At 52.7% G+C, this 55,782-nt stretch overlaps 1 protein-coding gene across 1 annotated transcript; it reads left to right on the forward strand.

Moving 5' to 3' along the window:
- Positions 1-416: 416 nt before the first annotated feature.
- CD6 (CD6 molecule) lies at positions 417-33,055 on the forward strand. The gene is made up of 13 exons (XM_081154392.1): positions 417-507; positions 20,644-20,712; positions 21,650-21,976; positions 22,744-23,055; positions 24,280-24,582; positions 25,747-25,812; positions 27,137-27,277; positions 27,636-27,734; positions 28,763-28,885; positions 30,508-30,579; positions 30,846-31,040; positions 31,311-31,415; positions 31,956-33,055. The coding sequence occupies exons 1-13, from the start codon at positions 447-449 to the stop codon at positions 32,018-32,020; spliced, it is 1,938 nt and encodes a 645-aa protein (XP_081010518.1). The 5' UTR covers positions 417-446; the 3' UTR covers positions 32,021-33,055.
- Positions 33,056-55,782: the final 22,727 nt, after the last annotated feature.

Genomic DNA, 55,782 nt, shown 5'->3' on the forward strand with positions numbered 1-55,782 from the left:
TGAGAGCCGGATTCCGTGGAATGGGACACATGGTGGGTCCCTCACTCACCTTTCTGACATGTATTGATTGAACATCTATTATGTACCAGGTCCCCAGGAACGAGGCATGCCCCTCCCACCTCCTTTTTCCTTAGTGTGTGTGTCTCACTGTGACTGTTGGGGTCCATTTAGGCTCGGTGGGCTCACAGCCGAGGCAGCTGCACTCTCCTTGAGCCCCTGTGATAAGGACCTGGCTTCCTGGAGAAAAAAACCACAAGCAGAGCACAGAGGTGTGAGACTCACAGGCGGTGTGCCACCTGCGCATGCGTGCGGGAGCGCTTTCTCTTGCTAGAGGAAGATACAAACGAGCAGCGCAGGGCAGGCGCTGTGAGGCGAGCCCGGGGCCCAGGCTACTCCCTGGCCTGGGGATGGCGCTTCCCGCCGGTGGACACGCGTAGCCGTCAGAGATGGCACCAGACATGAGGCCCTTCTTCGTGATCGCCGGATTGCTGACGGCAGCCCTCTCAGGTAGCCCCCCTTTCCCACCTCCTGCTACTCTGGCTGGAGGACTTGGGTCCTGGCCTCTTGGCCTCTTGGCCTCTTGGCCTCTTGGCCCACTTTCCGGTTGTTTTCTCCCACTCACCTTTCTGGAGCCTTGGAGCCAGTACTCCCTGCCAGGGTTTACTGGTGTGGAAACAGAATTCTGGGCCGAGGGAAGCTGGGTCCACCTGGTAGTGGAGATGCCAAGTGCTTTCAATTTCATATGAGGGAGACCCAGGGCAACCCATCAGGAGGCCATCGGAGACAGCTGGGAGGATGGGAGCACTGGGGAGCTCTGGGGAGCTCTTTTCTCTGTCTCCGCCTCGTGTTCTGAGCCTCCTGACTCACACTGGTTCAGGGAAAGCCGTTGAGCTCTGGGAGTGGGAATGTGAGTGTCTTTAGCCCTGTGTGGGTCAGCCTGGCCTCTCCTGCTGTACCAGGAGCACCTTCCACTCTGAGCTGAGACGGACAGATGGTCAGAATGGACCCTTCCTTCCCGTTTCCATCATTCACACTCTGTTCTCCACAAGGCCCAGCCACTGGCCTCGGCTCAGAATGAAGTCTGATTCTGAAAGGTCTGTTGGTCGGCGTTTGGGCCAGAGGAGCTGACCTTAAACAGTGCCTGAGGGGAAGCGGGAACCCAGGGCCTGGGCAGAGCTCAGGACAGTGAAGCGAAGGGGCCTCTGGAGCCAAGTTCCCTACACTTCAGCCCTAGTCTCATCCTGACACTCCTGCCTGGCCTACTCCACTCCCAGAACGGTAATTTTTTGTGTTTTTAAAATTGCGTTTATATTCGGTTGACTCACTTGTTACTAATACAAGTTTAGTTTTGAAAGGAAACTATGTCACTGTTACCAATGGAAAACCAACATCATATGCCATGAGTAAAACGTAAAGGTAAGAGTAAAAATAAACAGCGGTGAAAACTAATTTCAATTACGTGCTCATGAAAAGTTAAAAGAATGTCAAAGCCCTTGATCCTGAACCCACATCTTGCCACCTTGCCGCCTGTGTTTAAGGGGAGCTGAGGGAAACGACAAAGACAAGTGGCTCCAAATTGTTACTTTTGTCTTGACTTTTTAGGGACAATGAATGCACTTCTAGCAGGAGACAGCTTGCTCACTGATTTAATGGCATTAAATGATGCTTCCTTACACCCTCCTGCGGGTCCCCAGTGGTATATGTCCTACAGCTGAGAAACAGTCTGGCAGGCAGGGCATTCCGGGCAGAAGGAAATGTGAGCCAAAGTCCCCCAGGAGTAGAGGGGCACAGAGGGAGCCTCTGTGTGGCCAGAGCGAGCTGGCGTGGGGAGACTGCGACCGGGCCTGCCTGGGTGGTTCTCGCCTCCGCCCTGGTCCAGCAGGCCCCAGCCCCAGCCACATGCAGCCAGATCTGCTTGTGGGCTTCTCCGTGGCCAAATTGGTGTGTTGGGCAGATCAAGGTGGGGAAAGAAGAGTAGAACCTCCAAGGAGGGAAAAAAGGGTAGAAAGGAAATGAACAGAGGAGAGTGAGGAAAGGGAGCCGGGAGAATGGGGCCACGAGTTCCAGGGCCTTCACCTAGGAGTGGTGTGTGCAGCCTGGTGGGCTCACTGGCTACACCCTGGGACTGCAGGCGGCTGGGGTCTGGCCCTCTGGGGCCTTGGCAGGCCTGGCTGTGGCAATGGGTGCCAAGCAGGACTCCTCTGTCCCAGCTCTAGGCTCCACCGGGGCCTCAGACAGCTGTTTCTCTGCCCAGGCTCTGGGTCGGCCTCTCGTCAGGCCTTGGTTTGTGCTGTTGAATGACATGAACAGAGACTGGGGCCTAGAGAGCCATGCTTTCCAGTTCTCTGCTGCTGCTCCCTGGAGGCCTGGGTCCACCTACCCTCCAGTTCTGTGCCTGTTTCCCGATCAGCTAGCTGAGGATGAAGAAGCGGAGGGAATGAATTAGAAGCCCATGACTGGGGAGGGAAGGGTGAGGTGGAAAGGCTGGAAGTATTGCCAGTCCTGGCCTCTGGTTCACTGTGTGCTCCTTCTCTCTGGGCCTCGGTGTTCCTGTTGGGGGAATGGGGTGCTTTGGGCAGACAGTCCCTAAGGGCTCGGTCAGACCTGACCTCTGCTTGCGATGCAATAACAAAGAACCCAGCCTTTCGCCCCGGGCCAGTGTTGAGTTTGGGGATACTGGCGTCATCTGAACTGTGGTTGCTGAGGTCCTTGAGGGCTGCTGATGTGCACTGCAAAGGCTATTTGTGGTCACTTTTAAAAAGCCATTATGGTTTCTTGAGTTAACAATTTTTTTAAATCTATTTTAACTTAGAAGTTCAACATACAAATCTCATTTTATGTATAAGTCCAGTAATTTTTAACAATGATTCTCAAGGGGTCTTTGATTACTATTTCAGTAATCAGGTTGAACAGAGTAAGCTTCCTTAAATAATAAATCCCACTTACACACGTAGCTGATTCGATTCCTTTAGGGCTGTGCGGTCCCGTACGGTATCTACCAGAATGTGCACTGAAAATGCAGTAGTGTGACCTGAGATGTGTTGGAAATGGGAAATACACAGAAGATTTGGGAGATGTGTTTAAAAAAAAAGTAAAGTATCTCATTAATAACTTTTATATGAATTACATGTTGAAATGATTGTATTTTGGGTATGTTGGGTTAAATAAATTTTGTTGTAGTTGTGTTTACCTATTACTTTGAAAAATGTGGCTACTAGAAAATTTAAAATAACATAAAGGGTGAAGTCAGAGTAGGTTTATAGCTGTTCGTATGGAAAATAATACAATAATTAATAAATATGTCTCATGTACTCACAACTGTAAACCTACTTTGGCCCCATCCTGTATATGCTCACATTACATTTATAGGGACAAGACTGCCTTAGATATGCTAAACTACATTTACAAATTTAGTAAATTTGATTTTCTTATAAATGCTTCAAATACCACTAAGAAATGAAACCTTCCCAAGGATTTCAAAGAACGCCTTCGATCTAAAAAACTAACTCATAAACAGAGTGAATATTAAGTTCTCTTAAATATTCTAATAATGTGTACAGACATTGTCAAGTTCTCTTAATTTTTCAGCCTAAAATTTCCACTAACATCAATTAACTCTATCACACCCGTGAGAATCTCTAGTGGCCAAATGTTCTTAAACATCAAAAATACGGGGCTTTATACACGAACACACAAAACTTGACCCAACTTTCACTTAATACAAATACACAGCCGCTACGGGGTTTTCTTTATTTCATCTCTCTTTTTTAAATTCGAATCTTCCTGGGCTTGCCATTGCCGGTGGCGTGGGTTATCTGGAGCGGGGTGGACTTTCCATCTCCGTGGACTGGGATGAGGTCAGCTTCTTTGTTGTTTTGCCAAAATATAAGGCGTAATTGTGTTGTGTTGCTGAGGGACATGCAGTGCCCTTTTTAAGAGCCATGTCCTCCAATTGGGCTGGTCCCTTGACCCATGACCTCTGAATCCAAGGGGTACAACCTAATTCTCTGGGTCTAGCCCCCACCACTCGATTGGATTAAGTTAAAGCAATGTGTTTATTACCTATTCTTTTTTATTTTCTTTCACATTCTCCCCGCCTGGCAGGACAACAGCCCATAGATATATAAATAACGTATGACAGCTGTCTGCATGTTTCTTCTGGCTTAGTCTGGCTCTCTGGTCACAGGCCGATGGCTGGGGGGACAGATAGTATGGCTGTCCAGTGGTGATGTGCGATGAGGCAGCTGGGGCGCTGGGCTAGCACATTTAGCTAAATGCAGATGATCACCGAAGGATCTAGAAACGCTGCCCACGGCCTCCCTTGCTCAGTCTGCATTTACCAATGCCTGCTCCACACCAGCCTCGTTTTCTTATGGGAAAGCTCAGGAATTAAATTGGTCTCCAGATGTTAGATTCAGATGCTGAAGAATCAGCAGGTGACCCCTACTGAGGCTTTGGGACAGGGGTTTGGAGGAAAAGACCACCCCAGGACAGGGCCACCTTCCCCCTGCCTGGACCACAGCTGTGAAACCAACTAACGCCCGCACGGGTGCTCAGCCCTGCCCTGAGCAGACTGTGGTGGGGCTGGAGCCCCCAAGCCCACCTCCTTCCCTAGTCACCATGCCCCCAGTCCCTCCACCCCACCCTCAGCGCCGGACCCCGGGCCAGGCTGTGGTGAGGTGGGCCCCCCATGTTTGCTAGAGCAGCCGTCTACCTGACGATCGACTTAATATGCTTTCTTAACTGATTTTAAAGTGAAAATACATTATTTTTAGGAAAATAAAACGAACACTTTACATTGCTCCCTTAAAGGTGAAGCCATTGCAAATCACCTTAATGGCAGCAATGGTGAAAATAAACATCATGGAAACAAAACAATGTCCTTCCGTTCTGGCTGGATGCCAGCTGCTTTCCCTGGGCTCGGGCGGGGGGCCGTGGGCATCAGAGAGGCGCTGAGGACTAGCCCTTGGGGGATTTTCTCCTTCAAGTAAGCAGAGAGGCTGGGAGGGAAAAGGGGGCATAGCTTCCCTCAGTGATGAGGTGGCGTTTTGTGCCATGTCGGTGACCTTGAAGTTGGATGGTATCCAAACTCATGTCTTCGATTCAGCTCAGGGAACCTGAACCCCAGCTGCAGGAGAAGGAGCCCTCAGGAGGGGTGAGCGGGGAAGGGGATTTTGGAACTCGCTCTGCCTCTAGCTTGCTGAGCAATCTTGGGCAAGTTCCTTCCTTTTTTGGCCCTAGTTTCCTCACTGCAAAAATGAGCTAATTGAACACTGAAGACTCGGCCTAAAACTCCTGATCCTCTGGGGTGTGTTCCCTGAGACTTCACTGGTTGTGGAGCAGATTGGTAGAAACTGGCCCCAGGATGGGCACGACATGACAACCCCTAGCGTGAGATAGACTTGGGTTCCCAATCCCAGCTGTGTGACTCCGGGGTTGTTTCTTAGCTTCTCCTTGCATGTATGCTACGGATACAAATACCTGGCTCGCCGAGGTGTGAAAGTTAATTTAGATAATGCATCTGAAAATACCTGAACATGGCAGCGCCCCAAAATCTTAGCTTATAAATGTCACACAGCAAGGACAGAGACCTCGTACGTGGGACTGCAGGATTAGTGGTTAGCATAACTGTTTGCGCCTTGAGCTCATTTGCCCACATGACAGATGAGAAAACTGAGGTTAGGCAAGGTTAAGAGACCTGTCCAAAGTCTGTAGCTAGTAAGTGGCAGGACTTGAGCTCAGGTCTCCTAACTGGCAGCTCAGTGCTCTTTCCATTGAAGAGAGCGGCCTGGCTTGTCCCCGGGTTGCTGCCCTCACGGCTCCATCCAAGTCTGAGGCATCTCTCCCAGATGTTGCAGCCTCACTATTGCACCCAGGGATGGCCCCCGGGGGCCTCTGGGGTCCTGGGGCCCCGTGGGAGGCTTGTCAGGGACAGATGGCGTCAAAAGTGGCTGCCTCCCTCACCATGGCTCAGCCTCAGGGGTTTGCCGCGCACTAACCTTGCCCATTGACGCCGGGAATGAATGAAGGTGAAGTCAAAGAGCCACTATGTGCCAAGGGAAAGCGTGCGTGGCAAGGTATCTAGTTACATTTATTTAGCACCTGCTGTGTGCTAGGCCTTCTGCTGGCACCAAGGTATGAGATATGAAGGTTTGCCCTTGAGCACTTTAAGTGTCATGAGGGAGGTGGTAACACACACGAGGGTCAGCCTGGGTAGGTGTAACCATAGGTGCAATGCAATGCTCGCCGTAACCATGCATTCACTGCAGGGAATCTACCATTCCCCAGGGATCGGCTAGGCTTACCCGGTTCCACCTAGACATCGGGCAACCATCCTTCATTATGGATGGGGAAACTGAGGTTCAGAAAGTTACATATTTTGTTTCAGGCTGGTGGCTGATGCTGTGGTCAGATCCATGTCTCCAAAACCCACGCTCTCCATCCCTGGGCTGCACTGTCTCCAGGAGATGCAAGTCAGAGGAGGGAGGGCTCAAGCCTCCTGGAGGCACAGCGGCTTCCCAGAGAGGGGACGCAACTGTCTCAGAGGGGCTGGACGTGGAGGGCAGAAGGTTTCGCACACAGAGGACGGCAAACAGTCCAGGCATAAAGCATAAAAAACAAGTGCGTGCAGAAACTGGTGAGATGGTTGGTTGTGTTGTGCAAATACCGACTTCCCAGGTTGGGTGATTTACTCTAGTTATGCGCTGTCGCCATGGGGAAGCTGGATGGTGAGGCTGGGACTTCTCTGTGCTATTGGCTCAACTTCTTAATTTCAAAAGAGTTGTGGGGGAGCATTTTAAGCAAAAGGACCCATTTGAGCAGCAGCCTGGAGGCAGGCCAGGCCAGGTGACAGTCCCCTAAGGGTTTCCCTGACTGCAGGCAGTTGTGACCAGCCAGCCCTGCTGGTCCACAGGGTTTGTCGGGTGACTGGGGCCACAGTTCCCAAAGTTGCTGAGATGCAGGCTGCTTTCTTCTCCTGATTCATCCCCACTGGTGGTCATGAGGGTTCAATGAGCTGAAACTTGTGAGAAGACCAAGCAGAGTGGAGGCCTGTGCTAGGTGCACATACAAAGGACACATGTGAGCCAGGCAAGCACAGGACAGTGGCCTCTCGGGCAGCACTTTGTAAACTCGTAAACCTGTCTCATCCGCATCGCAGCCCTGTGATGAGTGATGACTCCATTTTACTGACGAAGCAACTAAGGCAACCTCCAGAGCCCAGGCTGGGATGAGGCTCAGTGAGATGTGGGCCGTGAGGCATGTGGGGAAACACAGCGCTCCTTGGGGTGCTAGAGAACCCCGTGGCCACACTGCTGCTGGGCCTGGGCCCGGGACCAGAGCTCACAGGGACAGCAGAGGGGAGAGGAAGCCCCGGTTCCTGCCCACGTTTTGTAGACTCTTGTGGCCCCACTGCCTTCTGCCTGCAAATGGCGCTGAGAGAGCCTCTGGGAGTCCAGCCTGGGCAGCCAGGCAGGGCCGACGGGGCGAGGAGGAATCTGTCTTGGGGATCCCATCGGAGCACCCCACTTCCAATTCAGAAGTCACTTCCTGAGTCCTGAGTGAGGGAAGACACAGAGGAGCAGCCCCTGTGTCCTCACAGCTACGCACAAAGCCAAGCACAGCTCTGTCCATTTTACAGAATCGCAGACTCACGCTCCGAGCTCACGCCAGCCACGCAGCCGGCTGCTGAGAGAAGCGGGACCAGAGTCACTTTCTGGTCACCGACCGGTCCCCACCAGCTACTTCTTCCTAAATGGGGCTTGGGGGAGGAAGATTTTACCTGCACTTCAGTATAATTTTTTACACTTCAGTATAATATTTTTTCACCTCTAGCCCAGGGTGCCGGGGAGCTAGGCCGAGGGGGGACAGAGGTGGGGAAACAAACCCAGGGCGGGCAGGAGGTTACCCCCGCTCTGCTCAGAGAGAAGTTGTTTCCCTTCCTTCCTTCACTAAACTAAAGTAAACACCCTTGCCAAATGAATCAAGCTCCTTGGAAACATGTGCTGAACTCTCCACGTAGTATTCTAGAAACATCGTGACAGTGTCTGAGCTGGATGACACCCCAGATTTGAGGCTTAGCCCTCCTGCTTGTCAGAGGAGAGGACACGAGGCACAGAGTGGGAGCGATGTGCCCAGGTCACGGGGCAGGGTGAGCAGCGGGCCTGCAGGCCTGCCCAGGGCCTCTTCCACGACAGGGCAAGCGCAAGGGCGTGGCGGGGGCTGGGCAGGCCGGGCGTGTCCTCAGCTCCCCCTCGGGGCTGGGGCCCTGAGTGGCCTCGCGTTGCCGGTCCCATCTCCACAGCTTCCCTGCCTCCCCCACCCTCTGCCTTCTTTTTTTTTCTTTCAACTTTATTTCAACATAATTTCTGACTTACTGAGAAGTTGTAAGCTCCATATGCTTTTCACTCATGTCCCCGACTCTTAACATTTTACCACAATCACTTCATCATTTTCTCTATTTTTCTATGCTTATCTGAACCATTTGAGAGTAAGTTCTAGACATAATGCCCCTTTCTCGGAAATACTTCAGCGTGTCTTAAAATTTTCTCCTTCCTAACCACAGCGCACTTATCAAGACCAGATAATTAACACTAATACAATACTAGCAGGTAATCCACAGGCCCTTTTCAGATTTTGCCAATTGTTCCAACAATGTCGTCGAAGGCAAAAGAAAATTCCGTTTCATGTGCCACATTTTATCACCGTGCCTCTTTATTTCCCTTTGCTCTAGAACAGTTTCTCAGGCTTTTCTTTCTCTTTCATTGATGTTGATCTTTTTGAAGAGTAAGGGCCAGTTACTCTGTAAAATGTCCCTCATCCGGGTTTGTCTCTTGATTCCTCGAGATCAGATCTAAGTCCTGCCTCTTTCAGCAGGAAGAGCCCAGAAGGGATGTTGTGTCCTTAGTGCAACGTCTCCAGAGGCACGTGGGATCAGCTTGTTAACTTAAAAATAAAAGGCCAGAGTGAGAGGCAACCAGCACTTATTTGAGATCCAAAAGGCTATTCAGGAAGCACTAATTCAGGCAGAAACCCAGAGCCTGTTTAGGAGGTGAAAGCAAGGGGCATTTGCAGAAGGAAGGAATTTCTATAGGGCCAGATAAGCTAACATAGTGATCCTAATTCTAAAGAATGCTTTTAATTTTCAGCCAGGTGGCCACCACGTCTGCTTTCCTGTTACCTTTGCAAACAGTTGCCTGGGATACACTGCTTTAGGCCCAGTCTGAGGTTATTTTGCTCCGTTTTAACATTCCAGAGATTTGAGAAGATGCACAAGGCAGTCCCTCTGGGATGGCAGCTCTGACTCCATTTTGAAGTTGCTTAGTTTATATTATTTTTTACAAGTTTGTCCCATCACTGGTAGTCTAACTTGGATTGCTTGGCCAAGATCTTGTCTGCTAGGCACGGCTACTCTTTTCCCCTTTAAATTAGCATGTATCTTGTGGACAGATTCTTTGAGAATATGTAAATATTTTGGTCCCTCTCAAATCTTTAACCCGATAATTGTAATATTATGGATGATTCTGGCCTGAGTCAGTTTAACAACAGTTAAACTGTAACTCCATCGTTTTCTCCACCGTTTAGTTGCTGGCTTTCTTGGCCGGCTCCGTGGGTGGGAGCCAGTTGGCTCAGTGCCTTGAAAGCTGGTGCTCACGAGGCCGAGGTGTGAGCCCCCCTGTAGGTCGAGCCTCTGATGGCCTCCATCTGGCCTCGCCTCAGATTTTGGAACTTGGTTTGGCTCCTCTCTGCTACCAGGGCCATTCTCCCTCCACCTTTACAATTTTTGGCATTCATTTGTTGAGCTCCTATTATGTGTTGGGCCCTGGTTTCAGGCACTGAGGACATGGGACAAAGCCCCAGACTTCAGTGAGCTTATATTCTAATGCAGAAAGTAGACAAATGAGCAAATACATCCTTAAAGTAGTATTATTTCAGAGAGGAAAATATGAAACAAGGAAAATAAAGCCAAGTAAGGGGACCGAGAGTGGCTGGGCTGGGACACAGGTGGGGCCCCTGAGGGTATTTGAGCAGAGATCAGATTGATGAGATTAGCTGGGAGCTCCGAGATCAGGGAGCAGGCCATTCACAGCAGAGGAAACAGCAGGTGCAAAGGCCCAGAAGCAGGAATGAGGCTGACACCTTGAAGGAGGTTATGGAGGGAGGGGAAGGGGGAGGGGGAGGAGATGGAGTTGGAGAGGTTGGCAGGTGTCAGGGAACACAGATTGTGTAAGGGCTTGGAATTAACCCAGAGGAAATGGGAAATCATCAGAGAGCTTTAAGTGTAGAAGAATGTGACCTGATTTGCCTTAATGTGCGTACTGTGATTTAGCAAATATTTTTTATAGTCAACTCCATTTTAATGTGTTTATTGAAGCCTGGAAACCTTCTGTCACTATCATAGATCTCAAACCAAGATTACTTCAATAACTAGAATACATTCCCATAAACAAATAAGACACTGAAAACAAAGTGTCCTTAACCACCCTGCTCCACAAGCCCGGCAGCTTTCCCTTGTTAACCGGTGTTAGGGGTTCAAGGCTGAGCAACACCAAGGTCTCATGAGCCCAAGAACTGGAGAATTAGGAAAGGAATAATTTGCCTACTCTGTGATGCAAAACTATTTAGCCTGGAATCTTAAATTCTCTGCTAACTGGTGGGAAGATGAGTTGGTGGAGGTAGTGGGCCCAGTTGGGGCTATGTTGTGAGGGAGACAAGCACAGTCTGGTCGGCAGTGTAAAATCAGGGGCAGCCAGAAGGGAGAGAGCCCCCCACCTCCAGCAGTCAGACCCCAACTGGTCCAACTCACCCATTTAACCATGAGAAACTGAGGCCCTGAAATGGGGCAGGGACTTACCCAAGGTCATAGTAAGAGCTGGTTTCAACTCTAGCATCTCTGATTGTCACTCCCACCCGATTCCAGCTGAAGATTCAGACATGATGTAAACATTAGTCATCCTTATTGTAAAAACGTTGTGAGAACCACATTAGAAGAAATCCACCCAGCCCCTGTGCACGGCGCGGCCTCTCGCTCTTGAAGGTTGGAGTGTGTAGGTCTCCGGGGCATCATGGCAGCTTAGTCTCACCGGAGCACGCCCGTGGGTGTGCTGCTGGGCACCGCGCTGCTGTTGATCAGTATTGGTCAGGGCGGCCGTGGGAGCGTGGACCAGCGTTCCATTCCAGGCTCCAACGCGTCCCTGTGACCTTGGGCTAGTCCCTGACCCTCTCCGACGAGGGTGCAACTTCTAAGTCAGCTCCCCAATTCTTGCCCTCTAGATAGACTTCAGAGCCCTCCCTGGGTATCCTTAGGGATAATTTTTAGTCACCTGGCTCTGTGGGGGCTGCCTCGAGTCCAGCCACGTCAACAGAGCCACGGAACTCAGACCCACGGGACACTTGCGGGGGTATAGACTCTGGTGACCTGGGAGTGAGTGAGGGGCTCATCCCTCCATCCCGTCAGTTCCCCTCCTTCTTCTTTCCAGAACCCCCTGGAAGCTCCTCTGGGCTCACCCCAGCCTCTGCCCCCCGAGGCGACCTTTGTGGCAGGCATGTGTGTGACTCAGTTTCCCGGGCGGCCATCGTGGTGCCCTGCAGCCTGGCGCATGAGCGACAGGAAGGTACTGCCGCCCCGTTCTGGAGGCTGAAGGTGGCCGCGCAGGGCGCCGGCAGGGCTGGCTCTCCTGGCCGTGAGGGCCGGGCCGGGCCAGGCCTCGGGCCTAGCCCCCCGGGGTTCGCTGGCTCCCTTGGGGTGCCTCGTGGAAACCTCACCACGATAAGTAAGGTCCCATTCTGAGGTCCCGGGAGCCAGGCCTGCAACATAGCTTTTTAGTGCGACGCAGTTCAACCCATAGCAGTGTGTGTGTGGGTGGGTGGGTGTGAGTGGTGAGTGTGTGTGCATGTGTGAGAGTGTGTGTGCATGTGTGAGAGTGTGTGTGCGTGCACGCTCGTGTGTGACTCAGAGGTGGAATTTCTGGGTCGTGACTATGGAAATGTTTTCTTAAGCGGCTGTGCCAGCTCTGCTCCCCGCCCAGCGATGTGCACAGGCCCTGCTGATCCCCATTCTCACCAACGCTCAGTATCGCCACGCTGCTTTTTAAAAACTTATTTATTTTTAATTGCATTTATTGGGGTACATTGGTTAATAAAATTATACAGGTTTCAGGTGTACAGTTCTATAATACATCGCCTGCCTATTGTACCGCGTGGTCACCACCCCAAGTCAAGTCCCCTTGCGCCACGTGTCCCCCTACCACACTTCTTCATTGTCGTTCATTGTCGACAATCGAGGGAAGTAAACGAGGCTCCCCGCGGCCTTACTTCGCGTTTCTCCCGTCCCTGGGAGGCTGGACACTTGCCCTACGCTTATGGGTCCTTCGCGGTCCCTCTCCCTGCCTCTTGCACGCTTTTCTTGCGTTTGCCTCCTCCCTGGTTTATAAAAGAGACTCTTCTCCGAGACGAGGCTCCATTAGGGAAGACAAGGGGAGAGGAGGGGAAGGCAGGGCCGCCGTGCTGGCCTGAGGTTTTGAGGACTCCTGCGCACGGCTGCTCCTTCAGGGGGGACAGAAAACCATTTGGGGGCCTCTGTCTCTTTCCAAAACCTGTGGGGCCAGGTGCAACTCAGAACCTAGGCTTTAGGTTTAGAAAGCCGACGCGGGGCAAGTATTGCATGCTAGGTGACGTCCCGGCAGGGGCCTGGTCAGCCGCCGGGCTCCGATACGGGACACGAGGTTTCTGCAGCGAAATCTATGATGTTCACAGGGCACCACATAAATAGTGACGGTGAACCCCTCGTGTACATTCCAGTCTGGTCTTGCCACCAACAGAGTTTTGAGAACACTTTCCATTTGGGGGTTTTGGGGCCTCAGAATTGCAGGAAGGGGCTGTGCAAGAGTGTCCCAGCTTGGCAATCGAGAGGCGAGCCTTGCCGTGCCATTTCCTCCCCTGACCTCCTGATAGCCCCGGGAAGCCGAGACTAACATCACCATTTCTGTGAACACAGATCACGAGGCTCGGGGGTTAAGAACTCCAGATCCTCGTATTAGAAGGAAGAGATGGGATTTGAACCCACATCCGTCTGACTCCAGAGCCCACACACTTTCAACTCTCCCAGGCTGTCCCCAGCTCTATAGGGGCGGCTTCTCGGCTTCTCTGCTCCCCAGGACTCTGGAGTTTGGAAACAAAGTCACCAGCCAGAGGAGTGGATTGGAAGGACGGGGTGGGGCTGGGTGAGAGGCCAGTTGTCTGAGCCAGACCCTCACCTCAAAGCAGTGGGTGCTGGCTGCCAGGGTCTGGGATGCCCACCTCCAACTTCTTTAAAACTTCCCGAGGGCTTGTCACACTTAGGCATTGACCAAACATTCAACCAGGTGTCCACTTGCCCCAGTTTGGAACCTGAAAAACTTCGCACTGTGGGGAGAGGCACTGACCAGAGGTCTAATCCACCACTGGGGTTTAGGGCCAGAGAAAGTAGCAGTGTCTTCCCAGCACTCAAGTCAGGGCTCCAGCACCTTTGCACAGAGGTATGGGGAAGCCCCTCGATTCCAGCACTGGCAGGGGAAAGAGGAGGGCGTCCAGAGAGAGTGATGGGTCACTGCCCCACGTGATCCCTCCTCCTAGCCGACCTACCCTGCAGAAAGGTGCAATTTAGATCTTTCTCGTCATATTCTGGCTTTACCTCCTAGTATCTGTGACCTTGGGCAAGTCATTTCATCCCTCCGAGCCTCAGTTGTCTTATCTGGAAAACTGAGACTTCTTGGGGCCCTTATGGAGATGAATAAGAGAGTGTGTCCCATACGTATAGAGGAGGGGCACACAGTAGGCATTCAGATGTTAACGTCCTTCCAAATTTATTTCCTGAAATTGAACTCCTGCGTCCAGTTGGCCATGTGGCTGTTGGCTGCTGCCAGCCTCCAGCTGTTAATGATGCAGGTGGCCAGAGAGTCAGGCTGAATACTCTCAGTCTCTTCCAGCTTCTTCTTGAACCTGAATGGGTACTGGGTGGAAAGGGCACACCTGGAGCATGGAACTGATGGGCACAGGGACATGCCTGGGTGGGCACAGCTGCTGAGTCAGGGCTGGTCCCTGCTCCCCCCAGGGGACATTCTGATCCCAGCCTGAAGTCCCACCTGCCTGGGAACGGCTGTGTTTCCTTCCCAGGAGGGATGCCGGTGACTTCCGATGCCTTCTGGGTGACTGACGTGAAGGGGGCCCTTCTCTTAAGGGGGCTGTAGGCACCTCAGATAGGTCTCAGCACCATGCTTGGGAGCTGGGGGATGTTCACCCCTTGCCCACGCTGAAGCTTCATTCACCCAGAAACTGCTGTTCCAGCAGCTCTGAGACTTCGACCAGAGCCCCTCCTGAGAGCTGGTGGGTGGGGACAGGCCCCCTGAAAAACCCTGCACAGCCCAGCAGAGTTTTAGCTCCGCTGAAACCCAGAAACCCAGCCCTGCCCTGTGTACAGAGGGCTAAACTCTAGGGGATTTTATTCTTGAATTTCATATGCTTGAGTCTCTAGCTTAGCACAGCAGACCATGTCCTGCCCCCAGGCCTCTGCTGCCGCTGAACCCCCTCCCCAGAACACCTCCTGCCTCCGCTCACTGGTCGAAGCTGCCTGATACAGAGGCAAGAGTGAATCTGGGGAACAAACTTGGATTTGACTTTTGGCTCTGTCAACTCCAAGCTGTGTGACCTTGGGCTAGGAACTTGGTATCACTGAGCCTCTTTGTCAGTAAAACAGGTTTCATAATGGCACCTCTTCACAGGGTTATCACGAGGGTTCTGTAGGAAAGCTCTCGGCACAGAGAAAGTCCTTGGTAAATGTGGATCTGCTCCCCCCTCCCCAGGGATTTTTATTGAGCTGCTCAGGACCCTCTAAACTTGGGGTGTGCCATCTTACCATCCGGTACCTGCAAAGAAGAGAGAGTTTGGCACAGGATCCTGAGCAAGCCTCGGGGCCAGGGCCACAGGAGCCGTTGCTTTGAGAACTCCTGTTACCATGGCAACTGCAGTCCCCATCTCATCTCTAGGACCACTGGACGCAATGCAGAGCCAGGGAAGGAAGGGAGCGGTACATTGCGAGTGGGGGGCAGCTCTGCTAAAGTTCATAAGAAAGATGGGGAGGGGGGGACGGGAATTGCCCCTTTGCAGAGCAGAGAACCAAGGGTTCCTCAGAGACATCTCTATGCCTCGGGTGAGTGTATATACAATTGACCGTTGAACAATACAGGTTTGAACTACTTAGGTCCATTTATACATGGATTTTTTAAAATAAATACTATAAATTTATTTTCTCTTCCTTACGATTTTCTTAATAACAGTTTCTTTTCTCTACCTTACTTTATTATAAGAACACAGTATATAATTAATACCTATACAAAATATGCATTAATTGGTTGGTTTTGTTATCAGTAAGGCTTCTGATCAACAGAAGATTATTAGTAGTTAAGTTTTAGGGGAGTCAAATTTATATGCAGATTTTCGATTGTGTGGGAGACTGGCACCCTTAACCCCTGCGTGGCTCAAGAGTCAGCTGTATGTATAGTCAGTGGCCAGCTGGCCCCCCATGTCCACTGTGGACTAGACAGGAGAAAGCAGGTCAGAGCCTCAGGGTGTGACATTAAGAATGGCAGCTGGCACATACCACATCCTAAGCATTTCACTAGTGTCCATGCACCCTCATAGCAATCGATGTGGCCCATGAGTTACGCCCAGGACCAGGTGCAAACCAGCCTAGCTGGGCTCAGTGGCTTTCCCAAGGTCACATGGCCGAGATGGGTTCAGACCACTGTTCTGCCTTTCCCAGAGTCTCCACTCGAAGTCATGAGAAACAAATTTCCTGGAGTGGGGACTGTTAGCAGATGCATTCATGCCCCACGGAGCTTGTGGACCCTCCTACTCCTGGGTCCTCCCAGTTATACTGATCTCCCTAATTCCTGCTCCAGTCCCAGCACGTGGTACAAGTTCAGCAAATGTTAATGGGGTTGAATGCAGGTGGCAACAGACTCATTTCTCAGCTTTCAGGCCATGTCGCTCGCACGCCCTCACTTTCTTGAGCACAAGAGGAAGGGCGAGGGGCCTCCAGAATCGCGCTGCCAGGAGCGCTGGTGCCACGTGAGCCCTGCGCCTCCTTTCAGCGCCTTTCACTGCCCTTCACCCCCCTGGGCGTGGTGGGGGGAAGGGGAACTCAACCCGGCGTGCAAGGACATCCTCTGTCGTGTGACATGGTGACAACAGACAGTTAGACAGGCTGGATGCCTCTGACCTGAGGGACTAAAGGGCTCTGGGGCCAGGACTCCCGAAGCCTTTGCCGTCCCCCCTCTCCGTCAGTGGCGCTGCCCGGCTCAGGCTGTTTCAGCTGAATGCCACAGGCGGTGGCTCAGCAGGTTGCTTCTCACGGTTCTGGAGGGGGAGAGGTCCAAGGTCAAGGTGCCAGCAGACCCGGTGTCTGGGGAGGGTGCTCTCCCTGGTTTGAGACGGCCGGCCACCTCCTGATCTCCACGTCCTCACATGCTGGAGAGAGGCATCTCATGTTTCTTGCTCTTTTTTTTTAATCCTGAGGACCCATCCTCAAGACCTCATCTCACCTTAATTACTTCTCAAAGGCCCCACCTCGTAATGCGGTCACAGTGGGGATTAGGGCATCAACATATAAATTTTAAGGGGACACAACCATTTAGTTCACAGCATGTGCATCGAGTGTTCTTTGTGTCCCCGAGCCCTTCCTAGGTGTGACGAGAGGAAATGGAAATGAAGGAACAAACATCCTGTAAAATAACTTCAATAAGACTAACATACCAAGTTGCCGACTCTTCCTTGGATTCTGAAGGGACAGAAGTCACCCCAACCTTCCTGAACTTGGGAAGTCCCCATGGGTACAGCCTGGTCTATTCCCCACAGCCACTCCATGCCTGTCACCTCTGGAGCAAGGACCATGCTGTCCAGCCGAGCCCACAACACAGCCTCAGTCTCATGACAAAGTAGCTCAGCCCAACTGGGTGTCACAACTTCTCCAAGTCCCTTCAAAGACAGAACAAAGCTAACCCCTCTGAATCAAGTCATAGTTACTTATGGGAGACAATGCTATGCTTCTAGAATTATAAGGTGTTTCTTTTTTCCTTTCTAGTTGTTTATCGGTAACTCACCATTAACAACATCAAGGGGATGTAAAAAAACACACAAAACACACACATTCACTATAGTCCCGGGACCCCCTCTTTCCCGTAAACTCCCTGGTTCTAATAGTCGCTGACCCTCTTTGCTCCATTGGTCCGTTTCTCCTCTGGCCTCAGAACTGAAACAAGGTGGTTCAGATGGTGCTGGAACCAGCCTGTGCTGGAGCGTTGGTCGGGCAGGGGCTGGGCAGCCCGTGGCTGGGCTGCCAGGCCTCATCTTGTCCATGGTCTGGGGCTGGGGGGACAAATGCTTCCCCTCTCTCCCTCCTCTTCTCCCACCATCATGACTCAGCCCCAGGACCAGCTACATCATTTGCAGGCCCCAGTGCAATACGAAAATGCAGGGCCTCTTGTTCAGAAATTATTAAGAATTTCAAAATGCAGGCAGCAGAGCAGTAAACCAAGTCTGGGCCCCTCTCGGTGCAGCGCCCCATGAATACAGTCACAACCCCAGGAAACTGGCCCTGCTCTGTCCTTCCCCTGACACCCACCTTCTTAATTTGCCCACTTTAATCACCTGATGTGTGTTTTTCCACACCTTTCTCCATGTTCACGTAATCATAACTAGTTTATAGAAGGGGGCTTTTGTGACCAATGTCTTTTTAAAAGTCGTTTCATACTATGTGTTCTTCTCTGCACATTGCTCCCTTGCTCAGCACAGCGTGGAAAGCCTCCAGCCAGCGGTGTGAGTCTGTTTCATTCTTTACCAAGGCTGCATAAGATACCACGCTATAAATGGACCGTAATTTTTTTCAGTTTTCCTAATAAATGAGCATTCGCTCTGTTTCCAGCTGTTTGCTGCTCAAAGAACTGTAATGAATACTTTTATGTTCATGCATCTTAATGCAGTAAAGCCAATTCCCAAGAAAGGCTAAAGATTCATTTTCAAATAAGTTTACTGCAGCAAAAAAATGAATCCAATTTGAAGACAAGTGTGAAGCACAGGGGCAGGTGGTAACGACGGCTGGGGAGCACCGATCCAGCACTGGGCCTCCATGAGCAGGGGCCTGGATGGAGGAGGGTGGGAGGTAGTTCTTGCTTCTGTTCCAGCAGCACAGAAGTCAAAGAACACAAAAGCCAGGCTCCCTTTCTCAAACAGGGGTCAGGAGGATGCCTGTGACACAGAAAATAAACCTTTGAGTATATTTAGTATTAATAAACTGTCTTGGCAAAAGTTGTCCTTGGAGCTGGAAGCTCCTGCTCACTCAGTCAGTCAGTCAGTCAGTCAGTCAATCAACAAACGTGTTGGGCACCCTGGGGTACACAGGGCTGACTCAACCTTGAGCCCTGCCCTCCAGGGTTCTCTGGTCTAGCAAAAGACCCCTGTGCCTTTACACATGACAGAGTGGCTTCCCAGACCCAGAGAGAGAGGACACAGAACCGAGTTGGAGCCCTCCACATACATACAAACACACAAACACATACACACAATGGTACACACACGATCACAACCACACATACACACACCCCAGAGTCATGCACACATCCGCACTGCAGCCAGCATCCCAATTCCCCACCTGCCCAGCACTGGTGGAAATATTGAAAACCGCACTGGAGCACTGGGATTGTTGCCGTGGGAACTGGGATTCCAAAATCCTAACTTGAGGGCATCTGAATTCTTGTTCTGAATATTTCATTAGCCGTGGAGTCTGTGCTCTGAATTCTGAGTCATTTCTCCTTCAGGGGTCAGGCTGGGCAGCCAAGCAGGGAATTGGTGAGGACAGGCAATTAAAGGCCTGATTACTTTCTGTCTGAGTGATGGAGTGGCCCCCACGGGTGCTTGTGGGAGAGCTGTGTCCTCCGGGAGGGGGGGTGCGTGTGCATGTGTGTACATGCACGCCACTCTGGGGGTGAGTCCTCAGAATCTTCTCAGGTGAGGCTGGGATGTGTGGTAGTCATGCCTGTGTCTGCAGCCCCATATCGGTCAGGCTAGGCCAGACCAGGCTGTGGTAACAAATACACCCACAATCTTCCTGTCAACACAATAAATGTTCGCTTCTTACACAAAATTCGAGCTGGGTCAACATCCCCCTTTACCTTGTCGTGGCATCCAGAACCCAGGCCACACCAGAGAGGATGGAGACAGAGGAGGCTCACTGCCTTGCACCTGCCTTGGCCCCCCAGTGGGCACATGTCCACCTGCCTAGGTTTCAATGGCCCCAACCTAAGCACAAGAGGTGCAGAAATGTGAAGGCTGTTCTTCGTCACACAGTGACCACAATGGTCCCTTTGTGCTCTTACAAACTGGAATGTCCCCACTCGGCCTGGAGCCGATTCCTTGGAGACAGGTTCAAATGCTGGCTCTGCCACTTGCTAGCTGGTGGCCTCGGGCCCTGTATCAGTTAGGGTCCTAACAGGAAACAGGGGGCACATAGAAGTTTGAAGGGGGCTTAATTACAAAAGCACTGTTTACAAAGGATGATACAGTAACAGGAGCTCAGAGCAACCGAGCTGTTACGGCCCTGGTCCAAGGACACAAGACCAGGGAGTGGTCGGTGAGCCCTGGAAGGGGAAAGTCTAGGAGAGGGGACTACCTTGAGAGGAAGGATAACCTCCCGATGAAGGACATAGCCTGCTCGAAGGATCTCTCCAGGAGGGAGTCACGGAATAAATTCCATGGCTTCCCTTCTGTCTCTGCTGGGGCTCCCCGCTGGCTGAGCAGAACAGAAGCCAAAGGGCCCAGGAAGATGCTCATTTAGACCAAACAAGTCAGCCTCCCAGGCCAAGTGGCCAGCGCTCTGGGAGAACAGAGGCCCGCCACCTGGCACGGGCAATCGGTTTCTATTCTTTGCGCCTCCCTTTCCTCATTTGTGACAAGTGGATGCTAATGCCTACCTCGCGGTGTTGGTGAAAGAAAATGCAGTAATATATGCAAAGGCCTGGCATAATCAGTCCGCGACAAACGTTAATTTCTCAGTGTCTGAAAGCATTCTGCAGTCCAATGGTTCGCAACCCAAGATGCACCAGTTACCCTAAAATCTGGTATGAACCTCTCAAACGAATTTTCCAAACAAAAGTGTTTTTCCTAAAAATAACTCCATTTTCAAGCTTCTTTTGTATGACAGATATTATGTCCTTTTAATTTTCCAGGTATTATATCCTTTTAGCCCACAATATTTCCCTAAATGTTACTGCCAACAAGCTGGGACTCTGGCAGAAAAAGCCACCGAGCCTTCCCTGGTCGCTCAGCCAGTGAGTGGCTCTGGCCCTGCAGCCTGTTCCTTCCTCTTTGCTCCGCTGTGATCTCTGAGGACATGTGCACAATTAATCGATGAAGTGGGGGATGCTGCAACTCCAAAGCTTGAGAATTTGCCTCCTTTGAAGAGAGGCAAAGGCCCAGGGTCCAGGCCCATGTCTTTCCAGTTGCCCCATATAGCCACAGCAGGCTCCAGAAAGTGCCCCCTGCCCTTCAAGGCACCTCTGTGCCCTCCCTGCCTGAGTTCACTCACCCACCACGGCTGCTACTGCTTGATTTCAGGTCACCCGTCTCCAGCCCCGCCCGGCCAGCCCAACACCAGCAGTGCAGAGAGCCAGCCTGTGGAGCCAGGTGAGGAAATGATCTTTCTGGAGTCCCTGGTCAGCTTTCTGAGACCAAGCACGTGGTGCCCCTGAGTGACAGGAAGGAGAAATGGACTTTTAGGGTAACAGGGAGGCTCCCTGACTTCAGACAACACCTCTCCTTCCTAACCCAGTGGCTGAAGGTCCACATTAGATTCACTTGGAGATCTTAGAACTACTGTCTTTGAGAGGCCACCGATAAAAAGTCACATACACGTGACAAGGTGCTCAGTGAGCATTTTAAGGGGATTAATTGAGAACAAGTTAAAGAAGCCTTGATGGGGTGGGGGATGGGTTCCACCAGATGGTTCCTAGATTAACTCAACAGATATTTATAAAGGACCTACTCTGTGTAAAGCTATGTGCTAACACTGAGGGTGCAATGCTGGGCAAAAATGGGAGGGTGATTCCCCAAGGAGGGGCTCTGGGGAAGGGAGAACCACCACACACACCACACTCCTTCAGCCCCATCACCACTTCCACCTCCATCTGTCCCCCAGGGTTCTAGGCTCATGGTGGCACTCCACTGTGGTTAGCACCATCAGAACAGTGAGAATGCATGGCACCCGCAATATCAGGGGGGCCTCTGAACCCAGAACTGCCCTTCTTTCACATGAGGGTGCTCTTGAGATGAGGCAAGAGAGGTAGGTTTGTGGAGACTGGACCCCTGGTTCTCTGTCATCCCAGGCCTAATTCACCATAACCTCTAGAGTCACCCTCAGCCCCTCTTCCCGACTCCAAGGCCTCACAGGGGCTTGGGGATGAACTGGCCCAACCCCTGTGGCCCAGAGTCGGTGGGGTACTGTTCAAAGTCACGTAGCAGGTCAGTGATGGGGCCCCTGCTACCTGCCTGTCCCCACCACATTTCTGACATCGGCAGAGTCTGAATCCACCAGGGGGTCTCAGATGGTGTCTGGTGCTTCCAGGGGAGCGGCTCGGGGTCCGCCTGGTGAACGGGAGCAGTCGCTGCAGCGGGACAGTGGAGGTTCAGCGAGGACAGTCCTGGGAGCCCTGGTGCGGGGTGCTCTGGGACTCCAGAGCCACCGAGGCCGTGTGCCGCGTGCTGGGCTGCGGCGGGGCAGATGGGGTGCTACCGGTCCAGCCCACTCTGCCACCAGATTGGGCGGTGGGGAATGCCAGCGGGACCTTGAACACAACGTGGGTCTTGTGCAGCAGCACCGATTGGCAGGTCTGCAAGGAGGTGGAGTACCCGTGTCCCAGCAACTGGAGGCCGGCCCAGGTCACCTGTACAGGTACAGTGGTCTGAGCCCCTACTGAGCCCCCCAAGCCTTGCCGGCCTTCAGCCACTGCCCCTCACTCCTGTCCTCAGCCTTGGGCACTGGACCCAAGCCTCACCCTCCTGACTCCCACCCCCACCCACCACCAAGGCAAACACAACTGGCCCCACACCCGAGTCCTGCAATTTACTATCATTTCCAGCCCTGAGCATTTCCTCAGATCTGGCCTGCAGACCTTTCCCCCTCCTAGATCTCCAACTGGCCCACTTGGTCCCCAACCCCACACCATAGGTCCCCAATCCTAACAGAACCTCTAGGCTTTATTTACTGGTCCCATCCCTCATCCCACTCTGGAACTCTGTCTCCTTTATTCCTGTCCCTACCCAGAATGTACATTAATATGCCACGTTCCCAGGGTCCCTTAGCACTCAGGCTCCCCCAGGCCTGGGCCCTGCTCTTCAGGCCCCACCCACCAGAGGTCTGGCCCTACCCACTAGTTTGCACCAGGTTACTAGACCCTCCCACCCACTCCACAACCCTGCCTACAAAGTATCCAGCTTTGCCCCCAGCTGGATAGTCCTGACCAGTCCCCCAACCTCTGCTCACCAAGTCCCCTGCCCTGCAGGGGTCCCCCATTCTGCCCACAGGTTTACAGCCCCTCTCACTGGGTTCACAGCCCCTCCCACAACTATCTGGCCCAGTCTGGACCACCTGGCCGCCCCCTCCCTTCCTCTCCTTCTTCTCTGCCCACATCTACAAATCTCTTCCCCTCCTACCCCCAGAGAACCGTGACCTGCGGTTGGTGGATGGTGGCGGCCCATGTGCTGGCCGAGTGGAGATGCTGGAGCATGGCCAGTGGGGTTCTCTGTGCGATGACACGTGGGACCTGGAGGATGCCCACGTGGTGTGCAAACAACTGAGCTGCGGCTGGGCTATCAAGGCCCTGCCAGGCTTGCACTTTGCCCCAGGCCAAGGACCCATCCACCGGGACCAGGTGAACTGCTCTGGGGCCGAGGCCTATCTGTGGGACTGCCCAGGGCTGCCTGGAGACCTCTACTGTGGCCACAAGGAGGACGCTGGTGTGGTGTGCTCAGGTCAGTTGATGATCTCTCTGAACCTCAGTCCTCCACCAACACTTACTGTAGGCTTACTGGACACCAGGCCTGGAGTTAGTGCTGGAGAGATTGTTCCTGTCCTTGTATGGTCACTGTCCAGGAGGGAAGATGAGACCCAGACAAACATAACCCTAAGAAAGAAAGAAAGCCAAGTGAAGTTTAGAGGCAGCAGGCAATCCAGAGCTGGAGGGATAAACCTACCCACCTCTTGGAAGAGGTGATATTAGGGTGAGGCTCTTCCTGAGTGGGAGGTGGTCACCTGGTTCAGTGCAGCAAGGGGAGATGGAGGCAGGGAGGTCCCCAAGGAGCCTGTTGGCAGTCCAGATGAGGCCATGAAGTACTTATCCAGCCAATGCTTCTCTATAATGTGCACAGGAATTGGGGGGAGAGGGGGGGGGAGGATGTCTCATTAAGTATAGATTCTGATTCAATAGTTCTGGGGCAGAACTTGAGATTCTGCATTTCTAACAAGATTCTGTAACCAAACCCAGGTTTGGCTGCCTGTTGCAATGAAAGCCAAACTTGTGAGACAAGTGTTGATGGGAAGGAAAGAGATTTATTCAAGTGCTGGCAACCTGAGAAGCTGGGGGACTCTTGTCCTAAAGTCCATCTTAATATCTTAGTTCAGGCAGATTTTTATAAGGAGGGAGAGGGAAAGTAGAACAGAGAGATCGGGGGGAGGGGCTGTGGAGGTGCAGGCAGTGTACTTGCTAGTTCCAATATGGATTTCCACGGCCAGCATCCTTGAGTTGGCCATCTGGTTTTGTGAAACCTTTGAGGTCAGGCTGCTCTTTAGGTTCACTCAGGAGCTGAAACTGCTGAACTATAAAGTATACTGAAAAAACTTTTAACATGCAAGCTCTAGTTTTGAGAGAAAAATCAGGATAGAGAAACAAGCTGGGTTTGATATTTACTAAGATTTATATGGGTAGTTTTATATAAATATGGCATATTCATTCCCCACTACAATTCCCAGTGATGCCAGAGTTACTGGTCCATGGACCACATTTTGAGTAGCAAGGATGTAGGGTACTGCAGCCAGGGCAGATGGGGCAGAGGAGAAGGGGATGTAGGTGCTGGAGGGAAAGCAACAAATGGAGACTGATTGGCTGTGGGGTATTTCAGTTATGGGTCTGGGATGGTGGGGATTTGGGCCCAAAGGACCCTGATCTAATTCTGCCTCCCTCAACCCCTCCCCTACAGAGCACCAGTCCTTGCGCCTAACTGGGGGCACTGACCGCTGTGAGGGGCAGGTGGAGGTACACTTCCGTGGGGTCTGGAACACAGTGTGTGATAGCGAATGGTACACACCGGAAGCCCAGGTGCTCTGCCGGGCCTTGGGCTGTGGGACCATGACCCTAATACCCAAGGGGCTGCCCCACTCCCTGCCTGGCCGGATGTACTACTCATGCAAGGGACATGAGCCAACCCTCTCGAACTGTTCCTGGCGGTACAACAACTCCAACCTCTGCAGCCAATCCAGGGCAGCCAGGGTCCTCTGCTCAGGTACTCCTCTCCCACTCACCCCTTTCCACCCTCACCTCAGATTTGGACCAGGAATTCCACCTGAATCCACAGCCTAAAAACTTGCAGCCCAAGTACCACAGCTTGGACTAGGTCAGGAATGACAAATGCTGGTATTAGAGGTACTATTGTCCCTAACATGCCCAGGCAGATGTTGCTAATTAGCCAGGGCATCTTTTCCACAAATCCTTGACTCAGCCCCAGAATCATGAACCAAATATTTATCGCGCATTATTATATGCTAACAGTGGTTTCTGTGGACTGGAGTTGGCTCAGGAGATGAAACCAACTTGCCATCCCAGGGCTGGTGATCATAGGAAAAATAATATTAAGAGACACTAATAATAATCTCAGTGACAGTGCCTAGAGCCCTAATCATGCACTAGGCATTGCCGAGCCCTTGGTATGTCTTATTTTGGCTAAACCTCACATCCACTCTATGAATCATATCCTACTGTATTTTAGCAAATCTAAGACAGCATTGATATGTCACACCATTATTATTTTATGTACCACAACAGACAAAAATGCCACCAAAATAAACTCTTGACATGTCATCAGTTGTAATGATTGATGTCATCACCCCAATTTCAGAGGTGTTAAGGTTTGAAAACACCAGAGCATTAGATCTGAGGGAACATGCTAAGGTATTAGCGTGTCTATGGAGTTCAGATGTCAGCTATGGATTCCAGTTCTGCCGTCTATCAGGCAGGAGGCTTTTGTTTCATGACTATGTGGATGCTGATACTAGCCACTCCCAGGGTAGCTGGGAGATCAAGGAACATCACCATGGGACTTTGGGATTTTGCCATTCCTTGCCTGTGAAGTGCTTCTGATCATGAGAACGTCAGTTTCCCACCTCCTGAGGCCCACCTGAGAACAAACCCCACTGAATGGGAAAGGGATGTGTGGTGTGTAGATTACACAGAAGGAAGAGCTTTCTTTCATTAGCCCCATATTCTAACCGAAGGACCTTCCCAGCATTTAATCTCTGTTCCTCCTTATTGTGGAGGGTGGGAAAGACAGGTGCCCTTAGCCATGTGCCCTCCCAGGACTGTGCCCCCAGTTTCAGGTCACTTGTCTGTCACGGCACACAGTAGGTGCTTGGTATTATGTGTCAAGTGAACGAGTGGTGCTTCCTGACAGGTTCCCAGAAGTTGCTCAATCTGTCCACTTCTGAAGTTGTTACAAGTGTACTGCCGGTCACCACAGGTGAGTGTCGCTGGGTACGAAGTGTCACAGAGAGTCGGGTGCATACGTACATTTGTGTGTGCGCGTGTCTGCCTGGGTGGGGCCTGACGGCTTGTCCTCCATCACCCACCTCCAGATGCTGGACTTGCCTCCCCCAGGCTCTCTGGGTCCCTTGCACTCCTCTCCCCTCCACTCCCTGCCTTATGAGCTGCACAGCTCCCTGAATCCTGATATTGCGTGGGCAGGAGTCCACTCCCCACTCTCCTGCGAGCTCCCACAGGGCAGGAGGATAGGGCTGGAGGGCCGAGCTGGTCCGACACCGGCCAGATGGGTGGGGACACTGAGGGTAACGGCCAGTGTGTTTATAAGGTTCCAGGTCCTGCCCCAGCACTTTGTGGACATTATTTCCTGACCCTTTAATCCTCTCGGCAGCCCCCTGGGGAGGTCTCATCATGACCCTTACACAGAGGAAGGAGGTCAGGCTCAGAGGGTGAAAGGCCAGCCAGCCAGTGTTGGCTGGAATTTGCATCCAAAGTTCTGAATTCCAGATCCACGCTCTGTCTATCCGCCAGCTGTGTGTAGCTTGGCCGGCTTAGGGGCAGACTCCTGGGGCTCAAATCCCAGCTGCGCAGCCCCCTATCTATTTAGCTATGTGACGTTGGCCAGTTCTTAACCTCTCTTAGCCTCAGATCCCTTGATTAGAAAATGGGATTGATAACCATAGCGCCTCTCCTAGTATTGTTGGTAGTCCCCAACGAATTAATTTTTATAAAGCACCTAGAATAGGGATTAGTACACAGTAAGCACGGTCTGTGGATCAGCTATTCTTGTGACTATTTAGTCCAGGCATGGAGCCCCCAGCATGTTCACTACTGGGGTGGTTCAGAGTTGCCTTCTCTGGGAAGCCAACCTTCATCTTTCCCTTAGAGAGTTAGGTGCCCCTGGCAGGGCCTCGTGCCCCCCAGGTCCCCATCCACACCTCCACCACAGCGGGCATCTCTCTGATTGGATGGAGTCGACTTTTTGATTGCCCCACTAGGCAGAGACCATGATGGCCTGTGACACTGTTGCCACACAGTGCACACTCAGTGATGGTTGAGCAGAGAGAGATCCCTGTGGGCTGCTGGCCAGGAGAAAGTTTCGCTCAGCCAGCTGTTCATTCAGATGCATTTCTTGAGCACCTACTACATACCGGGCATCTAAGAGCAGATGAGAGCTTTTTGAAAGGGCAGAGGAGGAGAGGTCCAAAGAAGAGTGGGTCAGCGACAGGCAGGTTGCAGAGGCGAGAAGGGCAAGGAGAAGCCTGTCCATTCCTGTCTCCCTGATTTGGGGTTCTTGCTTCCAGAGCCTTCTGTGACAGTGCAAATGGAGGGCTGGAAATCCCGGGAGCTAATGCTCCTCATCTCCTGCATCACTCTGGGAGCGCTCTTCCTTGGCTCGCTCATCATCATCATCGTCATCCTCTTGAAAGTGAAAGGAAAATACGGTAGGTGCAGAATTCTAGGAGCCACAGGGAAGGCCCAGGCATGGGGAGAAGCAGGCCTGAGGCGCAACCCACCCAGGGGGGCATGAGCTTCAGAGACCCCAGCAGGAGTAGCAGCGACTCAGCAGTGGCCACCCAGCCCTGGACCCGGGAGCATCTCCTGATAGGAAGGATTTTCCCAGCATGCCCAGCAGAAGTGGACCAATTCAGGCTGCAAGAGAGGATCAGACTCTGTGTGTGTGTGTGTGTGTGTGTTTGGGCAGAGGGAAGTGAGGAGGGAAGTGTCTCGATGAGAACAGAGCCAGGCAGACTGGAAGGGGCCAGAAAACTGACTTAAGAATCTCTGCCTCCCCTCCCTCAGCCCTCCCTGCTACCGTGAACCACCAACACCTACCCAGCACCACCCCAGCAGGGATCAATAGCTATCAAGAGGTCCCCATCACCATCCCCAAAGAAGAAGGTAGGATGTGACCCGCCCTGGGGGTAGGGAGGGCTGGAGAGGACAGGAAGGGTGTACTTTCTAGAGGGTTATGTCAAAGCAGTGCCGCAGCCAGGGATGAGACCAGGGCCAGCCCACTGGAGGGGATGGGACCTTGAGCACATATCCCAGTCTGGGCTTTCACAGGCAGGTGAGCTTCCAGCGCAGTCACTCTAGGACCCTAGGCTTTTGAGTTCTAGACTAGTCCAGGCCCAGGGCGTTTTGGACCTTGCTCCCATGGGCAATCTCCGCTCTGCTGGTTGGCGAGGAGGTGGTGATCTCGTTGCCTGTTTCTGTGGCTTGCTCAGTCAGCCTCCCTGCAGAACCCCATCAGATTTTCCCAGAACATAATTTTATCTCATGTTTTCTGAATGCAAAAAATTGGATCATTCATCCATGTTTTATGACATGTGGATTTATACCTCTGGAAACTCTTGTAAAGGAGTTGGAGTTTAATCACATTGCATTATGATTGTATTAAATCGCCTTTATTTGAAAACCAATACAAAACTCAGCCAAACAGTATTAATATTCTCTGTAGTATCCATTTGAGAAGAGAATGGGAATCCAGAACTTAGAACAGGGCTGGGCACGGAGCAGCCCCCACTGAATGTGATGGTCTAGAGGTTAAGAGCCACCCTGCCTGCTTGTCTGGGTAAGGCGAGAACCTCTGTGCCTGTTTCCTCAGATATAAAATGGGGGCACTAATGTACCTACCTCACAAAGCTGTGATGAGTATTAAATGAGAGAATATTTGTAAGTGTTAGGCTAGCTCCTAGCATGCAGTGACTGCCATGTAAGTGTTTGTTACATAAGTAAATGCTATTTAGTTCCTCATGTTTGAAATGGATGGAAAGAGCTTGGAAAACCCAGGCTGGACGGTCTTGTACAAAATGGGCTGCCTGGCGCTCTCCTGCCTCTCTGTCTCCCGCCATCCACGCTGTCTACCCCTCTCCCTGTGCCCTTCTGCCCACCACTCTGCCATGCCCCCCGCTCTGTTCTCTCCCCAGTTCCCAAGCTGCCCATCCAGGTCTGGGCCCCACCCCCCGCGGACTCAGACTCCAGCTCGGACTCAGACTATGAGCACTATGACTTCAGCGCCCAGCCTCCTGTGGCCCTGACCACCTTCTACAGTGAGTGCCTGGGCCCAGCACCCAAGGGCCCTCTTGCCTGAACCAGGGAGAGGACCCAGCTGCCTGGGACCTTCAGAGGTTCCACCTGATGACCCCTGTACAACTAGGGTGACTCTCCCTTGTTCCACAGTTGATAGACTGCAAGTGGTCCCACACTGAAGTTTTCAAAGTGCTTTTCAACCCTGGAGGCATCTCCATGTCTCCAGGCATTGCCACTCTCCACCTCCTTCCCTCCCACGTTTGCCTCTGGCCAACCAGGGTCTTAAGACCTATCCTTCAACACTCACCCAAAGGCGGTTGTAAGACATTAGGGAGTCAGGTGAGAGACAGTTCAGATGGCTCCCCGCATGCTCATATACTCTTTCTGTGCCCCTCCTCCCCATCAACCTCACCCCCCAACCTCCACTGTGAGCCCAGCTCCACCTGCTCTCTGGCTTCTCCCACTCTCCTCTCTGCCTTCTGGGGTGGCAGGGCCCATGTAAAGCTAGGAGGTTGAATGAGAGCAGAGAACCCCACGCCTGTTGTGAAATCCCCTGGGAGCTTGTCGTAAATCCTGAGCCTCATCCTGCACCTGCTATATAAGTTAGGATGTCAGTTTGGCTGTGTGTGACAGAGACCCCCAAATCACAGTATCCTGAGACCTTGGCCGAGGCCCAGGCTCCTTCTCTCTTGCTGCTCTGCAGTCCACGTGGTCCAGAATGGCTCACCACCATGCCCACATCCTAGCCAGCAGGAAGGGGTTGGGAAGGTGGAACATGCCCTCCCCTTAAGGCCAGAGGTGCCCATGTGGCACCTACTCAGGGTTCACCAGCCAGAATATAAACCCACCAGCTTCAAGAGAGACAGGGAGATGAAGCCTTTGTTCTGGGCCTCTTTGTGTCCAGATAAAGCCAGACGGTCTCCTGCTACAGGAGGGGGAATGGATATTGGGGACAGCCAGCCATCTCTGCCCCACCTGCTGACTCAGGGTCTCTGGGGGTGAGATGCAAATAATCCCACTTCTTCTGGTCCCTGCACCGGCGTTTGGGAGGCCCAGGAATGAGGTGCCCTTAGAACTGAGATCCTGAGCCCAGGCATGTAAGATACAAGACTGAGAGTCCAAAATCCTAGGACACTGAGTCTAAAAGTCAGTGGTATCAGGTTTGAAAGAGCTGACTCCAAGATTCCAGACACTGAGACCTTAAGATCCTACAAATCTGCATCTCCTTGATTCTGAAATGAAGGGGCCACAGGGCCTGCAATGCAAAGATCCCAGACCCTCCGGCTTACGCTCTGGGCAGGCTCCTCAAAGGGACAATGTCTGCCGTCTCCTGCCCAGATCTGCCAGAGCACAAGGAGAGGACCCAGGCCTCCAGATATTTCCTTAAGTAGAGGGAGGGGCCCCTGGGGACGAAGGGTGCAGGACACTAGGGTTTCTGGCCAGAAGCAGCCTGTCCCATGCTGGTTTCAGATCGATATTCAGGGTCTTCCTGGACTAGGATGTGAGCCTGGGATCTGATGGGGAAGGTGATGCTCTCCATACCCCGGGGTTGTCCTCCTGCCCTGTCCAGCTTCACGGGTCCAGGCTCTGGGGGACAGGGAGATGGAGCGTCCCCCCCCCCTCACCACACCTCTGCTTGCAGATTCCCAGCGACACCGAGTCACAGATGAAGAGGTCCGGCAGAACAGGTTCCAGATGCCCCCCCTGGAGGAAGGTGAGTCAGGCTGGGGAGGGGCATGGAGGGGCTGATGCCACCCTGCCTCCAGACTTAGCAGCTCAGCTCAGCTTACCCCGAAAAACTCCAGCAGCAGCCTCCCTCCACAGGCCCTTCCCGGCTTGCACAGTTCCTAGCGGGGTCAGTTCTTTGTTAAGTCTAATCTGAAGCCTTCTTTCCTCACTATCCTCCATTTCCTGGCCTGGGACTTGAAGAGGCGCAAGCCTCCCAGGTCCTACCTGTCAACCCCGGACACTGCATTGCAGATCCCCCCTCCCTGGGCCCTCAGCATCACCCAAGGAGCAACAGTGGGTCCAGTACATCATCTGGGGAGGACTACTGCAATAGTCCCAGCAGCAGGCTCCATCCATGGAACCCTCAGGGCTTTTCTTCAGAGAAGAGCCCCTTCCTGGAGCAGCCCCCGAACTTGGAGCTGGCTGGCTCCCAGGGAACTTTTTCAGGTAAGCTAGGCCCCAGGGGATTGGGTATGGGCCCCAGCCTCCCATCCTGAGGCCAACCTGGCTGGAGAAAGCATAAGGCTCAGAGCCCTGAACTAGGCAGGCCGAGTTCAGGATTCGAGTACCAGCTCCACAGCTACTTGCTGTGTGACCTTGGACGAGTCTCCTTCCCTCTCTGGGCCTTCATTTTCTCATTTATAAAGCTAGAGGCTTGACTCAGTGGCAGTTTGTGACTGTCTCCAGGTAGAGGGTGACTGGTTCTGGGGTTTCCAGCAGGGCCCTCGGCTGATGACAGCTCCAGCACCTCTTCCGGGGAGTGGTACCAGAACTACCAGCCGCCGCCCCAGCCCCCTCCGGCGGAGCAGTTTGGGAGCCCAGGTGCCAGTGGCAGGGGAGGGGATTTTGGGAGTGGGGACAGAGAGGGACTGGGGAGTGGATGAGTGGGGGACATCTGGGTCTGTGGGATCCACCAGCCCATGGAGAAAAGAAGAGAGGTAAAGGGATTTTTTAAACCAGGAATCTGAGGAGGTAGGGAAAATAGAGGGGGAGGGGACGGAGGAGTCAAAGATGCTTTGAGGGGAAGTGAACTCCCCATTAGTAGAGACACTCAAGCGGAAGCAGCCGGGTGGCCCCATGGGGGAAATTGTGGTGGCAGGGGGACTTCAGACATCAGTCATCGTCCATCAGGTACAGTGCCAGCATGGGGACGACAGCCCTGAACTAAGATAAGGCTCTGCCCTCTGGGCTGACATTCTAGTGAGGGAGACGGCAGTGAGCAAGATGACAAGATGGGACTCTTGTCACACCTCACCCCACAGGATCATTGGGGGGGTGGACACAGGCCACTCAGCTCTGTCCTGTGGGGCAGTGGGGACAATGATTGGGCCTCCCGCTGACCTGAGCCTCCCGACCACACAGGATCCCCCAGTCCCCGGCCTGATTCCACCGACAATGAAGACTATGATGACATCGGAGCAGCTTAGCTGGGGCCCTGCAAGGCTCCAGGTGGCTCCGTTCCATTGTACTCCCTGTCCTGCCTACTCCCCTGTCCTACCTACTCCCCTGTCCCACCCCGTCCTCCCTGATCGTGCCCCAGGGTGCTGAGAGGCCTCCCCTGGAGAGATGAAAGGAAACCCTGGACTTCTCGGTCTCCATCCATTAAACAGAACCTGCCGCACAGCCCTCTGCCAGCCCCAAACAGCAGCCCCAGGCCGAGGGCGCTGCCTCCGAGAGCTAGCGAGCTCTCTGTCTCAGGGATGGATAAGCCGTCTGGGCCACCTCTCAGCAGGCCGCACGGACGGGTTGAACTGGATGACTCCTGAGGCTCCTTCTGACCCTCAGGTGTCTGGTGCTTTGGTGCCCTGAGTCTCAGACAGCTCAGGGCCCAGAAGTAATGAGAGGGGCAGAAAGGGGCCCCATCCCCATGCTGCCCAGGAGGCTCCATGCGCAGGTGCTGTTGTGCTGCTGCTGCTGTGACAGGTGGATTCTGGCGCTGGGGGTGGCACACTGCCTCTCCAGGCTTCCAGCAGAGCAGGGAGTCCAGCATTCCTGGGCACAGCAGCTGATGGTGCCCGGGACAACTGCCCCATGCCCACTACCAAGGGACTCGGCCCTGAGGCCAGCCCTGCTTCTGGAGACCCTCGGAGCCCACCAGGGGCACAGCCCTGCTCTGCAGTGACTGTCCCTGCAACAGCAGATCCTTATTCTGAGCTTCTAACAGTTTACAAAGGTGGTCCAGCACAGACCCAGAGTTGGGGCCCAGTCTCTGAAGGGGCAGAAGCACAGAGATGTCTGCAGGAGGGGCCCAGAGGCTCGCTAAGCCCCAGGTGCCCATCTATCTGCTTGGGTTGATGGGAGCCTCCCAGATGAGCCTGTGAACATGCAGCGCCACACCCAGAGCCGTTGGCAGGAGCAGGCAGCCTCCGCACAGGCCCCGTCGGGCTCGGGCCAGCTTCTCCTCGGGGCCAGCTCCTCGGTGCACTGTTCTGAGCATCCTGGGATTAAACTGATCACTGAAGGAAACCAAGGCATAGAGTGACAAGTCCTTAAACTCAGAACCCATGTGTGTATGTGTGTATGTGTGTGTGTGTGTATGTGTGTGTTGAGTGAGGGCAGCTCTATCCATTGAGCCAAACTGGAAAACCTACTGTGTCCTGGCGCCATGGAAAATGCTGGGGATACAGACACAAGATACAGGACCTGCCCCCCGGAGGAGGTGGGCACTGAGACAGCTGCCTGTGAGTTCCGCAGTCACCGAGCTCCCTGATCTGCCCCGCACCAGCCCTGGGGCAGTGGGGCTGGGGCTGCCTCACTGTGTGAGTTCCGACCTGAGCCTCCCAAAGCTTCTCAGGCAGGGAAATGGGGGGGGGGGGGGGCTATGCTCAGAGCTGCCTGGCAAAGAAATTGATCCCAGGCCCAGAGGGGTTGGAGAAGAGGCTGGTGGGTACGGAGGGGCTGTGGAGAGGGCTCATAAGAGGCTTTCCCCACCAACTCTGTCTTCGGGGGGGGGCTGGGGCCAGGTTTTCTCTGAGCCCCCCAGAGCAGGGGGTGGTAGAAGAGGCTGGGCAGTGGGTCCTGCTCTGGGGGGCTGAGCAGAGCCTATTTTCTGTTCACCTGTCCCAGAGGTGGAGAGAGGGCTGGCACTCCCCAGGGCAACCGTCACAGGATGTGGTTGCTGCTGTGATGGGCCCCGTCCCCAGGCCCAGGGGGATTCCTAGGGGAGGAGCCAGAGCTGGGGTGGGTGGGGACAGACTTCCCACCCCAGTTTGTGAAAACCTTTCTTGTCAGACAGACTTCCTTCAAATCCCGACTCCACCCTGTCCTGGCTGTGTGGTCTCAGGCAAGTCACTCAACATCTCTGAGCCTCTGCTGTGAAGCTTGTCTGTAAAGTGCGCAAGGCAGTAGTGGGCACATCACACAGATGAGGGCAAGGGTTAGAGTGTTGGCAATGAATGTTCCCTCTCATTGGTAGATTAATCAATAGACGTAGAGAGCTCCTTGAAAGGAGAAAAAACAGCTGTTCATGCTGGGGGCGCTATGAGCAACTTGTCCCCCTCTCACTGGACAGACAAGGATGCTGAGGCCTGGCCGGGGAAAGGACTTGTCCAAGGTCACTCAGAGAGTCAATAGTCAAGTCATAATTGGGCCCCTACCCCACCCCACTCCACCCTCACCCCCCAGAAAGATGGTGACACCTCTTTTCCCCCAGAGCTCCCCCTCACTTCTCACCAAAGCCCCTTCTCCCATCTTTGCCTCCCACCACCACCAGTCCAAGGGAAACTGGGCTACTCTGAGACATGACTCCCTTGCCCCTTCCCAGCCCCTGGGCAGCCTGGGGGCACCAGGGTCACACATGGCAGGAGACATTCTGGGAGCTGGTGTCCAGAACCTGCCAGAGCTGGCCTCCTGGTGGGGTAATGGGGGCTGCCCACAGAGAGGCCCCCCTTAATGTTTGTGCCTCCAGGGGACTCAGACCATCCACCTGAGGGAAGTCACAAACAGAGCACGTGCTTTCAAGAGACCAGGGGATATAATAAGCCTCAAGGCTCTGGGAGAAGAACCCCCAGGATGTAAATGAAGGTGGCAGCTGAACCCCGATTTCAGAAACATCCACATGGGGAGGGGCTGTATCCGAGAGCAGAGACACTGCAGCACTTTCATGGCTGTGCATGCGCAGTGAGAGAGTGACACACAGGGAATGCATGGGGCCTAGGAGAGCCCCCGATCCAGCTGGAGAGAGGCCCTCTGGAGGGCTTCCTGGGGAGGTGATGCCTGAGCAGGGCTGTAAAGGACGAGTAGGAGTTAGTTGCGGACGAAGAGAGGGAAGGGCAGTCCCAGTGGATGGGATGGCCTGAGCTAAGACAGAACAAGAAAACCAGTGGCTCGTGAGGTCCAAGGTGGCCCAGCCTAAGAGAAGAGGCAGAGGACAGTCCATTCTCAGACCAGCTATTTCCAAGGTGAGGAAATCGAGGCCCAAAGAGGTTAAGTGAAGAGCCCAAGTCACACAGCTGAAAAGCATCGCGCCCCTCCTGGGCACGTTGCAGCGGCTGACTCATTAATGCTCACCCAGCCCGGGAGGTACTCCTGTTATCCCGCACTGGGGAGGGGACGAGGCTCGGGAGGACTCAGAGATTTTCAGGGGGCTGTGGGCCCTGCGCGGTGGGCGGCCCGGCTGCTTCTCCACGGGGCCCCACACTGAAGGCTGCAGGGTCCGCACCAAAGGCTCCTTTCTGTGCTTACTGATAGGCCTGCCGGTGGGGACATCAAAACTGCTTCAGCCCCGCAGTGTGTTGGCCTTGTCGACACCTGGGAGAGCAAAGGGCTGAGCCAGGACCTGGGCAGAACTATCCACCGGGGTCCCCAGCTCCTGTCTGTCTCTGGGCTGCACAGACGTGGCTCTGAGGCCTCTCCCAGGAGCTCAGGCTGCAGGTTCCATGTCCTGGCAGAGCGTCACCTGCTGGCACCGGCCTTTTCCACTGGAAACCTCACGTCCGAGGCACACCTGCCAAGGCGCCACTCGGCTCCCATCCCTCCCTATCTCCCCACCTGTGGTCTCCACTTCGGGCCCTCCCTGAAGCCCTCGGGATGGTTCTGGGTTGGGGCGGGGAGGCTGGCGCCCCATGTGGCCGCTCGGTGTGGACCCTTCTCAGTCGCGGCCCCAGGCCCCCCGTCCTGGCTTCCCGAAGATGGAATGGAGGCCCCCACACAAGGAGGAGCAGGGGAGCCCCGTCAAGGAAGGACGGGTTCAAAGCCGCCTCAGTGGAAAGTTCATCCCCACCACATCCTTCAGCTGTTTACCAGTTTGACGGGTTCTGGCATCCTGACATGAAAAGAGGCTCACCCCTCGCCAGCATCATCGAGGAAGGACCAAAATAGCAACAGGGGAAGACAAAGAAGAGAGAGACAAAGGGAGAGGAGAGAGAGGCAGAGCAAGGAGACAGAGGAAAACAAGCGGGCCCTGCGTGTCTGCGCAGCCCCCGCGAGGCCGCTGGGTCCCTCCCTCTGGGGACCGTCCTGAATCCCTCAGGGGTGCCGCCCCTTGACCCGCACACCCTCGGGGCAGTAAGGTGTCCTAGTCTCTGTTGTCTCCCGGCTAAGAAAAGGGAAGCCCAGAGAAGCCACGGAACTAGTTCAAGGACACCCAGCTAGGACCCTGGAAGCCAGACACACAGTAGGGCTCTGCAGAGCAGGCAGGAAGGAGGAAGGAAGGAGGTGGGAAGGGAGAAAGCTGGGGAGCTAGAAGGGGCGGAGGCCAAGGGAGAACGGGAGACTTCCTTTCTCGGGGAAGGATAACCCCCCAAGAGGGCCCAGCCCCTTCCAGCTCCCTTTCCCCGGCCCCCCACGTGCAGAAGGCAGAGAGGTAGCCAGCTCATCCCGCACCTCCAGCTATGGGGGACCCCCTTAGAACAGGGGGGACAGCCATCCAGGGGCAGAATAAAACTGAATTAAACCAGTATTTCCCAAACCTCGGTTTCTGTTTTTCCTGCGGACCGTTTGTTCTCTTGCCTGCTTAACAGTTTTTCTTTCAATGGATTCACGTTTTTCAAAACTTAACTTTATTGTAAAAGGAAACTTAAGCCATTTTACAAAGTATCTGCAATGTGCTCTTCAAAAATGCTAATATCACGAAACACAAAGACTCAAGAACTGTTTCAGATGAAAAGAACTAAAGAGCCACGGCCAGGGGTAATCCGGGATTTTCTTTTGCTGTGAAGGACACCGTGGGGACAGATGGCGAAAGGGGAATGAGGTCTGCAGACTAGATAACAGGACCGTGTCTGTGTTAACTCCCCGGTTTTGATAAGTGTACTGAAGCTATGTAAGAACACGTCTTGCTTTTAGGAAACACACATAAAGTATTCAGGGAGTGAAGGGACAACCTAGTTTTTTATTTTTCACTTACAATTTACATTCAATATTATTGTGTATTAGTTTCAGACATACAGGGACAACCTATTTTTAAATACAGGATGTCCCCCAAAATGTATACACATTGTAACAGCTGATAGCTCAATTTTGAAAATGAAATGTATTTTAATAAACACCACCTTTATAATTATTCAAGGTGTCTGTATACATTTTTGGGGGGATACACTATAGTTCAGAAAAAAATAAACTGTGGGGGGGTAGGTAGGTAGAAGAGGGCGGGGGACAGAGGGAGAGAGAGAGGGAAGGAATTGTTTTAAAACACATTGAAAGGAAACTTTATGTTGCTGTCATAACAGCATCACTTGCGACAAAGTGAAGGTGATCCTAAATTAAAGCAATGCCTTTACTCTTTCTGGATACACTGGTTGCCGAGTCTGAGGCCGAGACCTGCCTGTTCTTGGTCACAGGGGGGGACGGACAAGGTGGGAGGCGTTAAGACATCTTCGCTCCAGCTTCAGAGGGCTCCTCGGTGTCCTGAGAAAGGCCGGCACAGAGCTGAAAGGGCGTCGCTTTCTCACTAGTGACCCGTGATCCACCCGTGTGTAGCTCCTGCCCCGTGGCACAAGCCCAGGGGCATTCATTTCCTGGCAGTTGAACGGGCACCCTCAGAGCCGGGCGGCTTGTGGAGCACTGGCTCCGAGAGAGGACGGGGTCCCCGCCCTCAGCGGGCTCACAAGCCGGGCAGAGGCAATTATGGGCGGGACAGGGATGGACGATGTCCCGGCAGAGCTCGTTCCTGGGCTCCCCGGATCCAGAGGTGGCCTGGGGGCCAGCAGGTGCCCGGGAGCAGGCGGGCAGCAGGGCCGGCTCAGAGCCGGTGAGGACAAGAGGACAGGGTCAGCGTGTGAGAACGGGGTGCAGGAGCGGCAGGCCCAGGGGGGCAGAGCGGCCCGTCTGCTCCGATTCCTCCCGGGACCCGCGTCCTGCTCCCCGCTCGACGGCAAGCGAGGCTTTCTCCCCATTTTTCTTATGGCATATTTCATTTTTAAAATTAACCTTTTATTTTCGGATAGTTTTAGACTTGCAGACAATTACACAGAGAGGATGAAGTTCTCCCACACCCCACACTCGGTTTCCCCTTATCGACACCTGAGATCGGCAAAGGCAACACATCACAATTAATGAGCTGCTATGGGTACATTATATTAACTGAAGTCCACGTACTCTTCAGGTCGCTTTCCTTTTTACGTAGCCTCCTGTTTCTGCTCCAGGGTCCTGTCCTGAGCACCCTGTCTTGTCTCCACGGGCTCCTCCTGGCTGGGACGGTTTCTCAGGCCTCTGTTGTTTCTGGTGACAGGGGCGGTTCTGAGCACCGCCGGCCGCGTATTTTGTAAAATGGCCTCAGCTGCAATTTGTCTGATATTTTTCTTGTCCTGAGACTGGGGTTGTGGACTTGGGGGAGGAAGACCACAGAGGCAAAGGGCCATTCTCATCACATCCCGTCAGCGGGACATCCTTCAACACAACCTTTCGCGGCCAGCGCTGACCTGGGTCACCGGCCGAGGCCGCGCCCGGCAGGATTCCCCTCCCTGAAGTCACTCTTCCTAGTCATTCGAGGGCGGCCCCTGTGTACAACCCACACTCCGCCGCCCGCAGGGTGGGGGACCGGCATAAACTACTTGGAGCTTTTCAGCTGGGGAGAATCGTCGGTTTCCTCTCTCCCTTCAGTCATTTATTGGTATCAGTATAGGGTGAGGGTTTTCACTTTGGCTTATGATCGGGTCTGGTTTACTCTGTCGCTCAGGTTGTGCAGCGCTGGCCTTTGGGAGCTCCTCCCCTGGGCTCCTGTGGCCATTTCACTGACCCACCACTGTGTGTGCGTGTGTGTGTGCGTGTGTGTGTGTGCGTGCGTGTGTGTGCGTGTGTGTGCGTGTGCATGTGCGTGCGTGTGTGTGCGTGTGTGTGTGTGTGTGTGTGTGTTGAGCACATCCTTCCTTCCAGAAATCACAAGATGCTCCGGGCTCGCCGGGTACATCCCCTGCTCCAGCCCTAGAATCAGCCGCTTCGCCAGGGAGCCCCGGTTCCACTCTTTGGAGAATTATATTAGAAACCAAGATCTGGGCCCCGGGTGTGCTTGTCGCCACCGGGTGTGGTTATTTCTGGTCCCATCAGCTCACAGAACAAGGATATGTGCGTGTGCGTAAGTAACCTGCGTATACTTACAAATCCACAAGCGCCTCCCCTGCAGCCATCCGTATGCGTGTTACGCTGACCGTTGCCCACCGCCCTGCCTCTCACTGGGCCACGCGGCTCACTCCAGCCTCTCGTTTATCCGGAACCTCCGGCCGCAGCACTGAGAAACCTGTTCCCACCATCCCCAGCCACTCACTTCATTCTTCGATTCTATACACTATTTCCCTTCTTATATTTTTCACGTTTTCTCCATCAAGATGGTAAGTTCCTCAAGGGCAAGGCCTGAACTTGTTTCTATTATTCGGTGCCCCCTCTCCCCACAATTCTAGCAGAATGTCCCTAAGGAAAATAATACAGCTAATATATTAGGGGGGGGAGCGGTCCTCGGCTTCGGTCCCAGAGCCTGTCGAGCGCCTGCCCTTCCGTCCCTCACGCACAGACACCTCCAGGCCTCTCTTGGGGGCTGACCTGAGCCACGCCGCCCACGGAGGAATGGGCGTTGGGGCTCCCGCTGCTCGCCGCCCGCCTTCCTCGCAGTGCCCGTTGTGCCGTTTCTGCGAGGCTCTGTGAAGCATCGTCCTATCCGGATGAATGGAAACAGAGGGCCCAGTTGCAGTGAGAGGAAGAGCGGGTCTCACTGACCTAACACAGTTGAGGCGAAGGGGAACCATCGGGCCCCTGGCTGTGGGGAGCTCCCAGAACATCCCCGAACTGGCCGGGTGGCTCCCTGTCGCGGGGAAGGGGATGGAGGGCCTTGCGGGCTTCCGAGGCAGGTGCAGAAGGCACGTGTGTCCTTGCAGGGAGAGGCTCTGCAGTTGTTGCGCACGGCCTCGGAAGGGCTTCGGTTACGTTTCTGTCTGTTTCAGAAGCAGTCCTGCTCGTTCCTTTGACATGTGTGTCTATAAATAGATTACACTGCAACCTGAACATCTGTGTCCCAAAAAGGTTTTTTAAAAAGTTGTGAATGGTTGTCACTGTCACCCCTCATTTCTGCCCCACTTTAAAACAATGAGAAGGCCAAGCCGCGCTCCTCCCCCGCTCTCTGTGCCCCACAGGGGCCCGTCATGCCCCCCACAGGTCGTGCCCAGGCTTCCTGAAGGTCCCGGGCACCTCCCCCACCGTCCTTGTTGGTGGGCCCCATGCTGTGGGAGCCCTGGCCCTGCCGGAGGGTCCAGAGGACACCCGCACTCAGGCACGGAGCCCTGCATGAGGCGTGAGTGACACCTCTGAACACTAAAGTCCCTCAATATATGACTTTTTAATTGAGCGAAATGAAAAGATGAGACACAACGGGAAAGCCAGCCTTTGGGGCACCGCGGTGGGAATGGCTCCATAGCCCAAAAGCAGAGAGAAATTCCCCTCGCACTACCCACGGCTCAGCATGGGCGGCCCTCCTCACTCATTCCTTTTGTTTTCGTTACATGTGCACGTATTTATCCTGCTCCAATTCCAGCCCCTCCTCCTGTGCCTGCTCCGTGCCCGGCTGCATTTCATCCTAACGGCCCTGCGTGCTCACTGCTGTCTATCTCCTTCCTGCGGATGGAAAAATAGAAGCTTGGGGAACAACAGGTGGCTAACAGCAGAATGGAACTCGAACCCAGATCTGGAGTCCACCGCACACCACTGGCCACCGCACGCCCTGGGCTCTGTGACCAAGCGCCGGACCAGGGGAAACGCCCACGTGAAAACCAAATGCATCCTCAGGCGTCGTGCGACAAGGTTATCAGTGCCATCGCAGCCACCGCCCCCTCCCAGGCTGAGATCAGTGGGATCTAGACCATCTTCGGTCTGAGAGGCTTCCTCCGGTGGGTGGAGGGGCCACAGACAGGCCTCTGGCAGCGCCTGCAAGGGCACAAGGAGGTTGCCCAGGGTGCCTTACCTGCGGTAAGTCTAGCGCTCCCTTTCAGAAGCAACGCGACAAGGGGCAGTGGGCAGAATCTCAGACCCAACTTCCATTTTCTTGTCATCGGAAAACACAGCCAAGGTTCCAATCCAGGAAAGGAGGGACATTCGCAAGGATTGTCCCCCGCACACCTACAGCCCTCTCCCTGGAAGAGGAGACTCTTGTCATCGGCAAAGTCCGGGACCATCCCCCACTTTGTAGATGGAAAAAAAATCAATGCTCAGAGGGCTCCCGGGATAGGCCCGAGGCCACACCATCAGTACCAGAGTGAGACACCAGTCCGACCCCGGGCCCAGAGTTTAGGCTTTTCCTTCACACAGGTCTCGGTTGGGCTTTTAAAGGCCAGCTTGAAGTTTTTAAATTTCTTTTTTTTTAATGAACCGCCAAAACTTGAAAATCAGATTTCATATACAACTCCAGATGTTTGGTTTCTTTGGAAAAATTGGAAATTTTGGCAACCCCAGGCCTGGAACCTCAACAGCTGGCTACAGTTGGCTAGGACCAGAGCAAGGGGAGAAGGGAAGGCCCTCTGAGACGGCCCAGAGCAGCTTTTCACACAGGCTGGGGCCCTGCTGCCCTGGGTTGCCACCCTCGCCCGGCTCCTGGCCTCTCCCTCCATGAACGCCGGCTTGGCCGTGTCTGACCCACGGGGAAGCAGAGTACGGCTGGTTGCCTGGCCGGGGGCGCTGGGGAGAGGCAGAGGGGGGCTCTGAGCACCCAGCCCTCCCCTCCTTCTGTTTATTGTGCCTCCCTCTGGCCGAGGCCCCAGCGCACAGCCCACCAGAGTGGGTGGGGGGTGGCTCTAAACCCTTCCGGGGACCCAGAACATCAGGGCCTTGCTGAGGGTGACTTGTCCCTGGTCTGCCTGTAACTCGGGTGGCCTCTCCACGGCTCCCTGCCAGCCCCTCATAAAAGGAGATGAAAAGCAGATTTGCTGCATCCGTCTAGCCACCTAGCCTGGCACCAGGGGTGGACTAGCTTAAGTTCAGTGCCATTTCTGGCCTGCTCTGTGCCTGGTCTTCCCTGAGGCGTCTACAGGGCCTGGGAAGCTTGTGGGCTTAGGATGAACCAGGATCAGCCTCTGGGGAAGTCAGTGGGTGCTTGTAGCTGGACAGATTGATTTGTGCAAACCTTCATCTGTTCGCCACAAACTGAAATCACACGATGCGGGGGTTCACCAAAATCACCCCCGTGCCCTCATGGCCAGTGCCTGAAATGCTGCTTGTCTGCTAGCATTTCATCTACTTCAGTTATGGAGTTGCCTCTTCAGGGGTCATTTTTAAAGGCAAGTACTCCTGGGAGGTATCAGCCTTTAACACTTGAGTATGAATTGCTCTCAGAGAGAACTCAGAGACCACTTTTTTTAGATGGGAGAAGTGAAATGAGTTATACATGGGGTAGGAACACAGCTGGAGCCATGAGGCAGCTTTCCTGAGTCGGGTCTAGGGCAGCAGCTGTCAAACTTCTTCTGTAAATGGTCAGGTGGTAAATATTTCAGAAGTTGCTCGTCATATGGTCCCTGTAGAAACTATTCTACTCTTCCTAGTGCTGTGAACACAGTCGTAGGCAATACGTGACGACTGAGTGTAGTGTGTTCCAATCAAATTCTATTTACAGATGCTAAAATTGGAATTTCATGTCATTTTCATGTGTCACAAAATAGTCTTTCCTTTTTTCCAACCATTTAAAAATATAAAAACCATTCTCAGTTTCCAGGCTGTGTAAAGCCAAGCCCTGGGCCAGAGTAAACCGAAGAGCAGCGGTCTGCTTGCCCTGATTTACTGCAACGGTTTCCAGAAAGCTGTGTCAGGGGCCCTCACACATTTTTAAGTTGTTTTCTAAAATGTTTCATCAGAAGTCTGATGCAGCAGGATGTGATTCATATTTTATATTCAATGTTGTATTTTACATACTGACATTTTAAAAAAGAAACCAGTTACATCAATCACCCTTTTTAATGAACCTGGTGGGATAGGACTTTGATAATATCCACCATCATCCTTTGGTGTGTTTTTTGCAAAATTTTTTATTGTGGTAAAATACACGTGACCCCAAATTTACCATCTTAACCATTTTTAAGTACTGTTCAGCGGTATTAAACACACTCATAATGTTGTACAACTATCACCACCATCCAGCTCCATCACTTTTCATCTTGTCAAACTGAAACTCTACCCATTTAACAATAACTCCCATTCCCCTTACCCCCAGCCCCTGGAAACCACCATTCTACTTTCTGTCTCTACGATTTTGACTCCTCTAAAGTATCTCGCAGAAGTGGGATCATACAGTACTGGTCTTTTTGTGACTGGTTTATGTCACTTAGCGTAATGTCCTCAAGGGTCATCAGGTTGTAGCAGGTTTCAGAATCGCCTTCCTGTTCAAGGCTGGATACTATCCCACTACATGCATTGACTATATTTTGCTGATTCATTCGCCTGGAAAAAAAAAAAAATCGATGGATTGCTGCCACATTTTAGCTACTGTTAATGCTGCCGTGAATGTGGGTGCCGAAGGGCGGCAGAATGCGCCACCCCAAAATACGCCGCTTCGGCATAAGGATTAGTTCGAGTTAAAGGCACTTGAAAAATAGCAAATCCAAGAAAAACACTCTGACCTTCCTTCTTTTCCCTTAAAAGCAGGAGATGAAATTCCCACATGAAAGATGTTCTCCTTACCCTGGAAGGAAAGTATCATTAAAGGCGAGAAGCTGAGATGGAGAGAATTCTGTACAAACAGACCTTGTTAAACTAGTTTCTGTCTTCTTTTAGCCTCCAAATAGTTTAGTTTCTTTTCCACAATTGCCTCCCTTTGCTCGACCTGCTATAAAAGCAGGTAGGTTCTGCTGTTTCTTTGGGTCTTCATTCCTTAGGAGGTCTTTTGTGTCATGCAACACGTATGTAAATGTGCATGCATTTCTCCTGTTAATCTGTCTCATGTCAGTTTAAGTCTCAGGCCCAGCCGAAAAACCCAGGCGAGGAGAGGTAAAAATTTGCCTCCCCTACAGTGTGCATCCGTCAGCTATTTTTTTAAATATGAGTAAGCCACTCGTTAACAGTTCGTAGTTTTATGTCATTCCTTCTACTTCTTCACTCTTATTTTATTCCCTCCCCATAATAATACGCTGATATATTTTCATGCCGTTAAGTCTTACAGTAATCATCCTATCATTCTTTGAAACAAAAAATGTATAGAAATTAAAATATTACAATTTTACTCTTTCCTGTGGTCATAAGGCTCTGATAAAAAAAATTCCCTCTAGATTATGTTACAATTATTACAATTATTATTAGCAGCAAATTAAAATAACATGGGTATTACATTTGTATTACACACAAAAAGCTAAATTTTATAGGAAATATATCTCTCTTAATGAGGTGTTTAGATCCCCCCATTGAGTTAATGTATTCAGGATGAATATTATTTCTTGCTAAAACAAGACAGGTAAGAGCACCCTGTTTGTTCATTTTTGTAGATGTGTGTGTGGACTGGACAGGACTAGAAGGAATTTTTTTACGGTGTTGCTACTCAATTCTTTCGACTGTGTCCAAGTTAGATGCCAAACATCACAAAGCAATCTAGCATCAAATTACTTTTTAATGTTTAGTATTCTGTCGAAAATAAAAACTAGAAACCACGTGCCCTGCAAAATGATTTGTTATCTGTCTCCGTGTCGTTCACTTCCTTGTCGCCAGCGCCCACACTTCAAAGAGTCCCTTTGTCGGTGACCCGGTATTTTTTCCGTTCAGTAGGATCAAGGATGGGTAAGGACCTCATTGTTTCAGTAAAGTGGCAGAAGAGAGGTTATGAAAGGGGACCAGAAGGAGGTGGATGGGGGGGGGGAGGCTCACAGGAGGAGATCGAGGGTCTGGAATCGAGTCCCTTGAGACCCCCTGGGCCCCTTCCCGTCCAAAGGCCACCAGCCTAGCGCGGAGACGGAGAAAGGCAAGTCCTCTGTATTGAGAATTGCAAAAACCCTCAGCATGAACTATTGGGTCCAAACCCAGCACTAGGAGACCTGACGGAGCCCCAGTGGGCTCCTAGCAGCCTAAGGCCCCATCCTGGGCCACCCAGCCCCTCTGGTCCCGTCTGGAAAAGCTCGAGGCAGACAGAAGAATTTACCGTTTCTTCCAGCCAATACCCGAGGAAGCCCCGTGACCTCCCTTTCCACCGAGCATTAATTTTAACAACTGACCATTGTTGGTCCTTTCTCCATCCCTCTAAGATGTATACGTATCTCCTGCTACCCAAGAGTGTCTCTCTCAAGGCCCTGAGAGCCGTTCCTTTGCATGTGACCGTCAGGAAGGAAGGGTTCCTGACGCCCGGTCTCTGCGGGAGGCTGGAAGCCCAACTTTGATAAATGCCAGTTAACAGACACAGCGGCCAGCCATCGGCCAGCCCTCCTACCTGCCTTTCATCAGTTTTCACTCCCTGACTCTGCTCGAGCCCCCACCACTGCCCTCAGGCTGTTTAAATCACCCAGCCACGCCTGTGTGAATCCAAGTTGAGCCCAGTTGTCCCTGGACTCTCCCCCATGGTGCAGTAGTTGTCTCTGCATAAAATCTGCCCACATCACGTCTGTTGATTGCTGACAGTGTACAAAGCCCCTCTACTGGCAGGACTACTGGTCAACCACAGTGCTCTTTCCCCAGGGACCCGAGTCCAGACGGGGCCTGAGAGCCCTCCTCCGGACTGCTCCAGGCGCACACTAACACCGTGCACCCATCCAGCCAAGATATGGGGCAGGTTCCACTGGTCAGAGCAGTTGTTTGCTGGGGATCTGGGAGCTCAGGACAGACTGAAGTCCTTCTAAGCCGAGGAAAGTGCCCCCTGCTCCAAAGGGGCAGAGGCAGGACCCTGATACTGGGGGCCTGGACGAAACCTTAAAGACCCTAAAGGCCACTTAGAGCAAAGATCACGCTACACAAAAGTGGAAGTCGAGGGAGTCCGGTGACTTTCTTGAGGCCACAAAACAAGTCAGGGCCACCATTCACTTCTATCTCAAACAACCCCGATGCCCTTTGATGGCGCTGCGTGGCTCGACGCATGAATAGACATTTGCCTGCTGGGCGGAGGGTGACCCAGGCCTCATGCTGCACACAGCCAGTCACCTTGGCCGGCGTTAAAGCCAGCAGCAGGCCTGAGAGACTGTTACCCACATAGAAGCAAAGCCAGGCTGTATATGGTAAAAACATAAGCCGAGACTTCCTTTCTTCTGAATTGTGGTGGTTCCCTCCCTTGTGGGGATATAAGGGTGTCTCATAGTAGATTCTGGAAATTCCTGGGGCTTGGAACCCTCCAAAGAGCGTGGCGGGTCTGGAGGAAAGCAGGGAAGCTTAGTGACAATCCTACTGGGGCCGGGGCAGGGGCCGGGGCGGGGCCGGGGCAGGGCAGGGGCCGGGGCCGGGGCCGGGGCCGGGGCCGGGGCCGGGGCCGGGCAGGGGCAGGGCAGGGGCAGGGGCTGCTTGGCCCGGAGGAACCCGGGCTGCAGCCTCCAGCCTGAGCACTTTGAGGCCTCTGGAGCGACAAGACCTCATTTGGGTGAAGGGAGTCAGGTCCATGGGCCCTGGAGGGGGAGTGGTGGCAGAAGCCTCTGAACTAAAGACACAGATTCTAGAGACCTACCTACTCTATTTAAAGCTCAAGAGAAAAAGAAAGCGGGAAGGGAAGTGCAAACGGCAAACCACCTTTGCTCAGAGATGGAGGGTGGGGCAGGCTGCTGGGAAGGGCCGAGACATCTCTGCGCACAGAGCCCCACGCCATGTGGGGGCTGGGTCCCGACACTCATGAAAAATGGAAAACATCCTAAAACACTGGCAAAAGGAGGTCGGCACACGGGTGATGGCGCCCCGGTGAGCGCACCCCACAGCGGCATGCTCCCTGGAGAACGTTGTCGCTCTAGATTTACCGGCTTGGACAGGCCACCTCAGCTTGTCACTGAGTTAAAAAATGAACTTAGAAATAGCATTTGTAGTAAGATCCCCTTTATAGATTGTGACACACACACGCACACAGGGTACCTGAAGGTACCTGAAAAGCCAGCAAGCAGAATCAGGGCCTGCTTCACGGCGCAGGGCCTGTGCAGGCCCCCGCCCGCCTCAGAAGGGCCCTGGCTCAGCTTCATACTCTGCTGTTGCCACCTGAGTTCTGAATGAGGTAGCTGGCCCTGCACAGAACAAACTCACTTTTTTAAAAATCAACTTTATAGAGGTATCATGTACATAGAACAAAATGAACCCATTTTAAGTGGATCGTTGAGTGAGTTGTAACAAATGTATAGCCATGGAACCACCACCGCCACCGAGATCTAGACCGTGCCCACCTCCCAGGAGAGTTCTCGGGTGCCCTGTGCCGTCTCGCCCCCACCCCAGCCCCAGGCCGCCGCCGATGCGCCTCCTGTCTTACTCCGGTCGCTTCCAGAACCCTGTGCAAGTGGAATTGTGTGGCGCACACTCTTGTTTCTGCCCCCTTGCCCTTAGTGCCATGTTCGGAGAGTCATCCTGCTCGTGCCACGGGTTAGTTGGCCTTTGCTGATGTTTCCTGCGATGGATCTACCACAGCCGTCCCTGTGCCTCTGGCTGGACACACGGGTGCTTTCCAGCTCGGGGCTGTTATGAGCAGCGCTGCTGTGAACGTTCGTGTACAAACCATGTCTGGGTTTCATGCTTTCCTTTCTCGGGTGAGCACCTGGAAGGGGAATTACTGTGTTGCATGGCGGGTGCATGTTTAACTGTATCACAAACTGTCAAACCACTTTCCAAAGCTGTCCTGTGGTGTTTCTCTCCCACCAGCTAAACTTATTTTTAAATAACACGTTAAAGTTTCAAATACTATCCTCAGTCCGGTTTTCTTCACCTTTCGGTACAACAAATACATTACCGAGTGTCTAAAACAGCTGGGGACACTCGTGGAACAGCGATTATTTATTGGGCCTTTCCCAGGTTAGCAGCCGGCCCCGCTGCTTCACACCTCGAGGCGCTGCAAGCGACGGAGCGCGGAGGCCGAAGAAACAGGTTGGAGATGGAAGTGGCCGTGGTGAGGAGGCGCACCCGATTCCCGGCTCTGGGGGACGCCTCGATGCAGAAGTGCTGGGGAGGACCACCTGGATGTTTTAGGAACTTATAATAATGGTGGTTGTTTCCTTTTTGACTTATAAAAGCGACAGGCATTTGTCGTAGAAAATTTAGAAAATACGCGAACAGGAGTGAAAATACCCTTCAAAATCCTAAACATCATAGCATTTCGTGTTTTCCTTATGTTTTGCTGGGAAGTTGTGTGTGTTTCATGACTTATGTTATGTTAACTTTTTATCTTATGTTAACTTCCTAAAATTCATGCTTACTTATAAAAGCATTTCTTCCTCACAGTAAAAATTTGAAAACAAGATATTGGTTGTAAAACAGAACTTAAGAGGCTTCTCCCCAAGGTCAACACCCTGTGCACCTTTCTGAACTTTTCACATCTGTTCAGTCCTTTAAATACTGTGCTCGTAAACACATAGAATTTAAAAATTCATTGGGTTTTACATCCTATTTTTTTCACCTAATAATATATCATTAAATATTCTTAGAAAACAAAGTTTTTGGTAAATCTTTTATGTTCCTATATGTGTCATAAGGAAAAACTAGAACTAGATGTCCCATATCTAGGAAAACCATTTAGTAAATTCTGGTGTGTGGACCAGGTAGAATTTTATGAATTTTTCAGAAGTAGTTTGTTTTTGTTTTTAATATATATAAACCTCAGCAAAACATACAGTAAACAAACCTAGCGGTTGCCCGTGATTCTCTGGAGGCTGGGATTGGATGGGAATTTTTTTCTTTCTAGTTTTAAAAAATAGTTTTCCACTATGAATGAGTATTTCTTTGATAACTTTAAAACCTATTTTAAATGAGCAATGAACAGTTATCAAAATAATACAGCTTATTATAACAAATCCATACTCATTAAAAGAAAAGAGGCTACACTCTACCCAAAACTTACAGAAGGAAGTAAAAATAATCTAAAAATTTTACCATCTGGAAAGTGGTAAATTTTCATTTACCACTAACATTTTATTGTGCAATAACTGAGATACACACATACGAAAGTGCTGTTTCACAAACTCCTCTCACTCATCAATATCTCACAGACATCCTTCTGCATCAATAAAAGTCCATCTACCCCACTCTTTTTTAATGGTCTGCGTTAAAGTATTTCCTCCCATACATCTTGTCCTATGGATCCACCATTATTTACTTAACCAGTCCCCCACTGATGCGCATTGAGGTCATTCGTCTATTTCACTTAGTAATCAACGGAGCAGGAAGGGAGCAGGACTGGGGGTCAGCCTCCAAGCTAGCTGTCACATCTAAGCTTCCCCCTTTGTAAGACCAGGACCTGGGGGGCATCCAATGAACCCTGAGATGGCACCAGCTGATCTCTTAAGGTGGCAGGCAGTTTTTCAACACTGCAAAGTGTTCAGTATATTTTGAATAAACGGAACTGCTAAGATTAGTGTTCCTCTCCAAAATGATACTGTGAAAGTCCTCAAACACCTGCCAGGCTTAAACAGCACCTATTTCCTAACCTGGAGGTGGCTAGAGGGTGACTTCCAGTGCCAGCTGGGGCCGTAAACACGTTGGAATGTGGCTGTCTCCAGCCAGGCCAGCATCACTGGGAAAACAGCTACGTGGTTGCCTGCCTCTCACCCGGGCGTCCGGTTCTCTTTTCTGCAGAACACTCCCATACTCCTGCTCTTTCTCTCCCGTGTCTTTCCTTGAGCTTCAAACATGCACACATGAGCATGCCTTGACTTCTGTGTTGCTCTGCAGCAAATCTCTCAATAATCCGCCTACCAGCAACACCATATCCCCTGCAAATGCTCCTGAAACAGGCCTCTTCTTAGCAAAAAGCTTTTGATGTTGTAGCAAGCACGTGAGAGGGCTTCAACTGGGCACCTTAGCTCTAACCCAGCAGCAACAAACAGACTTTATTGAGCACCTACTATGTGCCAGGCACTGTTCTAAGCACATTTCACGTGTCTCTTAATTTTTGAGAAGCAGGCAGTTCCTGAAGGCACTTAGGGAAAACTCTCATCAAAAATCCCAGCTTTAAACAATGTCTCTGACTCTAGAAACCAGGTTTAGAAAGGCCCGATCCTCTAATAGGTGAATTCTGCTCTCTGCTACGACAGTGATGAATGCCTCTTTCACAGTCATTAATTTGTTTCGGCCCCTGAAGAATTGCTTTTGCTGAACTGTGCTTTAGGCCAGGCCTTCAGACACTGAGGAATTTCATGAGAAACAGCTCTGAAACTTGCTGCTGGTAGCTCATAGGATGGCAAGAATGTCTTTCAAGACAGCAGGGAGAGTCCTCGGGCTGCTGGGTTTACCTCTTTGCTTTGGCCACCAGGAAGCTCAGAAGCAAGGCAATGCCCACCACCTAACAAACAGACCTCTTGCTGCGACGCGTCGTAGAGACAAGCTCCCCACCAAATTCATCCTATTTTCTATCTTTATTTTTCTATTGCCTAGATTTTTCTTCTTATTTTTATCCTGTTTCCCTTTCATGCATTGCTGCCTCATAGCCTTGGTGGGATGAGAGGGGGAATACATAAATACACACATAAACGTTAGACATCAGAGAGAGGACGAATGGCTGGTCCCCTGACCCCTGGCCCAGTTGCACCTTTGATGACTGGGTCACCTGAGGAGGGGGCACCACCTGGAAGAGCTGCTCCGAGCCTGCCCAGCCCCTGCCACCGCAAACCAAGCGCATCGCCGGCCCCTTTCGCAGCACCTCCAGCCACTCCACGTTTTGTTCTTAACCATCGAAACAGGCCTGTTCTCCCTGCCCCGCAGGGAAAGCCTGTAAATTAAAATAGCCCAGGAAAAGCCACCTCCTGTGGGTCCTCGTGTGCGCGGTAGCTAAGGGAAAGTCGGAATTGAAAAACAAAAGGAAGAAACAGAAACCTGCCACCATCGAAAGCGTCCACGCTCCTGCACAGATGCAGAAAGCAAGCCAGCTCGGGTGCACACGGCGCCCGCTGCACCAACGTCGCCTGCCTTCTGGTCATTCAGCTTCTGTGCCGCCTGCCCCCCCCCAGCATGTCCCCCGGCTCCATGCACCGGGTGAGGCCCAGCGAGCCCTCCCCACCGCGGCCTTCCTGGCCCACCCGCCCGGGCACTCTCTTCCCCCCACTGTGCCTCCACCTATTGCAGGGATCGCCTCCCGGGCCCAGCGCTCCAGGCGGGCCCTTCGCCTGTTCCTAAAACACCAGCCTGGAAAGCGACCTGCCTGGCTGCACGCAGCCCTTTCCTTTTAACTCACTTTCAGCCAGAGCTGTTACTAAGGCCGGGCCGGGCACAGGTGATGGGCAATTCGCGCTCCAGTGTCTGTTCGTGGCTCAAATCACGATGAAGCCCAATGCCCGGCCCAGCGCCACAGGGCAGGGCTTCTAGAGCAGTGCCCCAAACACTGCGGGTCCCCAAGAAGGTGTCCATTTAGTCATGCCACCAACGCTGCCTGGCGTGTGCCTCTGACCCTGCGTAAGTCACTCGGCCTCCCTCAGCCTCTAGTTTCTTCCCCCGTGAGGTGGAGCTGATCGTGCGCCCACCTCGCACTGCAGGGTGGCTGCTTACTTCCCTTCTCTGTGTCCCTCTGTCTGCACACCCCCCTGGGTGGCTGTGATTCTAGGTGAGCTCTTGGTGAGCACGAAAGGGACTTCGAGCAGGGCTTGCTCACTGCAAACGCCAGCTGCCAAGTGACACAATTATCATGGCCATCGCCATCACAGTCCTGTGACAGCGCGGTGAGCGCCGGGCATGCAGCGAGCGCTCAGTAAACCCTAGTGTGGCCCTGTGGTTATTACTGCTTCTGGGCTTGCAAAGCCTTTGACATCTATTTTCCACACCCCATCACAGCAGGTTCAGCTGAATTCTGTTTTCTGTGTGAAACCAACCACCACGGTTTCAGAAAAGGGGAGAGGGCGCTTTTCTTTTCTATTCCTTTTTATTCCATAATGAAATGATGCTTTGTGATCATTCGTTTAGTGTGATTTTCTTTGTTTTCCTTTTTAAATGAATTGACTTTTGTTTCCTTGGGTCAGCCAAGTTTCCCAGCAGAATGAATGAGACATCCCTACAGGAGTCCAAAGCAGAAAGAAGCCACCCACCGCCCCGCTGTGTCCCCCACAGACCACTGTGCCCGGAGCCTGGCCCCTTCTGGTCCTGCTCTGTGTGACTCTGTTTCCCAAAGTGGCCTCACTGGGTTCTGCCTCACGTCACATCAGGCCACATCATGTCAAACCTCGGGACTCTCCAGGGCTGGTCTACCATCTCCCGGCCTATCATTTTTAATGGCCGCTTAATCAAAGTGGCTTTTTGGTCCTTACCTTTTCTACATTAGCTATTTAGTATTTTATAAATTAAAAATACAAAGTCATAAATTACAATTTAAAATACGTGACACAGCTGTGATTACACTATAACTCCCACGTCTGGCTTGAGAGTGTCACTTCACACCGGATCAGTATTTCGGTCCTTACAAACCATTATACGGGTTTTAGTGGCGGCATAACACTCAGTCCACTGTAGCTGTTATTTTGAACAGAACTAACTGCTCATCTCAGCGCCACAGGGCACAGCCAGGAGGGGAGAGTCACTGTGATTCCCCGTTGCAGCCTCACAAGGCCATTTCCCACCCCAGCTCCCTTCAGCTTCATTAAAATCTCTGAGAACGTGGCTTTCTGCAGGTTTGGGCCTTTGGTTCATAATAACCAGCTAAAATGAATAAATCATATCTGGAGGAAATGAAACATTGAGCATTTCAACACCAAGTGCTTGGGAAGAATTATTCTTCCTCTCTGCCAGGCCCTGCAGGTGCCCACAGTTACCATTTCATTGGCCTGGGAAGGAATCTGGGTAAACGAGGGGCCGGGCAGGCCACACTGCGACCATGGTCCTGTCAGCCCCAGTCGCAGGCTGCTTTCTGTCCCCTAGGAAAGCTGGGAGCACACTCAGCAGGAGGCAGGGCAGGTGTCCAGCCCCCATCCCACAGGGGCAGACACAGGTTCAGAAAGGTGAAGTGCCTGGACCAGGGCCACATGGACAGTGACACGTCCAGATCCCACCAGGTTTGGCTGAATTCCTGTCCAATGTCCTCTCCTTACCCTTGTTTCCCCCTCACACACACAGAGAGGACGTTAAGTGTCCTCCCAAGAGAGCAGCTGTGAGATGGGAGCTCAGTGGACCCCATGCTTGGCGGTCCGGGGCATGGGGACCCCATCACACCCATATATCCATTCCCAAACGGCCCTTACCCCCGAGGCTGGAGAGCCCAGTCCTCACACACACCAACTTGAACCCCTCGCTAGACCGTACCTAGTCCTGGGGTGGCCCCAGGAGGGCCCTTGTTTCCACCTGGCCCTGCCTCCCTGGAGCAAACCTTTCAAAGCTAAGGTGTCAGGTGCCCCCAGTCTTTCTGTCCAGTCGTCCCCCCACCCCCGCCCACAGGGAGCTGGGCTGAGCAGTGGAACCGCAGAAGGGATCCCTGCCTTGCCCCCATCTCCCAGCCATGGCCCAACCCCTGGACCCTGGAGGGGTTCTGCCCTGGGGGCTGGAGACCCGGGAGGTGGTTGTCCCAGGGGCAGTGCTGTGAGCAGTCAGTCCTCAGAACGGCCAGCACAGTCTCCCCAACACGGTGGGAGGAACAGAGGCCAGACAACGCCATCGGCATGCCCAGGGCAGCTCATGTCTGAACCCAGTTTCTCAGCACCCCGGAGCTTTTAAAATTAACACCAAAGCCTTGTTCAGTGCGTGCCCAGCTTTCCTACCTGTTGGAGGTGGGGGGCCAGGTCAAAGGCCCAAACCACACACCACAGGTCCTCTTTGCCACTGCAGGGAATTAGCCGGGCCTCTTGGGAGGGAGGCAGGGAGGGAGGGAGGGAGGCAGGGAGGGAGGGAGGGAGCCACTGCTCAACTGAAATTGATTTCCAGGCCTCAGCAGCCTCAGGAATAATTAGTAGCAACTGCTCATCAAAGGATAGCTGGGGGAGGGGGGGGACTTTCAAAATCAAAAGGGAAAGCGGCTGCCCAGGCTTGTAGCTGAAGCCAGGGCTTTAGGAGACCGTGGGATGGGTTTTAAATTGGGCTGAGAGGTTCGAGCCTGGCTCTGACACTTGCTAACAGGTAACTAGGCAAGACGTTGCATCTGTAAAATGGGGACGGTAACAACTCTTGTAACCGCAGAACCAGCTCAAACTGCCCCTATCCTGTTTCTAACAAGACCAGAACCAAAGCTTAAATCTTGGATACAACACTTACAAGTAAACGCTTGTGAACCCTTAACTCCTGTCCACCGCCCACGGGACCAACGGACAGGGCATTGAGCGCCAGAATCCTTTCAGAAGCAAAGGGTCCATTGCTCAGGAAGATCCGGCATTTAAACCCCTTAAAATCCCACCTCGAACCCTGGACCAGGGATACAGGTTCGAGCCTTTCTTCCTGTCTCCTTGCCAGTTAACTCACAAACGAAGTCTTTTCTCTTCCCCAAAGCCGGTGCCATCTGGCAGCGAGGCCTTACTTGGTAACACACAGCACTCAGTTTTTTCTGCTGTAAAATGTCACAGTCACAGTATGAGAACCTGGTTGCAAGACAGAAAATAACCCAAACGTCCATCCACCGGTGACTGGGCAAAACTAAGTGGCCTGTCCGTACAATGGATACCACCTGCAGGAAAAGTCCTGGCCCGGGCGACAGCCAGTGTGAACCTCAAAGTCATCCTAAGTGACAGAAGCCAGACAGAAAAGATCACATAGTATACGATTCCGTTTATATGAAATATCCCAAGAAGGCAAAACTATGAGACAGAAAGCAGAGTGGTGGTTCGCCTGGAGCTGGGGTAGGTTGGAGGGGGGCTTTAGCGCGCTCGGGGGTCTCTCTGGGGTGATGGCACCCCAGTAATAAAACCCGAACCGTGGTGATGGTTGCACAGCTCTGTAAACTTGGCAAAGATGATTACATGGTACAAATAAAACAAGCACATTTTATGGCATGTAAATAATGCTTCAACGGAGCTGTTTTTAAGAAGTTCTTGGCAAATATAGTCGTAAGGATCAATTCAGACGCTGTGTACAGAAGTGTTTTGAAAATTGTGATGTGCTCTGGCGATGCCAGGCCTAATTATTAATCAGGCTATGGCAGAGCCGGGGGGGGGGCAACCACACCAACAGACCTAGAGTCCCCTCTAGGACTTGCTGGCCGGGCCCCCCTCCCTGTCTCTAGACTGGGGACAGTAACAGCCTCGCTTGCGTTGATGGCGTAAGGATTCAACGGGCTGAAGATGCAAGTCGCTTGGTAGGCGCCTTGCAAAGGGCCATGTGCTCAGCACCGGCAGCTCCTATCACTCATCCTCGCTGCTGTTACCCCAGCAGCTCACAGGAGCCCCCGAGAGCACACAGGGCTGGAGGCAGGTCCCGTTCATTGCAGTGTCCCTTCTGTGGCTCACAGCCATTTGTCACAGTCCGTTGGGCTTCCTCTAAGACTCGATCATTGGTCCTGAACTTCCTCACGTCCGCCACAGCAGCCCCGAGGGGCCTGGCAGGCGCTCGGCGATATGACAACACTAGCCGATGCGTGTGCAGCCCCACACTGGCACCTGCTTTACAGCCAAGGACACTGAGGCTCAAAGGGATGGGACACCTTGTCTGTGTCTCACAGCTGTAAGCAGCGGAGCAGGAGTCAGACCTGGTCTATTTATGGCCAAGCCCAGGCACGGGTGCCCAAAGGAGATAATTAAGT

Source organism: Miniopterus schreibersii, assembly GCF_964146895.1.
Source record: "Miniopterus schreibersii genome assembly, chromosome: 12".
In the NCBI taxonomy this organism is placed as follows: Eukaryota; Metazoa; Chordata; class Mammalia; order Chiroptera; family Miniopteridae; genus Miniopterus; species Miniopterus schreibersii.

Coding starts and splice junctions, on each gene's coding strand:
- CD6 (XM_081154392.1), top strand. CDS start 447: ATGGCACCAGACATGAGGCCCTTCTTCGTGATCGCCGGATTGCTGACG. Junction 20,713..21,649: donor GAGCCAGCCTGTGGAGCCAG/GTGAGGAAATGA, acceptor TGGTGCTTCCAG/GGGAGCGGCTCGGGGTCCGC. Junction 23,056..24,279: donor CGCTGGTGTGGTGTGCTCAG/GTCAGTTGATGA, acceptor CCTCCCCTACAG/AGCACCAGTCCTTGCGCCTA.